A 72,089-nucleotide genomic window follows, 5' to 3' on the forward strand; every position below is an offset into this window, starting at 1 on the left:
CATAAATGCAGCTAATGCTAACATGATTCCGACGGACTTAAGCATCGCTACGGATGAGAAAATCTCATCGTAGTCAACTCCTTGAACTTGTGGAAATACTCTTTGCCACAAGTCGAGCTCATAGACGGTAACATTACCGTCCATGTCCGTCTTCTTCTTAAAGATCCATTTATCTCGGATTTCATGGCTTCTAACCATTTGTCGGAATATGGGCCCACCATCGCTTCTCCATAGCTCGTAGGTTCAGTATTGTCCAACAACATGATATCTCAGACAGGATCACGTACCACTCTGAAGTAGCACGCATCCTCGTTGTCCTACAAGGTAGTGACTTGATCCGAAGTTTCATGATCACTATCATAAGCTTCCACTTCAATTGGTGTAGGTGCCACAGGAACAACTTCCTATGCCCTGCTACACACTAGTTGAAGTGACGGTTCAATGACCTTATCAAGTCTCCACCATCCTCCCACTCAATTCTTTCGAGAGAAACTTTTCCTCGAGAAAGGACCCGTTTCTAGAAGCAATTACTTTTGCTTCCAGATCTGAAATAGGAGGTATACCCAACTGTTTTGGGTATTCTATGAAGACGCATTTATCCGCTTTGGGTTCGAGCTTATCAGCCTGAAACTTTTTCACATAAGCATCGCAGCCCCAAACTTTTAAGAAACGACAACTTAGGTTTCTCTAAACGGTGTCGTCTCAACGGAATTGCGTGGTGCCCCTTTTAAAGTGAATGCGGTTGTCTCTAATGCCTAACCCATAAACGATAGTGGTAATTCGATAAGAGACATCATGGTATGCACCATATCCAATAGGGTGCAGTTATGATGTTCGGACACACCATCACACTATGGTGTTCCAGGCGATATTAATTGTGAAACACTTTCCACAATGTCTTAATTGTGTGCCAAACTCGTAACTCAGATACTCATCTCTATGATCATATCACAGACATTTTATCCTCTTGTCACGACGATCTTCAACTTCACTCTGAAATTACTTGAACCTTTCAATAATTCAGACTTGTGTTTCATCAAGTAAATACACTCAGCATCTACTTAAATCATCTGTGAAGTAAGAACATAACGATATCCACTGCATGCCTCAGCACTCATTGGACTGCACACATCAAATGTATTACTTCCAACAAGTTGCTCTCTTGTTCATCTTACTGAAAACGAGGCCTTTCAGTCATCTTGCCCATGTGGTATGATTTGCATGTCTCAAGTGATTCAAAATCAAGTGAGTCCAAACGATCCATCTGCATGGAGTTTCTTCATGCATATATACCAATAGACATGGTTCGCATGTCTCAATCTTTTCAAAAACGAGTGAGTCTAAAGATCCATCTACATGGAGCTTCTTCATGCGTTCTATACCAATATGACTCAAGTGGCAGTGCCACAAGTATGTGGTACTATCATTACTATTTTATATCTTTTGGCACGAACATGTGTATCACTGCGATCGAGATTCATTTTAGGTGCAAGACCATTGAAGGTATTATTCAAATAAACAGAGTAACCATTATTCTCCTTAAATGAATAACCGTATTGCGATAAACATAATCTAATCATGTTCATGCTCAACGCAAACACCAAACTCGATGGTAGAGGGAGCATGCGATGCTTGATCACATCAACCTTGGAAACACTTCAACACACATCGTCATCTCACCTTTAGCTAGTCTCCATTTATTCCGCAGCTTTTATTTCGAGTTACTAACACTTAGCAACCGAACCGGTATCTAATACCCTGGTGCTGCTAGGAGTACTAGTAAAGTACACATTCACATAATGTATATCCAATATACTTCTGTCGACCTTGCCTGCCTTCTCATCTACCAAGTATCTAGGGTAGTTCTGCTTCAGTGACCGTTCCCCTCATTACAGAAGCACTTAGTCTCGGGTTTGGGTTCAACCTTGGGATTCTTCACTAGAGCAGCAAATGATTTGCTGTTTCATGAAGTATCCCTTTTGCCCTTGCCCTTCTTGAAACTAGTGGTTTTACTAACCATCAACAATTGATGCTCCTATTTGATTTCTACTTTCGCGGTGTCAAACATCGCGAGTTGCTCAAGGATCATCATATCTATCCCTGATATGTTATAGTTCATCACGAAGCTCTAATAGCTTGGTGGCAGTGACTATGGAGAACCATCACTATCTCATCTGGAAGATTAACTCCCACTCGATTCAAGCGATTGTGGTACTCAGACAATCTGAGCACATGCTCAACGATTGAGCTTTTCTCCCTTAGTTTGCAGGCTTAAGAAACTTGTCAGAGGTCTCATACCTCTTGACGTGGGCATTAGTCTGAAATCCCAATTTCAGTCTTCGGAACATCTCATATGTTCTGCGACGTTTCAAAACGTCTTTGTCGCCACAATTTTAAACCGTTAGCATTATGCACCGAACTATCACGTAGTCATCAAAACGTGTATGTCAGATGTTTCGCAACATCTACAGACGACGCTGAGGTTCAGCACACCGAGCGGTGCATTAAGGACATAAGCCTTCTGTGCAGCAATGAGGACAATCCTCAGTTTACGGACCCAGACCGCATAATTGCTACTACCAACTTTCATCTAAATTTTCTCTAGGAACATATCTTAAACAGTAGAACTAAAGCGTATGACATAATTTGCAAAGACCTTTTGACTATGTTCATGATAATGAAGTTCATCTGATTATTTAATGAACTCCCACTCAGATAGACATCCCTCTAGTCATCTAAGTGATACATGATCCGAGTCAAACTAGGCCGTGTCCGATCATCACGTGAGACGGACTAGTCATCATCGGTGAACATCTCCATGTTGATCGTATCTACTATACGACTCATGTTCGACCTTTCGGTCTCTTGTGTTCCGAGGCCATGTCTGTACATGCTAGGCTTGTCAAGTCAACCTAAGTGTTTCGCATGTGTTCCGAGGCCATGTCTGTACATGCTAGGCTCGTCAACACCCGTTGTATTCGAACGTTAGAATCTATCACACCCGATCATCACGTGGTGCTTCGAAACAACGAACCTTCGCAACGGTGCACAGTTAGGGGGAACACGTCTCTTGAAATTTTAGTGAGGGATCATCTTACTTACTACCGTCGTTCTAAGCAAATAAGATGCAAAACATGATAAACATCACATGCAATCAAATAGTGACATGATATGGCCAATATCATTTTGCTCCTTTGATCTCCATCTTCGGGGCACCATGATCATCTTCGTCACCGGCATGACACCATGATCTCCATCATCATGATCTCCATCATTGTGTCTTTATGAAGTTATCACGCCAACGATTACTTCTACTTCTATGGCTAACACGCTTAGCAATAAAGTAAAGTAATTTACATGGCGTTATTCAATGACAAGCAGGTCATACAAAAAATAAAGCCAACTCCTATGGCTCCTGTCGGTTGTCATACTCATCGACATGCAAGTCGTGATCCCTATTACAAGAATATGATCAATCTCATACATCACATATATCATTCATCATATCTTCTGGCCATATCATATCACATAGCACATGCCGCAAAAACAAGTTAGACGTCCTCTAATTGTTGTTGCAAGTTTTTACGTGGCTTGTATAGGTTTCTAGCAAGAACGTTTCTTACCTACGTAAAACCACAACGTGATATGCCAATTTCTATTTACCCTTCATAAGGACCCTTTTCATCGAATCCGTTCCGACTAAAGTGGGAGAGACAGACACCCGCTAGCCACCTTATGCAACTAGTGCATGTCAGTCGGTGGAACCTGTCTCATGTAAGCGTACGTGTAAGGTCGGTCCGGGCCGCTTCATCCCACAATGCCGCCGAAACAAGATAAGGCTAGTAGCGGCAAGAAGAATTGACAAAATCAACGCCCACAACTACCTTGTGTTCTACTCGTGCATAGAAACTACGCATAGACCTAGCTCATGATGCCACTGTTGGGGAACGTAGCAGAAATTCAAAAATTTCTACGCATCACCAAGATCAATCTATGGAGTAATCTAGCAACGAGGGAAGGGGAGTGCATCTACATACCATTGTAGATCGCGATGCGGAAGCGTTGCAAGAACGCGGATGAGGGAGTCGTACTCGTAGCGATTCAGATCGCGGTTGATTCCGATCTAAGCGCCGAACCACGGCGCCTCCGCGTTCAACACACGTGCAGCCCGGTGACGTCTCCCACGCCTTGATCCAGCAAGGGGAGAGGGAGAGGTTGGGGAAGACTCCGTCCAGCAGCAGCACGACGGCGTGGTGGTGATGGAGGAGCGTGGCAACCCCGCAGGGCTTCGCCAAGCACCGCGGGAGAGGAGGAGGAAGAGGGGTAGGGCTGCGCCATGAGGGAGATGTGTTCTCGTGTGTATGGCAGCCCCAAAACCCCAATATATATAGGGGAGGGGGAGGGATGCGCCCCCATCTAGGGTTCCCCCCCAAGGGGTGCGGCCAGCCCTAGATGGGGCTTGGGGGCGGCCAAGGGGGGGAGAGAGGGGGGCGCCCCACTAGATGGGCCTTAGGCCCATCTGTGCCTAGGGTTTCCCCCTTCCCCCCTTTCCTGCGCCCTGGGCCTCTTGTGGGGGGGGCGCACCAGCCCACCTGGGGCTGGTCCCCTCCCACACTTGGCCCACGCAGCCCTCTGGGGCCGGTGGCCCCACCTGGTGGACCCTCGGGACCCTCCCGGTGGTCCCGGTACATTACCGATAGCACCCGAAACTTTTCCGGTGACCAAAACAGGACTTCCCATATATAAATCTTTATCTCTGGACCATTCCGGATCTCCTCGTGACGTCCGGGATCTCATCCGGGACTCCGAACAACATTCGGTAACCACATACAAACTTCCTTTATAACCCTAGCGTCATCGAACCTTAAGTGTGTAGACCTACGGGTTCGGGAACCATGCAGACATGACCGAGACGTTCTCCGGTCAATAACCAACAGCGGGATCTGGATACCCATGTTGGCTCCCACATGTTCCACGATGATCTCATCGGATGAACCACGATGTCGGGGATTCAATCAATCCCGTATACAATTCCTTTTGTCTATCGGTATGCTACTTGCCCGAGATTCGATCGTCGGTATCCCGATACCTTGTTCAATCTCGTTACCGGCAAGTCTCTTTACTCGTTCCGTAACTCACATCATCCCGTGATCAACTCCTTGGTCACATTGTGCACATAATGATGATGTCCTACCGAGTGGGCCCAGAGATACCTCTCCGTTTACACGGAGTGGCAAATCCCAGTCTCGATTCGTGCCAACCCAACAGACACTTTCGGAGATACCTGTAGTGCACCTTTATAGCCACCCAGTTACGTTGTGACGTTTGGTACACCCAAAGCATTCCTACGGTATCCGGGAGTTGCACAATCTCATGGTCTAAGGAAATGATACTTGACATTAGAAAAGCTCTGAGCAAACGAACTACACGATCTTGTGCTAGGCTTAGGATTGGGTCTTGTCCATCACATCATTCTCCTAATGATGTGATCCCGTTATCAACGACATCCAATGTCCATGGTCAGGAAACCGTAACCATCTATTGATCAACGAGCTAGTCAACTAGAGGCTTACTAGGGACATGGTGTTGTCTATGTATCCACACATGTATCTGAGTTTCCTATCAATACAATTCTAGCATGGATAATAAACGATTGTCATGAACAAGGAAATATAATAATAACCAATTTAGTATTGCCTCTAGGGCATATTTCCAACAAGCGCCGCCAGATGGGGGCGGCGAGAGGGGGGAGGAGCAGCGGAGGGTGATGAGCATTACCTGCGGCGGCGGTGGCGCGCGGTGGCTGGGGGAGGAACCCTAACCGCGGCGGCGTCGGGTGGAGGGGAGGACGATCGAATTGAGATGAGGGTGCGCCGGGGGGGGGGGGGGGTTCTTTTGATGTAGTAGTGGCGCTGCGTACAGGCCGATGCTACTGCTAAGCCCACTAGCTGTAGCGCCGGTGCACAGCCCACGCTACAGCTAAGTGGGCTACCATTTTGGCCATGCGGCCCACGTAACAGCAGCGCGGCCCGTGCTAACCAACGCTGCTGCTATTCAGTAGCAGTAGCGCGTTTTGTACCAGGCGCTACTGGTACACACCAGTAGCATGGGGGCCCAAACCAGCGCTACTGATAAACTTCTATGTATAAGCATTTTTTTAGTAGTGTACGTCCATCATAATGCATATATAGATAAAACGAGCTCCATTCAAATAAAAACTACCTTACTTTTACTCGTCTTTAGAGATGCACATGACCCCTTTGCCGGATGGACCGGTCTCGTGGTCATTTGCAGCGGGGCATAGCTCCAACTTGTTGTCCTCATCAACCTTGTTGAGTTCCCTGAAGTGTGTTCCCACCTCATGTCGGCGATGTGGATATGATGGAGGTTCGTCGCCACCTCCCACTTGGATTGGGTCAAGTCAAGGATGACAGCTTGCTTCACCTCGAACTGTGTTGTCGCCTCCACAGCTTAGGCGTGTTGGAACTTCGCATCGGCTCTTCCATGCCAAAGTTGTCGGCTCAACCTCCGGGCCCAACGCCTCCTCCACCTCCTCCTGCATGTCCTTTATGGCCACCTCCTACTCCACCTCCTCCTGCATGTCCTTTGGCACCTCCTCCTTCCATGGCGCTCCATCCTGCTCCTCCCCCTTCCCTGGTACGTCCATCTACTACGCAACAATTTAAGCAGTGCGACACTCTTCGTGACACGCATATTAGTGGCGATCTCGCTTAGCATTAGGGTGTGAGCATTTTGTAGTAATTTGTCTTTTGTCGGACCATGGCAGATGTCGAGGTCGAAGTGGAAGGGGAAGAGGGGGTGGGAGCGCTAGCAGTGCGGATGAGAGGGAGATGAGGAGAGGGCGTCTAGGGTTTACCCTTTTTGTCGGTCTTAAATAGATGGTTTTGGCCCTTCGGACGGTGCAACGGAGCAGCAATCTGAATGTGTCCTCACCAAATCAGAGGCAGAACCCAAAGGACCGATGGGTTTTTCCGTGGGTCCCGCCCACCAGTCCAACATGGTGGATGTGTCCGGGCACGCCCGAGCGTCCTCATCTCTGCCTCACATATGGGATGGCTAGTTGGACAACCCAGACATTTGGGCTAGGTGTGGGTAGGCAGTTGGGTGGCGATTTTGTGATCGACAGTGTCTTTGGCTATCCATCCAGACGTTTGTGGGAGGGGACGGGGGGAGGGGGTGGGGGGTTGAGGGTCCGATTGTAGGTGCTCATCATGGAACTTCCAATGATGCAACTTTAATGTAGAAAAATTGTAGCATAAGCCTAAATCTTAAACACTAAAACCCTAACATTATTTTAAAAAACTAGCAAAAAAAGTAACGGCTGCGAGCCCGCCAAAATGCCTGCCACTAGACTTGCTACCGGTGGGTTAGTCATTCTAAAATTACCATTCGCGTCACGCCATGCGTTGTTGCAATGTGCAAGAACCATCCTGCAAATCTCAGGGCGTTTGTGTGCTTCCTCACTCGCTGATGTTACGAAGGGTGGGCTCGCAACAACACCAATGTTGTGAAGGACGGGCTTGCAACTGGGCCTGTATTGCGACGACTTGTTGTGACATGCGAGATCTGGTGTTGCGGTCGGTGCTGCAGGGAGCACCACCGGACTTACTGGAGCTCGTCGGTCCTCAAGTGCACTTCTATATGAGACAAAGGCAGAGCTGTGAGCAGAGGGGGAAAGGTTTACTACGGAGACACGACAACAGGTCTCCTCGCAAGGTAGGAGTCGGAGGTTGGGGGGGGGGGGGGGGAGTTCTTTCTCGGTGGAGACAACAGCCACACACCAAGGATAGACTGTTGTCAAACCAAAGGATTTCCCGTAATTTTAGATTGTTGACGCATGGTGCCCGCCCAAAAGAAGGCCTTGCAACTCAGCTAGCTTTGTCATGTTGTTTTCCTTTTGCTTGGGTTTTGAATAGGGGTTATCGGTTCGAAAACTCCCCAATTGAATCTCGTTCTACGTGCACCCTAATTGATTTTTTGAAAATAAAGAAGACAAAAAGAATCTGATTTTTGTTAACGAAAATGGTCTAGTATACCCACGTGTAAAGTTTTGCGAACAAATGGCTTCCATGACAATCTGTGCGAAAAATAACAAAACCGGATCTACATAAAAGTTACTATTCAAGATTTTTGAAACTGCAATATCGTTTTTCCCCAAAAAAACATCAAAGTCATTTCTTCGCAGAACCTATCTTGTGTGGTTGCGGAGGCGGAAAGGGCCTCTGTCCAATCTCTTCCCCTTCATATCATAAAAAAAAGAAACCCTAAAAAAAATCTCATCAAAAAAGAAAAAGATAGCATCTGCCTTTTTTTCCAACAAGAAGGAACCGCGTAACAATTCCACCGTCCATGATTCTTTTCTGCCTGACTAGTGGGGCCAGTAGGTCGGGGTCATCTGGTTTGACTATATACCCGACTTTGTTCGCTTTGCTCCTCCCCACTCCCCACACTCCCCACTCCACACCCGCGAAAACCCTACCACCGGAGGCATCGCCATCGCCGGGCGAGATGAAGGGCGGCGACGTCGAGGCGGGTGGCACCGGCACCGGCACCGCGGCGCCGAAGGGGGCGCCGTACCCCGGGACGACGGAGAGCCCGGAGCTGCGCTGGGCGCTCATCCGGAAGATCTACGTCATCCTCTCCCTGCAGCTTCTCCTCAGCGCCGCCGTCGCGGCCGTCATCCTCAAGGTCCACCACTTCATCGTCTCCTCGTACGACGGCATCGGGATCTACATCTTCGGCTTCATCTTCCTCTTCATCCTCCCCTGCATCGGTGAGGCCTCAAACCATTTCTAATTTAGCATCCAATTGCAGGGAGGGTTTTCTTTTCTTCTTTTGGTAAAAGAAACAGAGTATGTATGTACGGGGGCTGTGCAAAATTAAATTGCAGCATACAACAAGTGCATTTTGAATGCCAGATAACAAATATGTTGCACAATTATCGGAAGTCTCGCACCCAATTTGGGAGATCTGAATCTGAATAAGTATTTCTTTTTGCTCTGTGAAGTAGCGACTGGAGCTCTTCCTTGAATGTACGCCTGCAAGCATAAAGACTTGAGTGATTCCCCTGAAATTAAAGGTCGTTCCGGGTATTCCGACGAATTTATAGGCGATACTGCTACTATGCGTGCGATTTCATTATGTCTTTCCCGCAAAAAGAAGCTATAGATTACATCTCCTGATTTTTACAGGAACGTCCCATGCACTCTTAATTTTTGATTAACTACTGTAGAATGGGACTTGGTTGCTTTGTGAATTGCAGCTGGGAGTATAATCCGTTACTAAAATGCTTCTTAATTTTTTGTATGCAGTGCTGTTCCCGATGCTCATGTACTGCAAGAAGCACCCAGTCAACCTGCTACTGCTTGGCGTCTTCACAGTGGCCAACACCTTCTCTCTGGGCTTGATAAGTTCCTTTAGACTACCCACAATGGGAGTAACATAGGTAGTAACATCACACATATTTAGGTTAAATAGATGATGTGGCATGCAATAATTAAAGAAAGAGATGAAAGTGGTAACATAGCTAGTTACTACTAGTATGAGTAACATCACACATATCAAGGCAAGATGTGTCTATAGCCTAATAAATGAAGTGTTGCATGTTACCACACATATGTTACTTCCCACTATAGAGGTAGTAACATAGACTAGTAACATGGGCATGTTACTAGTCTATGTTACTACCCATTGTGGCTAATCTTAGTAGTGGTAAATGTCTTCCCACCATGTGCCTTTAATGCCCCTCTCATTGTGTTAATGCATTACATATACATGGCTAGTAGAAATTTTCGTACTATTAGCTTGTTAGTCACCATGTCAGCACTATTGTGAAGCACTTTGTTTATTTGTGGACTGGATTCAGAAATACTCCCTCCGTTCCTAAATATAAGTCTTTTTAGACATTTCAAATGGACTACAACATACGGATGTATGTAGATATAGTTTAGAGTGCAGATTCACTCATTTTGCTCCGTATGTAGTCATTTGTTGGAATCTCTAAAAAGACTTATATTTGGGAACGGAGGGAGTACATTTGCTACCAATTTGCCATGGCCATGCAATGGTAGGCTCGGCCAGGCAGCCCATGTGACTGTAGTTGATGCATTTTCCCAGTCTGTGTTGAGGGCCAAATTGTAGCTGCTGGTCACCATTTATGATTGATATACTTGTCTGAGTCAGAAGCATTTGTAGTATTTTCTTAGAAGACGTCGCTCTGCTATTTTCTGCTATTACTTTTTCAACTAAGAAATTGGCAAACGGTAACCTTCACTTTTTTCATAGAACATTGGTTGGATCTTGCTTCTTTTTTTTTACTGTTTCTTCCGGCTACTATTTGTTGTAAGATACATAGTATTCTGATAGTATCATTTGATCTGAAGGCCTATTTGTCCAATAATATGCCAGCCGACCTGCCCAATTTGACATGGCTTTGGCAAGGGCGTGGTTTAGGTTGCTGGACTAGCTTAAACTTTTATCAAAATAAAAAGGATTTTCAGTTGATATATCATACTAGTGTTCTGACAATACAATAGATGTTCAAAGGTTATATTTTAAAGGTACTCCATGCATGTGCTGGTTAAATCTCATTGGATTGAAGTGATTGAAATACATATTTTTTTGACTTATATAAAGTTATGTTGTCAGGCACTCTGTGATCTATCATTCATTTGTGTTTGCCTCAGCGTTCATAACACTGCATTTTGGGTTGTACCAATTCGAAGGTTCGTTCTAGCTTGTACCACATTGCAGGTGGTTGCTGATAGTTTGCTTCTTCAATGCATGACTGCCATTTACTTCAGATTTTAGCATGCATGTGCTTTATTGTTTAGTCAGATTTACTTGATAGTTTCTTTGGTAAAGAGATGTATGCGATGATAAGAAAGCAATTAGTTCATTTTGTAGTCCTGCTCTTATATATATATGATATATATGTGTTTTGTTCTTTGTCGTTGTGATGGTTTTTCTTTGATAAAAAACCGCTAAAATTGTCCCCTATGTGCGCAGGCAAGGTCTTTTTGCAGGCAAGGTCACTTTGGATTCTTGTAATGGTGGTTGTCTTGAGCCTCACCGCTTACACCTTCTGGGCTGCAAGGAGGGGCAAGGACTTCAGCTTCCTTGGTCCTTTCCTATTTGCTTCTCTCATGATGTTGCTCGTCTTTGGAATCATTCAGGTCAGATGCCGTCCATTTAACAGTCTTCTATATTGTACAGTCAATCAATACTGACCATGGCTTGTTTAAATATGCAGATCCTCTTCCCGCCGGGCAAGCTCTCTCACATGATCTATGGCGCGCTGGCGGCACTCATCTTCAGTGGCTACATTGTCTATGACACGGGCAAAATCATCAAGAGTTACACGTATGACGAGTATGTCCGGGCCGCCGCCTTGCTCTACGTTGACATCATCGGTATGTTCGTGGGCCTGCCGCCGCCCCTGTATAGGGCGGACGACAGCTAGGCGCGTCGCCCTGCCCCTGCTCTCTCATGCTTCAAATCCCGTGGACGAATTTCGTATCCTGACGAGTCCCTTGACAAGAATAGTTGTATATGCTGGTCTGTCTCGCTGGCACAGTGAAGATGCTGCTTAGTTTAATTGACTTGATCCCTATTAGTAGAGAGGAAGCATAAGAAAACTGCTGTTCGTCGGTTCTATTATATGTATGGTGGATGTGATGTTGTATTCAGGGGATCTTTGACATGCTGGATTGGTGCTGCTGCTGCGTTCACGGTGTTCTGATATTATTTGTATAGCCGCGTGGCTTCTACTTCTTGCTTCCCAGCACATATGAAGTGGTCTCCTGGGCCGGCTTGTGGATGGCGTTTGTCCTGTACTATGAAATACTAAAGGGACGCCTGTTCGCATGTATACCACTTAGAGAAATCTAGCAGAGTCTGTCATTTGTGTGGTTGCAGCCATATGACATGTAGAGGTTGCAAAGGCAAAACACAAACTCAGATTAGCTAAAAAGACATTTCATGTTTTTCGTAGATGTGTGTCCCACCTGTCATTGATTACAACTGTTCTGTTCAAAAGATTCAGACTTTAGTTTGAACGCAAAGAGAAGCATTATTCATTGCTGACCTTTTACATCGAATTACTCATAAAGAACACATTTTGGTAGATCCACCCTTTTCAAGGCAAAAGCACAACCATACAGTTGTCATTTGTTGTCAGACTTTTTCATATCCCAATACACCCATAATAAGAACCCATGTCAAATTTTAATTTTTTGGACCATATTTAGGCTTGATTCAATTTTTTTGTGAAAAATGCAAAAATACAATCGGTGCCTAAATACAAGCAAATTAGATACAAGTATCTAAAATTTAGACAATGTTAGATTATTATGTCACCATCAATGATATAATACATGATCCAAACCATTGCTTATTGTTTTGCAACCGTCTTACATCAAATCGTTAATAACACACATCATGGTAGATCTATCCTCTTCAAAGGGAAGCACAACCAAATTGTTGCCACTTCTTGAGATACTTATTCAGATTCCTATTCACCCATAATAAGACCTCATTCAAATTTCACTTTTTTGAGCCATATTTTGGTGGGTTTAATATTTTAAGAAAAATGCAAATGGCCTATAAATACCAAAAAATATTGTACACTATATACCCATGAAATTCGATCGTACAACAACCTAAAACTGCATTTCAATCATGTTTTTGAAAGTATAACCAAAGAAATATGAAAGTGCTTACATATTTTATAAAATTGTTCCCACCAATTTCATAAAAGTTTGTCATTATCATTACCTCAATAATCCTGACCACTCCAAAGTTTTCACTCCCTCAATTTTTTTGTTCCCTCCAGCAATTTTAAATGTCACGCTCAACTTTCCCCAACATCCCTAAATACCTCTGATTCACAACATTTCCCGCAACCTCAGTCACGCCGCTCCCTCCTTCCTCTCTTCTTCTGCAGATCCGGTGCCATCCTGGCGGAGTATGGTTCCATCTCTGGCATACGACATATGATCGGCAAACTTGAAGCTGGAACGTCCGCAAACCTTCTCCGCCTACCCCAAAACCTAATCTTAAATGACCAAGTGCTCTCTTCCTCCTGCCCCACCCACCCCCTCTAAGATTTGACGTGCGTCTAGATTTATACGTGTTGTTCATTTTGTCCTCTTGATGTAATTACATCTATGTTACCTGTGCAAGAACTCCAACTTTGGATTTATAGTAGGGTACAAACTACAGGTCATTCTATCTAGGGTTCTAGTTAAGTTCCCATTTCTTAATTAAATTGTCGTACTAATAATGTATCCTATTTTATAGAATTCATGACTATACCTTCATTATGTATCATGTCTAGTGTATCCAATCTGGAAGTATATTATTACATGATTATTTACTGATATTTGTATTTATGGATTCTTTGAAAAGGATGTGGACGTCGCCAAGAGGTGGGTGGGGGGGGGGGGGGGGGGGAATAGGCGCTTTAAAATAATTACAGTTTAGGCTTGAATAAATGCTGTATAAAATTAGTGTTTAATTTGTCAAGCACAAAACCTAAATATACTAGGCTCAACTATGTGCACAAACAACTTATACTAAGGAAGATAAACAAGCATGTGATAGCAAGATCTATAAATTGAAGCACTAAGGCTATCACAAAGTAATTGCACAAGTAAGGGGCCCGGGTAAGAGATAACCCAGGTCAGCTTAGCTGGGCTGATGGGTTGGTTGGGCTTCTTTCACCTTTTCTTTTTCTTTTCTATTTGTTTTGTTTTTATTTTTTGACCCACGGTTTGAACTGAATTTTAACCAGCCCAATTTCATAATAGTTCAAATCCTTTGAACTCATGAAAAATCTAAAAAAACTAGGGCTTGTATGGATCATAGGGAAAACATTTCCAACCCTGATTCATTTTTTTAAAATACATTTTATCCAAATGGACTTAATATGACTATTAAATATATCTCAAACTTAATTAGGGTTCCTAGAATAGTCAAATTAATTCCAAAATTCTTCAAAATGCACCGAAGTCATCATATGCAAGTGTTTGCTATGTTCACATCCTAATTTGAAAATTTTGGGATATGACAACGATCACGTGGAGAAGTCCTTCCCGCTTCTGTGGCGACCATCATGTAAACATCCAAGCAGGGTAAGGGGGTGTCTATAAGTGTGTTGGCGCCACCGCTGCCTCCGCCGGCAAGCCTTGCCCAGGACTACGTGAAGGAGTCCTTCCCGTCGCCACCGCCACCTTCTCGGCCGAACCTTGCCGCCTAGCTAGAGGATTAGAGGCCAATGTTTGGCGACGACAATTGCGGAAGGACACAACCACATTGAAGAAGCGACGGGCGACCCAACATACCGGGTCTAGTGGGTATGCGACACTTTGCCGTAAAATTATGCGCCTAGAGGTAACGAAGGTTCCGTATCAGGCTATGTTAAGAAGCGCGGGGTGGGATCCCTCGCCATCGCCCGACGATTAGAGTAGTAGTAAAACTTAGTATTACTTTAACTGGAATGTTATCAATTCAATTTATCCTGTGATTAGTTTAGTATCTAGATGCAATTTATCTGGAATGATTTAAATGGGATGTTATGTGGAGTGTATTTATATGCAATTTATCTTCAATGGTTTACAAGAATCGTATTTATATGTAATTTATCTAGAATGGTTTACCTGGAATATATTTATATGCAATTTATCTACTATGCTTTAAATAGAATGTGTTTTGCTATGAAAAATATGTAATTTATATGCAATGCTTTAACTAGAATGTTATTCCACTTATTTTAACCAAAAAAGCATTGGAGGTGGTTTAGCTTAGCTAGCCTCCTCCGACGTTACACCCTAACTAAATAACCTCCACCGTCCGTTCATCCCGAACACTAATTCATCATCCTCATCCCACTCTGGCTGCCAAAATAGATCTGCTACACCGTCTCCAACTATCTCCCTCACTGTCGACATCTTCGGTCGATATCGACCACGCTGTTGGTCACGACCAGGTCGGCGCTTGCGAAGTGCCACACATACATGACGTGGTGTGGTCGGACTTCTTCTTCAACCTCGCATTGCATGATGTCGACGAGAGTTTGTAGTAAGTAAAAAAGTTTCCTCGATGAGAATTCACGGTATCAATCCATGGAAGTGATGGTATTCTACACATGAATCATTTCAAAAACAGAAATAAAACTTCGCTTGTGTCCTCAACAGTTCTAATAAGGGCGTCCACCTTGCTAGTTGCATAAGACGGTTAAACCTAGGTACAGATTAGCCGATATAAAAAAAACTGGGCTATAGATAAATGCTAGTTGTACAAAATATCATAGAAATTAGCTATACAAATGCATCGGACATATTACAAATTCTTCTTTCCTCTAGTGGAGAGATGTTGGCTGTGTCTAGGGGAGGAGCTCGGGGACGAAGCACCACCACGACTGTCGTCATCTCCATGATCCTGTCGAAGGGTCAGGCTTGGCGGCTAGCAGCTATAGTGGTAGGCAACAAACCGGGTGGAGAGGATGCAACGTCCGGCGCAACTGGTTCACTAAAGGGTGGAGGAGTGCCTCGATCACGGACTCCACCACGGAGTAGTAGTCCCCCACCAGTGGCCTGCGACGATCTCCACCACGGTGAAGTGTCCTTGCGACAGCTGGACGCGGCTCCGCGTCGTCTGGAGCCTTTCCTGCGACGTTGCTCCACCATGGGTGCCGGGTGCGGAGCGTTACTAGATGATGTCGGATCCTTGCATGGGTGTAGACCAATGTTTTTTTATTCTGGTTTTATAGGGACCGGGGTCGGAGGGGGGGGGGTGCGCATACCCTGTTCTAAAAATCCGGGGTTTTCGCCAAATGACTTTGGAATTCTATTTTGTTAACGTCCATATATATTTTCGTTTAACCCATTGCATACACGAAGTATTTTCTATTCAAGTAGTCGATCAGCACGCCCAGTATTAGAAGGTTGAGGGTTTTTTAGGGGAAAAAAGGTTGAGACTTTGACTTGTACTCCCGCACCACAACTTTCATTTTTAATAAGCTTTGGATAACGCAAAAATACGTCACGCGCAAAAAAAACGCAAAATACTTTATTTTATTTTACAAAACGGGGAATAGAACCAGTGACGTGACCATGTTAGGTCAAGCTCCCTACCACTAAGGCAAGTGCCTGGTTGGCATAACGTATACATACGACGCCTATGGCCTATCTGACATTGTGCTGTTGTAAATAAATTCAAAACAATTGGGTGGTAACAAATTTTCCTGGGGCTACCGAAAATTCCGGCAACCTGAAATTCGGACCGAGAACAGAAGGCATAGTGTAGACGACCGGCCAGCAGCGGCGTGACGGAAAAGAGGAATCTGAGGAAATACATATTTTTGTTTGGTGTGGACGGTGAACGTGATTTATTTCCACTAGCACTAAAGTAGTAGGTCATGTCCATGTCAAAAAAAAAAACGCCATTGTCCATCTCAAACAAAAAAGCAATAGGCTATACCATGTCATCAATCCATGGGTGGATGTCTCGACCAATAGGCTTCAAGTACATGGATTATGTGTTTCTTTGCAACCAATAAGTTTGAAGCACATGGATTATGTGTTTCTTTGCTAACCAATAGACTTTAAGTACATGGATCATGCGTTTCTTTATATAATGAGCGTGTTTCATGCATTATGTGTAAAAATATTACATAAGGAAAAGGAATTAGCATGATACTAAAAGGACTAATAGAATAAGAAGAACAAAGATTGCCCCGGAGAAAATAAGGAAAAAAGAACAATTTCACGATGGACTCTACTACGACAAACCTCGCCCACTCAATGAAGTTGCAGTTATGCAATAACACGTATAGTAGCAGCACCAGGACCCTGTCCTACCAAGAAGTAAGAAGAAAAAAGAGAAGACACCCCGGGGCTCCGCCCTCCCTAGGCATTCCTTGGAAGTCGAAAATCACTGTTTCAGTGTGCGCGTCAACCCTTGAAAGATAAGTGTGCCTCCAAAACCAGCGCTACACTATCGCCCCGGCCTATGAGGGTCTACTCTTGGAGCACTAGTGCAGAACAGGTCTTTATCACCGGTTCGTAAGGGCCTTTAGTGTCGGTTCTGCAACCGGCACTATGGAGTGGAGACTAAAGCCCCCCCCCCCCCCCCCAGTACCGGTTCGGCACGAACCGGCGCTAAAGTGCCACCACGTGGCACGAGCCAGGCCCGGGTGCTGGTAGACCATTAGTACCGGTTGGTAGCACCAACCGGTACTAAATGTTTGGGGGGGTTTTGGTTTTAATTTTTATTTTTCATTAATTTTGTGTTTTCCATTTAATTCTTTTTTGTTTGCTGGTATTTTACGATACTACATATTGTACACGTTATGCATATATATAAATAGATTTTCTCGTAGAACTGATCATATATATATAATCGAATGTCTCACAACCACCATTAATTATTCACACATACACATGTATATATATATATATATATACAATTTCTCCTACATGTTGCCTTGGTGCCTTCGGAGCACGATGACAAGTGGTTCATGGGGCGGTAGCGGGTAATAGTATTCTTCTTTGGGATCTATGACCTGGTCGAGCAAAAATCCCGCTATTTCCTCTTGAAGTGCTCGTATGCGCTCCTCTGATAGGAGCTTGTCCCGCACCTCTTTGAACTGTTAAGAAGGAGATCAATATGCATGTGTATTAGTTGTGTGACTAGATATCGACAATCATGTAAGATTTGTGAATAGTGTTCTGGCAAACGTACCCAGTCCTGTCTATCAGATCTGCTCCTTTCGGACGCCATCATGCGAATGTTCTCGCAAACGTAGTATGCACACACTTTAGTCCCCGGCGCCTGCTTCAGGGCCTTTACGACAATAGTATTTAATCAGATAATAATTAATCAAGCATGTTAATTAATTAATGGTATTGAAACAAGAATTAAAGAGATGGTAGCTAGCTAGCTAGTACTACTTAATTACTTACCTTGGGTCGATACCAACATAGCTTTTGTCGCCATTTTCCTGAAGTCATCTTGATGTACTTTGCCCAAGCCCTGCCCGCCGGCAAAGAAAATTAATAAAGGGGTTATTAAAAATAGTTCATATCAGGAAATGACGAACTAAATAGGCCGAGATATAGTTAATAATGATTGAAATAATCTGTCGACTATCCCCTTCACGATGCTGTAGTCACTATTTTTTTAAGTAGTGAGTTCAGTACTTCAAATTTTCCTTCGTCAACTTTAATGTCTAACAAGATACAGTGGAAGCTGCATGCGCATACGTTTGCACGTATAAATTAAGCAGGCATGTGCATAACACTAATCAACTATAACCCTAAACCCTATACACTTATTAACATCTAGCTAGTAAGCAAAAACAGAATTTGTAGTACAAGACAGTGTGACTCACTCGAAGTTGTAAGGAAGTACTATATCTACATTGCTATTGAGGCGCTTCAAGAACTCTAGCATGCATTTCTCTACATCTTGTCTACACCATTCCAATTTCCATGTGTATTCATTAACGGTATTTGGGTCAATGAACCCAATGCCATAGCGTCCAGCTTTTTTCATTTCATACATCTTCATCCTGCATAATACCACAGAAAAGAATATATAGTGAGGATATATAATTACAGGTAATTAATGATTAATCAATGAGCACTAGAGCTAGCTTGAGACTTAAATTACAGAAAGAAATCACTTATACACAATAGCAATTGACGATAGATTTGTCGAGTGCATCTTGATTGAATAACTGAAATAGTTCTGAATACTCAATGGCCAGAGCTTTCTTATGGAAGTAATGATCTTCCTCGACTTGTACCATGAGGGACTCTCGATTGGAAATCTTGGTAATTTTCATGTACCAATCATGCAATTCATACATTCTCGTTGGGAGGTTCTTGACCTCCTCGGGCTCGACCAAAGGTTGGCCCCGGACATATTTCCGTTTTATTTCCTCCTCTCTAAGTGGAGGCATGGGCTCGATCTCGAGGAGTTGTTCAACAGTGATCTTGAGCATTTCAGCCTGCATTATATGCTCCTCGGTTATTACCACATCGCCCAGCTCGGGAACGTAAACGGTTTGCCCACAATAATATTGGGCGCGCATACTCTCATGTGTTGTTGGCACAACAAGCGGGGGGTCGATTGCGCCTCCTGTTCTCCCAGCTGGGGCACGGTTTTCCCGCATTTTTTGACAGCTGCTTGTTGGCTCGAGCTCGAGCTCGCTTCTTTCTGTAGTCATGCTCGATGTGCCTTCTTGATTTGGCGCTCATAGTCTGAGTCAACAGCCTTGGGAGCTGGTGGTCTAGCCATACGAATGAAGTGGTCAATCTTTTCCTCAGGCACTTTCTCCCTCGGCGGCCGAAAATGAGCGTCCACTTCGGCCCGCACTATTGCATCGTTTTGCTCCTCAGTCATGTCGTAAGGCCTCTGAGGAAGAGGAGCGAGGCCGCTTGGACCATATTTATATCGCTTGTCTCCGCCTGTACTTTCTGTACTACCTTGACTCGTACCGCTACGCACCATAGCTGAGGCGTGTCTCTTCTGCGATTGCTTAGGCGGCGGAGACGGCTGACGTGGCTTAGTTGGAGCAGGAGGAGTGGCCTGACGCTGTGTCGGACTTGAAGCAGGAGGTGTGGCCTGACACGGTGTCGGAGTTGAAGCAGGAGGTGTGGCCTGACGCTGTGCCGGACTTGAAGCAGGAGGTGTGGCTGACACGGTGGCGGACTTGGAGGAGCGGGAGTCTGCTGACACGGTGGCGGACTTCAAGGAGGAGTCGGCAGACGCGGTGTCGGTGGACTTCGAAAGATGATGCAATCCTTTTTCCATAGGATGAAACGATGTATGGCCTCTCCCAGTGTTTGCTCATCGTCACCTCCAGGAATGTCAAGCTCTAGCCCCGAATATGGGCCCACCACCTCATCAACCAAGACACGAGCATAGCCCTCTGGAATCGGGGCGCAATGGAAGGTTGCTTCGGGGCTAATTGTAAAAGCAACGGCGTTCGCCACCTTCATGGATATGTTCTTCGTTTTGTAGTGTAGCTCACAGTTAGTGTTCTCTATGATGTCATCCACAGGGTATGTATCCAGCAGTGCGTCGCCCGGGGCGGAACCAACGCTGCTTCTCGGCATGGATGGGACGGTGCTATCCAATGCTGGATGATCGTCCGCTTGCTGCTGCCGCTGCTGAGCCCCCCTTTCCTGGCTAAGTGACTCGATCTGCTGCTGCTGCTGCTGGAATTTGAGTGCCAAGTCCGCGTGCCTTGCTTCTAGACCTTGAAGGCATTCCGCATCCTGCTTCCTCTGCTCCTCCTCCAGCTTCCTCTTCTTCTCCTCCTCCATCTTCTTTCTTGCACGGGTCCTGTAGTCGTCGTTCCATTCCGAAAAGCCCTCATACCAGGGAATAACGCCCTTGCCTCGTGTTCTTCCCGGGTGTTCAGGATTTCCCAGGGCGCGCGTAAGCTCGTCGTTCTCTCTGTTGGGCGTGAACACCCCCTTTCGAGCATCTTCTATTCCGTCAAGTAACTTTTGTTCTGCTCCGTTTAGACTTGCCTTCTTCGAAACCAGGCCTGTCTTCGGGTCCAACGCCCCCCATGCGCATAGAACCAAGTTCTGCACCTGGGGGGCCAGCTCCTAGTAACCGGAGTGACCCCTGCATCCTCCATCTCTTGCTCAGACTTATCCCACTTAGGCATTGCCACCGCGTAGCCACCTGGACCCAGCCTATGGAACTGCGTCTTTTTTGCGGCATTGGCCTTGTTTTTTCTCGACCGTTCCTTAGATAATTCTGATTCCTTGAATTTCACGAAAGCGGGCCAGTGTTCTCTTTGCTTCTCCAGTGTTCCCTTGAATTCTGGAGTCTTCCTTTCTGCAGCGAGGTAGTTGGCCCATACAGTTTTCTTGTGGGTGTTGAATGTAATTGCCATCTTCTTAAGAGCAGCGTCCTTGACTTTCTACACATCTGCATCAGTGAAATAATCTGGTAGGGTGAAATGTTCCATCAGAGATTCCCAAAGCTTTTGTTTTGCTCTGTCGTCGACCCAAGTAACATCTGGGCGTTTAGTTTTTGGCTCTTTCCATTCTTGAATGGAGATCGGGAGTTGGTCCTTCACAAGAACTCCGCACTGATGAACAAACTTGCTCGCAATGTTCTTAGGCGTGAGGGGTTCGCCACTAGCTTTGATGGAATCGATGTTGTACTCTACACCCTCCTTCAACTTTTTGCTCGGGCCGCGCTTTGTCCTGCTGTCTGTAGAAGCATATTTGCTCGATCCGGAGGGCTGAAAGAAGAAAGATCGATTCGTTAATATATCTTCAAATAAAAAAACAAGTGATGATCACTAGATGCCTGCTTATATAAATATACCTCGCCGGTAGTCTTTGTTATTTCAAGATCAACATTGTATTCGTCATCATAATCATTGTCTGCATCATCATAATCATAATTATAGTTCATGACTTCATCAGCTCGGTCGTCGAGATCGAATATCTTATCATCACCCTCCCCGGTATTGTTCAGATATTGGGAGCCGTCATTTGCTTCATTCAGATCATCTGGCCTGCTAGGGCTGCGTATGATCTCGAACAGGGCCTCTTCTCCCTCTCCGTCGGTATTGTCCGCCATAGCTTTTATTTAACTAATACAGAAGAAATATAAAACAATTTAGTATTCAAATTACAATGCATGGATGCAATCAATAAGGAAAAACTGAATCATATAGTACATAATATGCATCGTCTCGAATAATATATAATCTCGAATACATCGTCTCGAATAATATATAATCTCGAATACATCGTCTCGAATAATATATAATCTCGAATACATCGTCTCAAATAATATATAATCTCGAATACATCACTGGCTAGGTAGTTAATAAAGATCGAATACTATAGAAGAATCTAGGCCACTCGCGGTTCCTGGGGCGCGGGCGGTGGACACCCAAAGACAAGGAACCATCACAGGATCATATCTCCGGTCATCTGCCCAAAGAACCTGCCAGGTATTGGAGAACCTGACGTCCATAGCAGCCATGTAGCGATGGACGTGCTCGTCCTCCTCCCTGACACGACGACGCACCACCTCCGGCGGGGCCGGCTCCCTTTGCACCGAATGTGGCCCACGCGAACGCCACCAAAGGAGATCAGGGTCGACGACGGGACCCGAGGCCGGGTTCCTCACCAAGCGGCGCGCCCCTCCAGGTAGCACCTCCCAGTGCCAGCCCGGCGGAGCCCAATCCCGGACATGGGTCAGCCGGACGTCGTCGCAAACGGGTCGACGGCGAGGATGCGGGCCGGGCATCGTCGAGAACAAATACTATATGCCCGCAAAAAGTAACATTTTTTAAATGATTGGATTGTGATAACTAAAATTATAAGAAACTGAAAAAAACATCGATCGTCGTCTAACAATTTGACATTAATCTAATTCATCTAGCTAAAACTAATTCTAAAATTTCTAACATTTCTACATATATAACTAACATTTCTAATATTTCTATAACCAAAAATCAGAAAAATTGCTAACATTTCTATAACTAAAATTATAAGAAACTAAAAACTACCATTTCTATAACATTTCTAACATTTCTATAACAATTTGAAATTAATCGAATTCATCTAGATAAAACTAACATTTGTAAAATTTCTAACATTTCTAACATTTCTATATATTATTTGACATTAATCTAATTAATTAATTAATTCATCTAAAACATTTGTATAAAAAACAGAAAAAACAGAATCGTGTGTGTGTTTCTGTGTGCCTGTGTGTCTGTGCGCGCGCGCGTGTGTGTGTGCGTGCGCGTGCGTGTGTGCACCCTACGGCGCCGGCGGCGCGGTGGCTTCGATTGGAGGGAGGAGAGGGGCTCACAGCGCGGGCGACGGCGAGGCGACGGGACGGCGAGGCAGAGGGGACGGCGACGGGGACGGCGACTGGGGCGGCGGCGACGGCGACGGGGACGGCGACGAGGGCGGCGACGAGGGGCGGCGACGGGGGCGGCGACGAGGGGTGGCGGCGACGGGGCAGAGGAGAAGAAGCAGAGGGAGAACGAACTGCCGATTTTTTTTGAAGTGTTTTCTTATATAGAACCCACCTTTAGTACCGGTTGGAGCCACCAACCGGTACTAAAGGTCTGTTTTGGCCAGGCGAAGCGGCGGGAAGCGCACACCTTTAGTACCGGGTGGTGGTACCAACCGGTACTAAAGACCCCCCCCTTTAGTACCGGTTGGAGCCACGACCCGGTACTAAAGGGGTGCGGTGGCGCAGGTGCGGTGCGGGCAAGTTTAGTCCCACCTCGCTAGCCGAAGGGCGCCCGCACCTGCTTATAAGCCCCGCAGCGGCAGCTGTCTCGAGCTCCTCTCTATTGCAGGCCTTGTGGGCCTACCTGTTCTATGCTGCCCTGTGGGCCTATTGGGCCTTTGCGGGCCTGCATCCTGGCCCAACAACAGGTCGGGTTTCTAGTCGTATGCAGGCCGCTGTGGCGCAGTAGGCGGGCTTTTTTATTTTCTTATTTATTTTTGCTTTATTTATTTTTGCTTTATTTATTTTTGTTTTATTTATTTTTGAGTTGTTTTTTGTTGTATTTAGAGTTTCTTTGTGAATATTTTTGCTTTAGGTACAAAAAATTACAAACTTTCTATTACTGCCGGTAGTTTACAAATTTGAATAGTTTACATTTTGAATTATTTGAAATTTGTGTGAATCACTAGTTTGTGAATAACTTAACTTTGAAAATAGATTTTTCAGTGATTCTTTTTTCTATTGTTTAATATTAGTGTGTTTTATCATTATATTCAATTTGGTAATGCTTAGGTTATTTAAAAAATAAAATGCCTTCGTAACGGATGAGTTTTCGTCCGAAACCCTGATACTTCGAAAGACATTGTCCATTTTGTACACAAAGTGCATCCAGTTTTTGCGGTAACCCTCTCTACTTTTTTGCACATGCTATGTGGGTGAAATTATGATACCATGCCAACTTTCAACCTTTTCTGAGTTCATTTGAAATGCTTTTCAATTTCAGGGTCATTTAGCTGAAAAAATCAGTAAATGCATGAAAGAATTTGTTTGCACATAAAATTTCTTCGCGTTTCAAATGCCAAAACACATAACTCCCCTAACTATTATAGAGATTCCCTCCTGGGTGTGAAACACAGAAGAAAGTGATGGTAGTGAAGCCGATCACATCCCAGATCTTTGGGTGTGAAACTTTTTCTTCGCGTGTGTCCCTTTGCGCCGTAGCCATGGAAAATCTTCATCATTTAACTGGATGCTCGGGTCAATATTCACTGTGAGTGGAGCAATTTCATCAAACTTTTCATAATCTTCTGACATGTCTGTCTTGTTATCCACTCCCACGATGTTTCTCTTCCCAGAAAGAACTATGTGGCGCTTTGGCTCATCGTATGATGCATTCGCTTCCTTATCTTTTCTTTTTCTCGGCTTGGTAGATATATCCTTCACATAGAAAACCTGTGCCACATCATTAGCTAGGACGAATGGTTCGTCTGCATACGCAAGATTGTTGAGATTCACTGTTGTCATTCCATACTGCGGGTCTTCCGTTACCCCGCCTCGTGTCATATTGACCCATTTGCACCGAAACAAAGGGACCTTCAAACCACGTCCATAGTCAAGTTCCCATATCTCCTCTATGTAACCATAATATGTTTCCTTTCCCGTCTTGGTTGTTGCATCAAAGCGGACACCACTGTTTTGGTTGGTGCTCTTCTTATCTTAGGCGATCGTGTAAAATGTATTCCCATTTATCTTGTACCCTTTGAAAGTCATTATATTCGAAGATGGTAACTGGGACAGCGAGTTCAGGTCATCTTCAATAGAGGCGTCATGCATGGTACGTGTCTGCAACCAGCCGGCGAAACTCCTGGTTTGTTCACGTGTAATCCAGTCATCAGACCGCTCCGGGTGTTTGGAGCGTAGAAAATTCTTGTGTTTGTCCATATACGGAGCCACCAAGGCGGAATTCTGTAGAACTGTGTAGTGTGCTTCAGTAAGAGAATGTCCGTCCATACATATTTTTGGATTCCCTCCTAGCGTGCCTTTTCCATCCAGTCTGCCCTTATGTCGCGATTCAGGAACACCAATCGGCTTAAGGTCAGGAATAAAGTCAATACAAAACACAATGACCTCCTCATTTTCATGGCCCTTGGAGATGCTTCCTTCTGGCCTAGCACGGTTATGAACATATTTCTTTAAGACTCCCATGAACCTCTCAAAGGGGAACATATTGTATAGAAATACAGGACCCAAAACGCTAATCTCTTCGCATAGGTGAACTAGGACGTGCGTCATGATGTTGAAGAAGGATGGTGGGAACACCAACTCGAAACTGACAAGACATTGCACCAAATCATTCTCTAACCTTGGTATGATTTCTGGATCGATTACCTTCTGAGAGATTGCATTGAGGAATGCACATAGCTTCACAATGGCTAATCGAACGTTATCCGGTAGAAGCCCCCTCAATGCAACCGGAAGCAGTTGCGTCATAATCACGTGGCAGTCATCACTACAACAAAAACTACCTGTAGAGACGTCATATTCCATACCTAGAGACGTGTTATTTCATCTCTAGGCAACCATAGAATCGACTTAGTAAAGCGTCTTTGGAGTGTCTCCTCACGGACCGTCTCAAAACATATAGACACGCTGGCTAAGCGTCTGTACATGGCATGAGACGCTATATTGGGACGTCCTAAGGCGTCTCTAGTTATGACACGCTATATTTGGACGTTCAAAAGCGTCTCTAGACATGTAGAGTCGTTGTGCTACATGTGCTCGTACGTCTCTACTAACAGGGCCATTTAAATCGCCATAGGTCCTAGGCCCATTCCTATGCACGCTATGTACAGACGTTATATTCATCTCTAAATATACAAAAGGTTTTTTTAACCACATAATATTTTATTTTAAATAATATTTGATTCATTCCAAATTTGTACTTCGCCATTTCAAATCCAGTAACTTTATCATGCCATATGCTTGTGCAGAATGATCAACAAATATTGTTATATAAAAGCATCCACCATATCACCAATCACATTCATAAGCAATCAATATCATTATATGAAGGGATCCACCCATATCGCCAATTGTATCCACAACAATCCCATTAGCACAATTTCATTTAGTAGGAACAAACACTTTTGGTTCACAACTGAATCAAATCAGATCTTCATATAAAATATGCAAATAATTAAGAAGAGATCATACAAAGTAGAACTAAGTTTTCCTCTAAAGATAAAATCTTTATATAATACATAATATTTGTCCATCTAAATACTAATTCTTCTATAGTTGCTCATGGCTCCTGCAATGCACTCCTTTTCTAAATCTTGAGCTACCCTGAAAAAGAAAGATAACAGAGAAAATTTTAGAACATAGCTTGAAGAATAGTGTGAGAACAAATTTACTTTGATGATGTTCCATACCAGCGTTTGGTGGCTTGTTTTGAGGTTGTGCAGGAGTGGTTAATTTTGGTTTTTTACCTAAACACACACAGAATCTTCCTAAATATAAAGCCTTAAGCACGCACATTGGAGCATATGATGATTGCATGGAAGTGTACTTACATGTGATAGAGGCCATGCAATAACATGACCAATAGCATCCCTTACTATTTGCAATTGTCCATATGGTCTAACCAGTGTCTGATTTTCAAATTTTGGAAACAGCACAAACAGAAACCGCTACATATTGCTCTCCAAGCATGTTTCCTCCAACCACGTATGTTTTATCTCTACTCACTAAAGTTCCTTCGGCCACAAATTTATCTTTGCTTCTCGGGTTCAACGAAAACAAAAAAACTTTCATTTTATCCTATTTTTTCAAGAAATGAAGCATTCATTATCACAACACATGGAAGATTTCACTTTAAGCAGAAAGGGATGATTGCACATGGAATTAGACCAACTAACTATTCTAACCATTGTCATTCAGATATATATAATATACCTGCTTAGTGATGCGATGAAGTTGCACACTTGGTTCAGGACCACCTTGCTTGGTCGCATTGTTATTTTCAGCATGACCATTCTTTGCTTCAGGACCATCATGTGCTTTCTACAGTTGAGGTTCAGTTTAGGTGATAGTAAACTTATAGAAAACATAGACATTGTTTGATAACACAACAGAAATTTATGCACGCGTGCACACACACCTTAGCAACTGTGTGTTCATGTGGTGAAAATAAGCTGGTGCAACCCTCTTTGGTTCTTGCGCAATTGCTAGGATGCAATTCCTGGTTAGTCTTGTTCGGTAAAGTTAATTCTGCACACCCTTGATTTATCCTTAGCAACCATTTTTTCTTGTGGTAACGATAAACCGGTGTAACACTCTTTGGTTCGCTCAGTCGCTAGAATGTAGTTCCTGCAACTTATGATGAACAATTGTTTAAGTATGAGAATGAAGTAGAATCTCGAAAAGGTGTCTATTCCGCTTAGTGACAGTAAGATTCGTGCTAGCGTCTATTCAGGAGCAGAGCATTTGCAGTGTCAGGCCATTTAATCAACCAATTTATTCAGACAAACAGCGGCGCTCCTATGCTGTAGCAGGAAGCGTAGGTCAGTTAGGAGGTCAGGCAGTGCATGGGAGTAGGCGCGATAGGAGGTCAATCTGGTAAAGATTGAAGTGACAACACAGAGTAAAAAGATTGAAGCGACAACCAATGGACGGTGCATGCGCTGTATCGCATGGAGATGTATCCCGCCACGTATTACTTAGGATGGTCAGAAGAAAGCAGGGCCCAGGGTCTCTACATCAGCGCCCTTTCAGTTTGCATATCAAAATATTATCAACGCCTTCTTGTTTCATTTCGGAGGGTAGTAAAGCGTTTAGAATATAGATTATGCAAAGGTCTACAGCATATATACACTTTTAGACTGGCCGATATAGTCAGGTTCGAAAGGCGAGATTTCTTTTCGCCTGTTCAAGAAACGGGCCAATGGGTTTATATTTCCTGTATATAGCAGGCTGACATGTCAATTCAGTTTTAGACTGGCCGGTCACAGGCTAGGTGGATTCTGCCTATGATGAACAGTGTGGGTCTAGCCTATTTTCGTTTTAAATATTTCTATCTCCCCGCGCTTAGTAAATCCTAGACCTGCTAATTACTGGACGTGGCACATATCTCTAGGCGACGCTCTTTGCACAGACAGTCTGGATATGAGGGTGTCTAGGCACCCGGGTCTTGAAAGGCCACTCTCAGTAGAATATTTATTAGTGAAGAAACTATTACATCACCTGCATAGCACTCAATGGAGCATATTCTTCTGCTTCGTTATGTGATTCATTTGGGAGGTCACTGCCAACAACTTTTTTGTTGAGATCAACCTGAAACAAGAATAGGATAATAGTATATTAATACTCATATTTTTATCTCTGCAGAAAGAGGTGTGGTTTAGATACTAACTTCATCACTTCCCGCAGTTACAAATTCATTTCTCAAATCCTCTGTGGGGAATTTTCGCTTCAGGAACGAACGGATCATAGCCAACTCATCTGTCACATTTTCTACATTATCTCCTAGTGCCCGCAGTCTAAATTGAACGTTTCCTTCTTTCTCAGGATGCTGAACAAAAGTCAGTCCCTGAGATACTTTTATTTCGCTCCAATACTTATCACCATAATACCAACGAAGTTTTTTTGCCTCTTCCCCATGCACACTTTTAAATACTTCTCTATAATCACTAAATGAAAGGCTCCCATTGTTATCTTTCTTTCTTTCTTCCAGTTTCTCCTGTTGAAATAAATACAAACATCTCATTATACTAAGTAGTTTTAAATTAAAACCTTTACTTTAATCACAAGTAGAAGTATACCATCACTATCTTTGTATTCGCATTTTTGTATTCACCGTCCTTCTTCTGCTTATGAGCTTCATCCCATAGTTCAATCTTGCTAACCTTTCGATTGCTCTTAATTTCCTGTTCAACAAAGTAAATTAGAATGTCTGTTAGTGTTTCTGTTAGAACATGTTCAGTTTTCTTCCTAACAAAACTTTTCTGAGCCATCTTTAGAAAGAAAAAGTTTGACCATCTCTTTTCTGGTCCTAGCATGGCTTTTTCTCCCGGTTGTATGTGGATTCTTATGCTTCTTTGCACACTCAGTGTTCTTTTCGCATAATTTCTGGGAAAACAACACATCTAGTCAATATTAATGTCATCAAACTAATTATGTACGGCAGATTAAGTATGAGAATATAACACATTACCATGTGTGAATCCTGGCACCAAAACCCAACAAGAGTATCCCATTGATGTTCATTAACACCTTTGGGAACACATGCTTCAATTTCAGCCAAAGACTTCTTGTCACGCTTGAAATATTTACTCTTCAAACGAGACTTATACACTCTCCATTTTTTGTTAATATTCAATAGGATCCAGTCTCTTGTAAGTTGTCTAGTCTCATTGGGGTAGCTAAATTTCTCCTTCAAATATTAAAATTGACAATTAGCAATGTGAAAGGAACAGTCTTGAACAGTGCTATAATTTTTTTACCTCCACATCTGTGATCATCTGCCCATGTTTTTGTAGAAACAATTCATTGTCCCGTCTTGGAATATGCAATGGTGCAAATGTTGAGTTTTCTGCAAGCCAGGTAAGGTGCTGACCAAGAATGGCAGCCGACCTTCCATTTGGAACTCCACTTCCGTCAGTCTCCACAATTATCTCCCCCCCCCCCCCACGTATTTCTGACAAATTTTTACCTCGGAATTCCCCTATAATCTGTCGCACATATCCATTTGGCCCTGCATGCAAGAGTATCACAATGGCATATAACTGGACCATATACATCATACTAGATATGTGTTTGAAAAAGAAAATTGAGCTTACAAATTATTTTAATTTTCCTAGTAGATTCAGGAGGCTTTTTTGGTACTAGATCATCAATCTCTGGAGGGCCTTGTAAATTTTCTTCATCTGGTTGTACACTTTCAGAAGCTTGCTCTGGGATGTTTAGGCTTCGAAGCCGTCGAGGTATCCTCGACATGATATCTTTACCAAACAATGTTAAAATCATATGTTAAGGTCAAGCATCGAAGCATATGTCAAGGTCATGCATATGATTTCGCAAATTTGTTGGAACCAATCAATTCTTATATTTGCCTCGCAAAAGATGTGTAAGAAAAGTTATCTTCCAAATGCTAATAACATAACACTGCCAACAAACTCACATAGTTGGTCTAGTCCTAAATAGTAACAGCAATGTCACAGATGGCACAGTCCAGTTTATCTTACATCTACTAGATAAATAGCATCTTTATGCTATACAAGTTTTTTGAATAGAAACTAGTTGTAGCAAATGGTATATGTTGGACAGGGGGAGACAGAGGGTGGACAGGGTGGGCCACTGCCCACACCTTGAGATTTTGGTTTGACTCGTATACCATAGGATAATAGAGATGGGTCTGAGAAAAAAAACAGAGCCCAACTAGCAGTTAGTAGACCTAACCAGCGTCGAACTGGACATTGTGGAGACGTGCAGAAGCCAGCCGCCCAGCCCATTATCTTTAGTACACACTTCCCAATCCCCATTCCTAATGTCTAATTGAATTCATTATTAATAAGGAGCTGCTGTGTTTATAAGTATATTTCCCTAAAAATAATATTTGACTGAAAAAATAGCACTGTATGGCTTATTTGTTGTAAAAATATCCAGACAAATAAAGATATTTGGATGGAGAATTGCAACGTGCACTCTGGCCATGAAGAAGAACAAATTCAAACGGACCATTGTCCACGACAGTGTGTGTGAAATTTGTGGGAAGGGTGACGAAGATGAATACCATGCGGTAATTGCTTGCACCAAGAGCAGAGCCTTGAGATATGCAATGAGAAAAGAATGGAAGCTCCCGGCTAAAAAAGAGTTTTGGTACACAGGGAAGGATTGGCTACAGATACTGCTAGACAAACATGATTCAGGTATGAGAATCAATATTTTGCTGCTGCTGTGGCGTGCGTGGTTCCTGTGAGACAATTGTGTCCATCAAGACGGGAGAGAATAAGTATCTCGATCGACGCTATTCCTGGTTGGGTACGAGGAAGAAATCAGAAAATTATCGCTGGTTGGGGAGGGGATGCACGGGTCTCTGAAGGCTGCTGAAACAGAGTAAGCGCGGGGCCATGAGGGGACACCTGAAGCGGATGAGTGGGAGCGGCCGCCCGCGGGTATGATTAAGCTGAATAAAGACGCAGCATACGTAGCAGAGACGGGACAGGCCTGAGCAGGAGCTGTCGCGAGGGACCATAAGGGCCAGGTGCTCTTCTCAGCTAGCAGATCAATGCCTGTGTGCTCGTCAGTAGAGGAAGCAGAGAGACAAGCGATCCTGACTAGGCTCACTGCGCTGTCGGCGATGTATTGCGGATCTCTAATCATTGAGACAGACTGCTCCAGGATTGCAGAGGAATTATGCGAGAGTAACCAAAACAGGTCGGCGTGCTTCTCGGTTGTTAGTGACATCAACAGCACGGCTGGGACCTTCAGTGCTATCAAAGTCAATGCAGTTAGAAGAGGCAAGAACAAACTAGCCCACAAGTTGGCTGATAGGGGCAGGCGAAAAGGAGACTCGCTAATCATTGCGGATGTGCCAGAAGACTTGCGTCCGCTTATGCTATCTGAATGTGCTCTATGATTGTAATTCAGGTAGTCATTCTCAAAAAAAAATATGAGAGCTGCTGATTGAAACCTCCCTTCAGCTAAGATGCAAGAATCAAAACTAAAACATAGTGGGACTGCACTAAGATGAGGTAGGAAATAGGACAGACTAAAAATACTACAAAATAGCAGAGTACATTGCAGCCTGTGGAACCAAACACTATCAGTTTTATGCTCCAGCGTGAATGGAATGTGGGGTTATTTGGCCAATCTATCTAACACCACTTGTACTACTTTTGATTTTTAACATATAAATTTTGATTGGACCAAACAGTTGCTCACATATTTTAAAGAAAATCTGTCAGAATTGATTTTTAGGCAAGCAAGCAATTCAACAAACACTTAGAGTGCATTGCCTACATGAAGGAAGTAAGGAGACGAATGAGAAGAGGATCAAGATTTGAGATGCATATAAATGAAGGAGCCACTTCGGTTGATTTAATGATAAAACTGTAGGGGCTATGGGATTTAAGGGATCACCTGCTTGACGTGGTGGAGGCTGAACAGTGTACCGATGGACAAATGGCAGAGCTTCGTGTGAAGGCTGAGATCAGCTCGGATGCGGCTTCGTGGCTGTGAGGACGAAGTCGGGAGGAGCACGCCTTCCTGATGGTGAGGACGACGGACGCCGACGAGGCTCCAACTAGCGACCTCTTGTTGATGGAGGAAGAAGGTATTCGTCGGCGAAAGGAGCTAGCGGCGGCGGGCGGAGCTAGCAACTGAGGGCCGCGCTTGAGGATGAGGCTGCCACCGCGCGGTGTGCGGGAATGGCGGCGCGCAGGTTCAGCATACTGTAATCGGGAGGTTGATAATGGGGAGGTGGGGAAGATGGAGACGAGGAAAAATAGCAGAGACGTGGGAACTCTTTCGCGGTAAAGAAAACATCTTTAGCGCCAAATTTTGTTAAGCAAAAAATATTCCGGGAATGCCAAATTTAATTAAGTGTGAATAGTTTGGGAGCTCTAAGTAATCACATATATGGATGTGTTAAAAAACACATAATCGATAAATAATTTTTTTAGGTGTATCCTTTATTGGATAAATCCGTATGCTTTGTTCTTTTTTCAAAAAATATCAAACTTCATTGGGTAATATATGTATCCAAGTAATATCGATATAGCTTAATAAAAATAATAAACGCAGTGGTAGATCGAAGTTGGGCTTGCCACTCCTCCGCGCGCTGCCGTGTCGACTGCGGACGCGCCCCGGCGTGCCATCCCTTCACCTAGCCCTGTCGGCGACGGGGGTGGCAGCGTGCAGCAACTCCTCCAAGCCGATCTAGACCCGCTGGTCATTGATGCGGTGTCGGCGTCCGATGTGGCAAACGTGGCTCGACATTGCGCCACTCCTTTCGCTCGTCCTCCTGTGCCACCCTCTTGGCCGACATCAGGGTGCTGTGTGACGATGTGTCGTCACCATGTGGAGGTAATGGACGAGGCACCCTGGATGGCTCCTCCTCCTTCACGACCTTTGTCACGCCAGTTGCGGCGCGACGGTGATGTCAGTCTGTCGAAACAGTCAAACGTGTTCCGCAAGGGGGGTGGCTCCTATTTGCCGTGACGTCCGGTTTGGTCTCAGCAGTTTCATTAGAGGGGAGAGGGCTCCTCCTCAACATGTTTATTGGCCAGTGTTGGTGTCGTGCTTAAGTAGCCAGGGCAGGCAGACCGACACTGCTTCAATGTGACGCATCGAACGGAGTAGGCTTCTCAGTCCCCGTGTTCATTTATGCTTGTAGCAGTGATCAACGTAGTACCTCACTTGAAGCACCGTGCCGCCACTCATTTCCAGCATCTCATGCCGCCGGTCGTAGTCCACATCCAACTCCGGTTGGAGCAAAAAATGACGTTGGTCCGAAATACACCTGCCACACCGATTCCAACAAATCGTGTGGCTGGCTCGAGCGTCCAACAGGGCCATCGTCACCATTTCCAACTCTCGGCGTGGCCGGTTGCAGCATCTCGCACCATGGTGTTTTTGTTATAAATGACCGGCCCAACTAAAGCACAAGCGCGAACGTCCCTCTTGCTCCTGGGTTTCGAGGCCCCCAAAAGCTTCCATGGTTGGGTTCTAGGAATCATCCAGAAGCTTGTCAGTTTTTTTAAGTCGGTTATCTTTTATTTCAGTTTATTTCGGTCAAGCTTTACTATGTTTTCCTAGGTTTTCCTTTTTTTCCCTTTATCTTTTATTTTTTACCTACTGTTTTAATTTTATTTATTTTTCCTTTCTATTTTTCTATTTCCCTTTCTGTCTTTTTTTTAATTCTTCATGTTCTTCCAAATGTGCGAACTTTTTTTTAGAATTCCCAATTTTTAATTCGTAATTTTTTTTCAAACCGTTAACATTTTTCAAAGTCACAATAATTTCAAGTTCACAAACATTTCTTGAATTTGTGAATTGTTCCCTAATTTGTCAAAATTTCCAATTTTTTGCAAAAAACCTTTGAAACCATAAACCATTTTCAAATTTGTGAAACTTTTTCAAATACTCAAACTCTTTAAAGGTCATCAATATTTTTTAAATTCATTTTTTTAGTTTGTGATTATATTTCTTTGAATTGGTGAACTTTTTTTCAAATTCATGAACATGTCCAGAAGGTGTGAATCTTTTTTCAAATTCATGTTTTTTTTCAAGACCGCAAACATTTTCAAATTTGATTTTCCCCCAAAAAATAACTTTTTACAAATGTCAGTGGCCATATGTGGCCGTTCCCAGGATTTTAAGAATAACAAAAGAAATGTACTAGTTACTGTAACACTTCACTGTTTCACCAAATATCCCTTACTGCTTTTGATTTTTATGATTTTCCAGTTTCTCCATCTTCGTTCTGATTTTTATGATTTTCCAGTTTCTCCATCTTTGTTGCCTATAATTTTTTCTGGTTAACTGGGATGTCAATCGTGCAAAGTCGATGTCATGCACTTGCAAAATATTATTGAAATATTGACTAGACTAATTTCATTTTCTCTAAACTAGCACAAAGAAGCATCCAATCAGAACAAGTGAACCTGAAGCACACTTCATCAGAAGGTTCCAAAATTTAGCAGTAGTACTGTCACGTGAATGTTAAAAAACTATTCAAAGAACTAAACGGATAGCCATACAACTGTTCATTCATAACAAAAGGGAACATACACATTAAAAAAAAAGACCATAGGCTCGTTCATCACAGAGTCACATAGGGAACAATACATTCTGAAGAAGATCCACCCAGCTGGAATAATTATGTTGGAGTAATTCTACCTAGGAGCATGGATGACAAGTGCTCAACCTATATCTTAGCTGCAGTAACAAGCTAAAAGCACAAAGACTACTCTGTTTCATCTGAAGATGGTTCTCCACCCATGTCAAAAATATCACGAGGTTTGAATTTCACCATGGTATTCCAATTCTCACTTCTCGGATTTTGAATATAGAAGACCTGGTCCACTTGGGAAGAAAATACAAAAGGATCATCCTCTAACTTCTCCCCTGTATGTATTTTTCGGGAGAAATTCACATGAGTGAATCCAAACTCATCTCTTATAATACCAGCTTTGTGATGAACATCATACCAATCACATGTAAAGAAGACCACCTTGTAATCTTTGTATGACAATTCAAAGATGTCAGATAACCGACCGTAATAGGACACACCATTTTCAGCAAGGTTCACGACACCACTATTTTGTGTCACGCGTCCTGTCTTGCGACTGATAGTATGAAACCTGAAACCCTTAATTATATAGCCACTATAGCGCACCCCGCATTTGCTTGGTTTTGCGGCTAATGCTCTTATCTTTTCTGTGATATCCGATCCATCATCTAGTATAACCTGTATGTAAGAGTGGTTACATTGAGTTCACATGAAACTACAATGAAGGAACATGCTAAAGGTGAATTATACCTTTTGTTCCAACCAGTCAGCAAAGTGTCTACTAATCAAATCCTCATTGTCATCGTCCGTCAAATTTAAGTTACCCGGTTTCCTCTTCTCTTGGTCCACAAATTCTCTGTAATAATAAGACAAATAACATCATGATTTTTTCCAACTTGTGAAAAATAAAAGAAATAGGAGATAGCATTGAAGCACACCTATGGAGATCATCAAGCTCATCAGTGTCGCAAGACACATCGATGTGCTTGAACTAGAAGCTGATCGTCCAATTGGCCTATAGTGACAGCCTTTCCAATTGGCTCACCAACACTATCAAACATGTACATGCCCTTTGTATTATCTGAAGGATCAGGGTTCCTAGATGTTCTTGTGAAACGTGTGGTTCCTTCTAGAAATCTTGAACAAAAGGTCAAGCATTCTTCAACAGTATATCCTTCAGCAATAGAACCTTCAGGATAAGCTCTATTGCGCACAAGTGACTTTAGCCAAACAAATGATCTGAACATCATAAAACAACAATGTTATATGCATAATGGGAAACAATAAATCAAATCATATACTTAGATGCACTGTGGAAAATAACAAATCAATCAAAGTAGCATACCTCTCTAGAGGGTACATCCACCTGTAATGCACCGGGCCACCAAGTTTAGCTTCTTCAACTAAATGCACCATTAAATGTACCATGACAGTAAAAAACGATGGAAGAAAAACCTTTTCCATATTACAAAGTGTCTTCACAATACTCTCTTGCAGTTTGTCAAGCTCAGAGAAATCTAACACTTTGGAGCATAGTTTCTTGAAGAAATTAGCCAGCTCAACAACTAATATCATGACATCTTTACTGGGATAACAGTGTAAAAGTGCCACAGGAAGGATGTCTTGTAGAATAACATGGCAGTCGTGGCTTTTGAGGCCAGTCAATGTCAATTCTTTCATGTTCACACACCTTGAAAAGTTTGATGCACAACCATCAGGTGTCCTACAATTCTTAATCACTGTACAAAGAATCTCCTTCTTTTCTTTATACATATTAAAAGGTGCATGCGGCAATTCAGTTTTACCCTTATCACCTTCATGAGGTTGAAGGCTAGATCGAATTCCAATTTCTCCCAAGTCAAGTCGTGCATTAAGGCCATCCTTTGTTTTAGAATCAATATCCAGTAAGGTTCCAATTAAATTTTCAAAGACATTTTTCTCAATATGCATGACATCTAGATTGTGCCTTAACTTGTTGTGCTCCCAGTATTCCAAATCAAAGAATATCGACTTCTTTTTGAAACAATCCTCAGGCTTCTTTTCAGGTTTACGTGCGACGTTACCTGATTTCTTGTTAGGCGCTCTTTTACGCTTCTGTTTTTCAGGACCTTCAGTTCCTTTTTCACTGTCTTTGCCCTTCTTTTTCCCTTTCCCTTTCTTTGCCACAACAACCTTTTTTCCTAAGACAAACACTCTGCCCTGCAACATCCTCAAAGCTGAGCTACCACTCATTGTTATAGGTGCAAGTTCCATCTCTTCGGTGTTATCAAACTCCTTCTTTCGTCTCCGAAATACATGATTCTGTGGTAGCCATCGGCGATGACCCATATAACAAAATTTCTTACTCTTATTTAGCCAATATGATCTTGTGAAAGGACCACAAGACGGGCAAGCATATTTAAACTATACATTCGATACTTAGGTTCAAATTGTATGATATGATTTATCGCAATCATTCACCTTACATTACAAAACATAAATCGAGAAGTGTCTTTACTAGAAGAATTTATGTGAAGTACATAAAGAAGTTTTCATCGATGACAAAAAATGGATGTCTCCAATGCTTGATTTTTTTCTGCATTCAAGTGACAAACAGCAGAAGGCTAGCTGGTGTAACTAGTTACTAAAAATCTACTCCCTCTGTTCGGAATTACTTGTCACAAAAATGGATGTATCTACAACTAAAATACATCTAGATACATTCATTTCTTGGACGAGTAATTCCAAACGGAGGGAGTAAGTAATATCCACTAGTTTCGCTTTGATAAATCAAGAAAAGTAGAGATGACACACAACTTAGGTAATTCAAATTTTGCATCACACTGCTGAATATTCTTCTCTGGCATTCATAAGCAGTTCCCCCTAACCAGATCGACTTAAGAATATTATGTCATAAATGAGCGCCATCCAATCAACAGTACCACTGTTTTTAACAACAATTGTTATTCAACCACCAAAAAGGTTCACCGATTTTTAACAACAATTTTCAAATTGCAATAATACAGTGCATCACAGTAAGATAGAAAGGGAAAACACAAGTGATATATCTCAATTCGAGCTATGTTCCACATGATGCAGAGATATAAAAAAAGAAAACAACAACCTGCGGGCAATCTTCTGGCAGCAGAGGCGTGTGGGTGAGCTCGTTGCCGAGGTCGGCAGCTGAGAGAGAGGCGTTGGCGGGGAGCTGCGTTTTGGCGGGGCCAACCGGCGTCCGGGTCTGATGTACATTGGATAAACATTTCAATTTCCATAGTAAGAAGCAAATGAATCACATAGTAATTAGTAAGTAGCAATCATTTATGATCATACGCAGCGAATGAATCAAGTTCGATTTAAATTTACAAGCAATCACAGAATAATCTTCAATTTGTTTAGAAAATAGAAACGGAGGGAAAGAATAGATGCACTACATTGTGGCTGTTGAGGAACGGAGGCCGGACTGCTGGATGTTGCTGCCGCCGCGCCGGGGAGGCCCGAGGACGGTGGCTGGAGCCTGGAGGGCGCTGCCGGCTGCCGCCGCGCTCGGGAGGCCGGAGGCGGACTGGTGGCCTGGCGCCTGGGGGAGCCGCGGAGGAGAGGGCTGGGCACCGGAGGCCGAGGGCAGGGGAGTGAGATGGCCGGATGGAGGGGAGGGGAGGGGAGCGGAGGGACCGAGGGAGAGGCAGGAGAGCCGGCCGCCGCCGCCGGACCAAGAATCGCTCGCCGCCGCCAGAGCCTTCAGCTAGCGCTAGGTTGGGGAAAAGTTGGAATCGAGGAAGGGAAACACGGTCGGCTACTCGCGCGCCTGACCATACCACCACGTCCCTCGTGTCTGGTTACAAGCGTGGCTGCCTGGTTGTGTTTGGGCTCATGGGCCAACGGCCTAGTCACTCATTACCTTATAATACATGTAGTATTTGTTTTGCACAAAACTCCAAAACTTTTTCGTAGTCAAGGATTAGTGCAAAAAGGGCCGGCCATTCCAACGAGCGAACCTAAAAAGAGAAATGCCACGAAAAAAATAGCAGCTTTGTTCCCCACTGCACCAGCGACTCACCATATGTTAAATTACAACGCTCAAAGATAGATATTATGTACAGAGGTAGATCCGCCTTTTAATCATTCCTTCAAGAAATGAATAACGTTTTCTCGAACAAAATTTTAAAACGTGGTTTTTACAAAAAAAGAACGTGAATAATTATTGACCACGGATGAAACTCCAAACATTTGTTGAATTTTTATAAGTTTCAAATAAACATTGAATTTTTTTTGAATATATGCCGAACAATTTTTTAACTACACAGTGTAAATTTTTGTGATATATGATGCACAAATTTTAAATATACATTAAACATTTTTGTAATATACGTTGAACTATTTTTAACTACACATGGAACAATTTTTTATATACACTAAACCAATATTAAATATATATTGAACATTTTGTGATATACGCTGAACTTTTTTAAAATTTTGAACATTTTTTTAAAGTAAAAAAATAAATCCATGAACAATTTTTAAAATCATGAACAAAATTTGGAATTCGAATCATTTTCTTGAAAACAAAGTATAAAAGTAAAACGAAAAAGGATAAAATGAAAGAAAAGAAACAGAAAAAGGACACAAAAAGGTTTAAAAAAGTAAAAAACGGAAAAACTAGCAAAAGAAAAAAACTCGGTTTAAGGAACCTACTAGAAGGTTCCCAAAACTAGGTCTCGCTCGAAGTGAGTCGGCCCGTGCGCCTCGTTCGCTCGCTTCGCTTCAGCGAAGCAGCGACGAACGGACGGACACGGGCGTCATATAGGATCTGCCCGGAATTCCCAGGAAGACCCCCAGCTCCGCCATCGCGTCAAGCGACGGGGGAACTTGGGCTAGGGGGAGACCGGCGTCGGGTGGCAGGGGAACTTGGGCTGGAGGGAGGATATCAGCATATGGCGGTTGGGGAACTTGGCTGGGAGAAGCAGCGAGGGGCTGCGGGGGAGCTCTGGCCAGAGGGAACAACCATCGAGCAGCGGGGGAGCAGAGTGGAGCGAAGCAGGAGTTGAGGCTAGGGGCGAGTGGCGGTTGCGTCAGATCTATGATAGGTGGCGACCGTCGGCGGCTTGAGAGCTCTGGCTAGGGGCAAACGGCGGCGGGAGAGCGGCGGCTGGTGCCGAGGTGCCGAGCAGCGGCGGCGCTAAGGACGAACCCTCATAGTAGATCGATTTGTTTAGTCCAGGAGCCGCGTATAGTAGTATAAAGCAGATTGCAAAAATACCAAAGGGTATATATGTCATTCCAGTAGGATTTATCAAGTTAAATAAATTGAAATTCAGCAAAGCGCCACTCAGGGCAAATGATCAGTAAATTAATGTAAAGTATATATAAGTCTAAATCAAATGTTGCAACTCATCAAGTGCCAAACTATAATAGGGCAAATCATCAAATCCCTTGTATCTTTCGGATGATTAAGGATTTTTTTCCAAGGAGAGATGATTAAGGTTTTTGTTTTAACATGAGAATATTAATATAATATTACTTAGAAGAATATTATGAATGTGATGATTAAGGTCGCAATCAAATAACAAAATGCCTCTTGGTCAATTTGTTCGTGCAATTACTCGGGTCATCCATTCGAATTTTACCACAACTACAATTTTATTTGCCTTTTGAGTACACAAAATTAGATTATAGTCGCATATAAACGTCTCACAAATCGTCTCTAAGTTAATTAAAATTATATACCTATTTTCTAAATGGCCAATTATAAGCAAAAGTTTGTGACGCCCCATAAACGTCTGAAGAAGCGTCTTTAGCTTGCTAGTGTTCATGGGCATAGAGACGAAGACAAATAGCGTCTCAGAAAAAGCGACCATACAAGCCGTTTTTGTTGTAGTGCATGCGACTTTAGGTTCTGGAACTTTTTCTCTGCCATGTTTATTATTCCCTTTATATTCGACGAGAAGCCAGACGGTACCTTAATACTGAGCAGGCATTCAAAGAAGATTTCCTTCTCTTCTTTGGTAAGAGCGTAGCTGGCATGACCCTGATGTATGCCGTCTTTTCCATGCATACGTTGCTGGTCCTCCCGTGCCTCAGGTGTATTTTTTGTCTTCCCATACACGCCCAAGAAGCCAAGCAGGGTCACGCAAAGATTCTTCGTCACGTGCATCACGTCGATTGCAGAGCGGACCTCTAGATCTTTCCAATAGGGCAGGTCCCAAAATATAGATTTCTTCTTCCACATGGGTGCGCGTCCGTCAGCGTCATTCGGAACAGGTTGTCCGCTAGGACCCTTTCCAAAGACTACCTTCAAATCCTTGACCATATCATGTACATCAGCACCAGTACGGTGGCGAGGCTTCGTCCGGTGATCCGCCTCACCTTTGAAATGCTTGCCTTTCTTTCTTACGGGATGCCTGCTCGGAAGAAATCGACGATGTCCCAGGTACACATTCTTCCTACAATTGTCCAAATATATACTGTCGGTATCATCCAAACAGTGCGTTCATGCGCGGTATCCCTTGTTTGTCTGTCCTGAAAGGTTACTGAGAGCAGGCCAATCATTGATGGTCACGAACAGCAAGGCCTTTAGGTCAAATTCTTCCCCCATGTGCTCATCCCACGCACGTACACCTGTTCCATTCCACAGCTGTAAGAGTTCTTCAACTAATGGCCTTAGGTACACATCAATGTCGTTGCCGGGTTGCTTAGGGCCTTGGATGAGCACTGACATCATAATGAACTTCCGCTTCATGCACAACCAAGGAGGAAGGTTATACAAACATAGAGTCACAGGCCAGGTGCTATGGTTGCTGCTCTGCTCCCCAAAAGGATTAATGCCATCTGCGCTTAGACCAAACCATAGGTTCCTTGCGTCATCTACAAACTCCTTCCCGTACTTTCTCTCAATTTTTCTCCACTGCGACCCGTCAGCGGGTACTCTCAACTTTCCGTCTTTCTTACGGTCTTCTCTGTGCCATCGCATCGCCTTGGCATGCTCTTTGTTTTGGAACAAACGTTTCAACCGTGGTATTTTAGGAGCATACCACATCACCTTGGCAGGAATCTTCTTCCTGGGGCGCTCGCCCTCGACATCACCAGGGTCATCGCGCCTGATCTTATAGCGCAATGCACCGCATACCGGGCAAGCGTTCAAATCCTCGTACTCACCGCGGTAGAGGATGCAGTCATTAGGGCATGCATGTATCTTCTGCACCTCTAACCCTAGAGGGCAGACATCCTTCTTTGCTTCGTACGCACTCTCGGGCAATTCGTTGTCCTTTGGAAGCATATTCTTTATCATTACCAGCAACTTTCCAAATCCCTTGTCAGATACACCATTCTCTGCCTTCCATTGCAGCAATTCCAGTGTGGTGCCCAACTTTTTCTTGTCAGCTTCGCAATTCGGGTACAACAATTTCTTGTGATCCTCTAACATGCGCTGCAACTTCTTCTTCTCCAAATCACTTGTGCAGGTTCTCTTTGCATCGGCAATGGCCCGACCTAGATCATCAGCGGGCTCATCTGATACCTCTTCTTCAGCTTCTTCCCGCATTGCCGGCTCAGCTTCTTCCCCCATTGTTGTATCATCGTATTCAGGGAACCCATGGCCAGGATAGTTGTCGTCGTCCTCTTCTTCTTCATTGTCTTCCATCATAACCCCTCTTTCTCTGTGCTTGGTCCAAACATTATAGTGGGGCATGAAACCGGACTTAAACAGGTGGACGTGAATGGTTCTTGACGTAGAGTAATTGTGATCATTCTTACAGACTAAACATGGACAAGGCATAAAACCATCCGCCCGCTTGTTTGCCTCAGCCGCAAACAGAAAAGTTTGCACGTCATTAATGAACTCGGGAGAGCATCGGTCATCGTACATCCATTGTCGGCTCATCTTCATTACACAACACCGAATAGGCCAAATTAATACAAATTCATACATGAAGTTCCTACAAGACTTAAATGCAACAAACAAATAACTCTCTAACTAAAGAATTTAAATGCAACAACAAATGCGATCAAGATCGCAACTAAGGTAACAATTGATCCAACAGCATAATGATACCAAGCCTCACTATCAATGGCATATTTTCTAATCTTTCTAATCTTCAAGCGCATTTTCTCCATCTTGATCTTGTGATCATCGATGACATCGGCAACATGCAACTCCAATTCCATCTTCTCCCCCTCAATTCTTTTCAATTTTTCTTTCAAATACTCGTTTTCTCTTTCAACTAAATTTAACCTCTCGACAATAGGGTCGGTTGGAATTTCCGGTTCACAAACCTCCTAGACAAAAATATCTATGTCAACTTGATGGGCATAATTTGTCATAAACACGAAATGCAACAACTAGTTTTAAAAGAGAATATACCACATCCGAATCATAACAAGGACGAGGGCCGACGGGGAGCACTAGTAGAAAAAGGGGCTTTTGGCCCGGTTGGTAAGGCCCTTTAGTCCCGATTTTTGAACCGGGACTAAAGGGTCGTTACTAATGCCTCTCCCCTTTAGTCCCGGTTCTTATACAAACCGGGACTAAAGGCCGCGGCCATGTGGAGCTCCACCTTTAGTCCCGGGTGGTAACACCAACCAGGACTAAAGGAAATTTTATGATTTTTTTTTGAATTTTTTTTATTTTCAAATTTCTGAATTATTTTAACCTCTAATCTCTAATCACCACCCCTCATCACTGCTCAATTTATCCTCTAATCTCTAATCATCCCTCATCATTTCAAATCACCTAACTTCCCGGACGGTCACCCATCCTCTCACTACTCCAGCCTGAGCACGCTTAACTTCCAGGTTCTGTTCTCCCTCGTTTCCAAGTCTGCACTTGTTGTTTTCCTGACAATAGTAAGTTGTCAATCCTATTAACCTTCAGGAATTTAGCTTGAGCATGAAGTGACACATTTCACTGTTTGAGTTTGAAACTATAGTTTTAAAAAACAATAATTATTTAGTAACACTAATATTTCTTGAATAATTAGTTTGACCATTGTTTTACCACAGTTTGACCAGATTTGACCAAAATTCAAAAAAACTGAAATAATTATTTAGTAACACTAATATTCTAGAATAATTAGTTTGACCACAGTTTGACCAGATTTGACCACATTTTTTCCAAAAAAAATTGAAACTATATTTTTTTCTGTTACTAGTGGCGCACCTAGCAAATGGTGCGCCACTAGTAAGTTTGAAATTTTTTCGATTTTCTTCCACTCTAGATCTTAAAAGCCCCGTAACTTTTTTTCTATTAGGTTTTTGAGGATTTTGAAAATTCGGATGTAACTATTCGAGTAGATGATTTTTCATATAAAAAACTTTTTAATCCGAGTTCGTATGCAAAAGTTATGCCCATTTTACAAATTCCAGAGAGATTTTGCAAATAAAGTCGAAATTCATATTTGTAAATTTTCGCAACAACTAGACCACATATCACATGGGAAACTTATATTTTATTTTTTGACATTTCCATCATTTTCTTTTGTTTTTTCTATAACTGAAAAGGCGGTCCAAGGGGGGTGGTAGAGTTTGAAAATGGGACCTTTAGTACCGGTTCGTGCCATGAACCGGTACTAATGCCTCAAAGCCAATTAGTACCGGTTGGTGGCACCAACCGGGACTAAAGGTTGGTGCCACCAACCAGTACTAATGGGCATCGCACCCTTTAGTCCCAGTTCGTGGCACCAACCGGGACTAAAGGGCCCAGGTGAACCGGGACTAATGCCTTAGCCGCACGAACCGGGACCAATGCTCACATTAGTCCCGGTTCGTGACTGAACCGGGACTAATGTGAATACTGCCCTGTGACCAAAGCCCTGTTTTCTACTAGTGGACGGATATCAAAACCATGGCACTATGTATAACAAACAACGTATGGGTAAGATAATTATACGAGTAACTATATATCCAAATCACACAAACATCAATTTGGTAATGTAAAACATTCATGAACAAGAGGCTCACCACAAGGTGGTGCCGGCGACGGAACGGTGCGGGCGATCGACTGTGGTTACGACGGAGATTTAGAAGGCACTAAGTAAACCACACCTACATATGCAAACTAAGTGTTAGTTTTGACCACAAATTGCATATAAATCAAATACTAGCACATATATTTTCTACCAAATTACTAAACTCATAAATTAATCACTATACAAAGCATTGCAAGAGCTAATCTAGCAATGAGAGATGAAAGGACAAAGTTGCTAACCTTTGTGATCATTTGAATGGATGGGGGCCTTCAAATCTTGACAAATTTTGGGCAAAATGTGTGATGAGCTCGAGAGGAAGAGGGAAAGAACAGAGAGGAGAGGGGAAAGGGGAAGAACAGAGCGAGCTCGGGTGGACGAAGGGTTTATGTAGGACGACCTTTAGCACCGGTTCGTGCCATGAACCGGTACTAAAGGTGCTGGAGGGGCCCCGGACTGACAACATCCTGCCACCACTCACTTTAGTACCGGTCCGTGGCACGAACCGGTGCTAAAGGTCAGCCACGAACCGGTACTAATGAAAGCGGCTGGCTAGCCGTTGGAACCGGCACTAATGCACACATTAGTGCCGGCTCAAAAGCAAACCGGCACTAATGTGCTTGACATTTGACCCTTTTTCTACTAGTGGAGGAAGGTTTCTAGCATTAACACGCGATGATATGATAAGTGGCATCTAGCGCGATAAGGAGATGGTCATATTGTATCAAGAGTTCGCACAGCGCCGCAGATACTGTTATGGATCATGTCATGCTAACGGTAGTCCGGGCCATGAGGGTACCGTGAAGATTATGTCCTACGCAGATTTTGAGAGGGAAAATGTCGTGTTTCTCATGAGGCAAACCTTGCGGGTACCAATTATGGACAAAAGTGGGTTAAAAATATTATTGATGAACTTTAGTATATGTTTAGGCTATATACCACGAAAAGGAGTCCCATACACCACGGGTCCAAGATTCGACCATCAAAATTTAGGTTATTGTCATTTTAATTCTCAGAAATTCAAATGAAGCACAAAAATCCCAAGACTTGACATGGTATCATGATATGGCCCCCCAGAGGGCTTTGGTACAAATTTGACAATATTTTACAAAAGTGTCATGTACACTGCTTACAAATCAGATCATCTCCGAGCAAGAAACTAGGTTTCAAGAGGAATCAGATCCGGTTTGTATGTAAAGCGGCCGCTGCTTCACTCACTGGCCTTCAAATTTTGCGCACACTCAACATGTACTATTGCATGAAACATGTCAAAATTGATATTTTTGGGCCCATTCGCTATATTTAAACTATTCAGTGCATTTATTTTATGTAATGGATATCACTAAAATTTCGACTGCATGTACATGCAATTATGACCGAAAGTAAATAAACATATACTATGATGGTATTTTGTATGTGTTTAGTCCTAATACCATAAATTAAAAGCAGTCTCATACACTAGTGTTCTGAGATATGGTTACCAACATGTAGGTTATTGCCAGTTTAATTTTCAGGAATTCGAAAGAAACCAAAAATTCCAAGACTTGGCATGGTGTCATTATATGGCCCTCAGAGGCCATCTTTAAAAAGATTGAGAATGCTTCGCAAAATTTGTCATGTAGGCTGCTTACAAACTAGACCATCTTTGAGGAAGAAACTAGATTTTGAGAGGGCATGGGTAAGGTTTCCATTGGAAGCGACCGCTGCTTCCTCTGTTGTCCTTCAAAGTTTTCTTGCACTAAACACGCACCATTGCATGTAACTTGTCAAAAGTTGGCATGTTTGCAGTGTAATTTGTTATATTTAAGCCATTAAGTGCCTCTATAGAATTTACTGGATATAATTCGATTTTGAATCACAGGTACATGAAATTATAGACAAAAGTGGGTTTGGAAATATTATTTGTGGTGTTTACTGAGATGTAGATTATTGCCATTTTAATTATTAGAAATTTAACAAAGCGCAAAAATCTGGAGACTTGGCATGGAGTCATGATATGGTCCCTAGAGGATGTGGTAAACATTTGAGAATATTTTGTGGAAGTTTTCATGTAGGCTGCTCACAACCCGCACCATCTTCGATGAAGAAACTATTTTTCGAGAAGGAACAAACATGTTTGTATGTGAAGCGATAACTGCTTCCATGATTGTCCTTGAAACTCGTTCCAATCTCAACAAGCACTATTATGCGCGGCATGTAAAAATTTGGTTTTCTGTGAATGTTATCTATATTTAATCTATTACGGGCATTTATTTTCATTAAATACCTAGAAATTTATTTAATGTCTTCAAGATAGCAAATAAACCATAACAAGTGTCAAACATTAGAGCATCTACACCCGCAATTTTTAAATCTGGCCCCTTATATGTCCGCGGACATGTTCGGGCGCATCGGCGGACCGCTGCCGGTCACCCCTAATTTGTCCGGTGCTGCAACACACTCCACATGTGCAAACCCCTATTTACATACTAATCCATGCAACTAAAATTCATCGTTATCATCATACATAGGTAAAACGAGCTCCATTCGAATAAAAACTATCCATGTTCTACACATCATGAGAGATGTAGGTGACTCCCGTGCCAGACGGACCGGCCTCGTGGTCATTTGTGGCAGGGCACGGCTCCGGCTTCTTTTACTCATGGTCTTCTTTTAGTTTCATGAAGATTATCTTCCACGTCATGCCAGCGAGGTGGATACGGCAGCGGTTCATCGCCACCTCCTACTCTGAGTGGATCGAGTCAAGGATGGCGGCTTGCTCCGCCTCGAAGTGCACTACTGCCTTTATGGCTTTGGCATGCTGTAACACTGCCTTCGCCTCCTCCATGCCAAAGACACCGGGCTCAACCTCCATACCCATGCCTCCTCCTCCGTATCCTACAAACCCTCCTCCTCCTTCGACACCTCCTCCTTTCATGGCACTACCTCCCCCTCCTTCTCCATTACCTCCCCCTACTATGCCACAATTTGAGAAGAACGGTTTTATCTTTGGCGGCACGAATCTCGGTGGCGGTCTCCACGGCTTTGGCATGTTAGAACCCTGCCTTTACCTCCTCCATGCCAAAATCGCTGGGCTCAACCTCCATACCACGCCTCCTCCTCCATATCCTATAGACCCACCTCCTCCTTCTGTACCCCCTCCTCCCATGGCACTTCCTCCTCTTCCTTCTCTGTTACCTCCCCCTACTATGCCACAATTTGAGAAGCATGACGTGCCTCCTCGGCGGCATGAATCTCGGTGGTAGTCTACGCTCGACACTTGGTTGTGATCATTTTATAGTAAATTATCTTTTGCCGTACCATGGCAGACGCCAAGCTCACTTTGGAAAGGGAATGGGAGGTGGAAGCGGTGGCAGCGCGGACTAGATGGAGATGAGGGGAATGTGCGCGACTAGGGTTACCTCTGTCGCCCATCACTAGTAGAAAACAGGGCTTTGGTCACAGGGCAAGATTCACATTAGTCCCGGTTCAGTCACGAACCGGGACTAATGTGAGCATTGGTCCCGATTCGTGCGGCTAAGGCATTAGTCCCGGTTCACCTGGGCCCGTTAGTCCCGGTTGGTGCCACGAACCAGGACTAAAGGGTTCAAAGCTCATTAGTCCCGGTTGGTGGCACCAACCGGGACTAATGGGCTCTGAGGCATTAGTACCGGTTCATGGCATGAACCGGGACTAAAGGGCCCATTTTCAAACTCTACCCCCCCCCCCCCGACCGCCTTTTCAGTTTTAGAAAAAACAAAAGAAAATGATGGAAATGTCAAAAAAATAAAATAAAATAAGTTTCCCATGTGATATGTGGTCTAGTTGTTGGGAAAATTTACAAATATGAATTTCAACTTTATTTGCAAAATCTCTCTGGAATTTGTAAAAAGGGCATAACTTTTGCATACGAACTCGGATTAAAAAGTTTTTTATATGAAAAATCATCTACTCAAAAAGTTACATCCGAATTTAACCGGGGGAACCCCGTTAAACATTTTCAAAATCCTCAAAAACCTAACAGAAAAAAAAGTTACGGGGCTTTTAAGATCTAGAGGCAAAAAAATTCAAACTTACTAGGGGCGCACCGTTTGCTAGGTGCGCCACTAGTAACAGAAAAAAAAATTGGTTTCGAATTTTTTTTTGGAAAAAATGTGGTCAAATCTGGTCAAACTGTGGTCAAACTGTGGTCAAACTATGGACAAACAATGGTCAAACTAATTATTCTAGAATATTAGTGTTACTAAATAATTATTTCAGTTTTTTTGAATTTTGGTCAAATCTGGTCAAACTATGGTCAAACTATGGTCAAACAATGGTCAAACTAATTTTTCAAGAAATATTAGTGTTACTAAATAATTATTGTTTTTTAAAACAATAGTTTCAAACTCAAACAGTGAAATGTGTCACTTCATGCTCAAGCTAAATTCCTGAGGGTTAATAGGATTGACATCTTACTATTGTCAGGAAAACAACAAGTGCAGACTTGGAAATGATGGAGAATAGAACCCGGAAGTTAAGCGTGCTCAGGCTGGAGTAGTGAGAGGATGGGTGACCGTCTGGGAAGTTAGATGATTTGGAATGATGAGGGGTGATTAGAGATTAGAGGATAAATAGAGCAGTGATGAGGGATGGTGATTAGAGATTAGAGGTTAAAATAATTCAGAAATTTGAAAATCAAAAAAAAATTCAAACAAAAAATTCAAACAAAATCATAAAATTTCCTTTAGTCCCGGTTGGTGTTCTCCACGTGGCCGCGGCCTTTAGTCCCGGTTCGTGTAACGAACCGGGACTAAAGGGGGGAGGCATTAGTAACGACCCTTTAGTCCCGGTTCAAAAACCGGGACTAAAGGCCCTTACCAACCGGGACTAAAGCCGCTTTTTCTACTAGTGCATTTTAAATAGCCTACTTTGGTCCCGTGGGTAGTGCGCTAGATTGACGACATGAATGTGTCCTGACCAAATAGAAGGAAGAACCCAGTGGCTAATGGGTTTTTGCACATGCCCCACCCATTAGTCCGACGTGGCGGACTCGTTCGGGCACGCCTGAGCGTTCCCATATCCGCCCCCACATATGGGATGGATATGAGGGATGTCAGACAACCCATCCGTTTGGGCTGGGTGTGTGTGGGTAGTTGAGTGGCAATTTTGTGGCCGGGCTGTGTCCCGGCTATCCTCCTAGACGTTTAGGGGGATCTTGAGGAGTTTGGTTGTAGAAGCTCTTACATGGAAGTTCTAATGATGTAAATTTAATGTAGAAAAACTGAAGCATAAGCCTAAAGCTAAAACACTAAAACCCAAACATTCTAAATTTTTTGGCAAAAACACTAGTTGCAGGCTAGCCAAAATGCACGCCACTGGTACTTTCTATAAGTCATCTCAAAATTACCATTGGAGACCACAAAAGTCGCGGCCGCCACTGATACCTCATTTACTAATGGTGGGCTGCAATCTGTGTCGGCCACTAGTATTTTCATCCAGAAAAGCCATGGGCCAAAATATGAGTGTCGGGCACATTTGCGGACTCAAAGTCACGTCCGCCACTGGTACTTAAGTTACAACTGGCTGGGAATCAATCCATGCAAGTGATTACTTCCTTTGGTGAATTGGAAATGGGGCAGAAAGGATTCTCTCCTTTTCCCCCCAAAGGTGACCCTGATTTTTCCTCGAAAAAAAGAAGAAGAAACCTAGCTTGTGTGGCTGTGGAACCTCTGTCCAATCTATTTCCCTTCAACTCTAAAAAAACAAAAAATAAAAAGATAGCATCTGCCCTTTTTTTTCCAAGAAGACAAGAAGGAAACCGCGTAACATTTCCACCGTCCATGATTCTTTTGTGCCTGACCAGTGGGCCCAGCAGGTCGGTGTGACATCTGATCTGACTATATACCCGACTCCGTTCGCATTGCTCCTCCCCAGTCACCAGCCACCAGTCCCCACTCCCCACTCGCCTTCGTCCCGCGAAAACCCTACCTCCGGAGGCGAGATGAAGGGCGGCGACGTCGAGGCGGGCACCGCGGCGCCGTACCCCGGGACGACGGAGAGCCCCGAGCTGCGCTGGGCGCTCATCCGGAAGATCTACGTCGTCCTCTGCCTGCAGCTTCTCCTCACCGCCGTCGTCGCGGTCGTCGTCGTCAAGGTCCGCGCCATCCCGCACTTCTTCGTCTCCTCCTACGCCGGCCTCGGGCTCTACATCTTCATTCTCATCTTCCCCTTCATCGGTGAGGCCTCAAACCATTTCTCCTCCATTACGAATTTGTGATCCAATTGCAGTGAGGGTTTTCTTTCCTTTTCTTGGTAAAAGAAGCAGAGTATGTGTGTACAGGGGCTGTACGAAATTAAATTGCAACATACAACAAGTGCATTTTAAATGCCAGAAAACTGATATGTTGCACAATTATCGGAATCCATGGGCCCCATTTGGTAGATCTGAAGAAGATTTTCGTTTTGCTCTGTGAACTGGCCACTGGAGCTCCTTGATTTTACGCCTGCAAGCATAAAGACTTGGAGTGAATCCCCTGAAAATAAAAGGTCGTTGCTTCCGGGCATTCCGAACAATTTGTATGCGTGCCATTTCATCATGTCCTTCCCGCAAAAAATAAAAGATTTAATAATGTCTGATTTTGAGGGCCTTGGTCAGAGGACAGGACTAACTTTCCCTTTGCTTTCTTTGCATTCTCGTCCCTGCAAAGCTATGGATTACAGCTCCTGTTTTTTGCAGGAACGTCCCATGCACTCTTAATTTTGCTTTACTACTGTAGATTGGGACGTGGTAGCTTTGTGAATTGCAGCTGGGAGTTATTCTGTTTCTAAAATGCTTGTTGATTTTTTGTATGCAGTGCTGTGCCAGTTGCTAAAATGCTTGTTTTTTTTACGCAGTGCTGTGCCCGCTGCACATCTACCGCCAGAAGCACCCAGTCAACTTGCTGCTTCTTGGCGTCTTCACAGTGGCCATCAGCTTCTCTGTGGGCTTGACATGTGCCTTTACCAGCGGTATTGTTTCTGCTCCTGCTGCCAGCTCCTAGCTTCTTCTTGAGTCGCTCTGCTGCTTATGTAAATCAGCACATGCTATCATCAGAATCTGATAGCTCCTGCACCATCAGATTCTTGAGTCACATCTGCCAACTCCTAGCCTGTTCACCATGTGCCTTTAGTGCCCTTCTCATTGTGTTAATGCATTACATAGACATGGCTAGTAGATATTTTCGTACTATTAGCTTCCTACTGTTATCGTGTGGCAATTGTGCTAGTCACCATGTGCGGCAATTGATATTTTCATACTGTTATTGTGAAGCATTTTGTTTGCGTGTGGACTGGGTTCAGAATACACGCGCTGCCAATTTTCTATACCTGTGCAAATGGTAGACACGGCCAGGCAGCCCATGTGACTGTAGTTGATGCATTTTCCTAGTCTGTGTTGAGGGCAAATTGTAGTTGTTGGTCACCATTTATGATTGATATGCTGGTCTGAGTTAGAAGCATTTCTAGTATTGCCAGCTAGCAGCATTACCTTTTTAGAAGACCTTGCTTTGCTATTTTCAGCTATTACTTTTTCATCAAGATATTGGCAAACAGTAACCTTTGCTTTTCATAGAACATTGGTTGGAACTTGCATATATTTTTACTGTTTCTTCCGGCAACTATTTGTTGTAAGATACATAGTGTTATGATAGTATCACTTTGATCTGAAGGGCCGATTTGTCCAATAATATGCCAGCCGAGCTGCTCAAGTTGACATGGTTTTGGCAAGGACGTGATTTAGGTTGCAGGACTAGCTTAAACTTTTATCAAGATAGAAAGGATTTTCAGTTGATATATCATACCAGTGTTGTGATAAGACAATAGATGCTTCATGCATGTGCTGGTTAATTCTCATTGGATTAAAGTGATTAAAAATACATAGTTATATTGACAGGCACTCTGTGATCTGTCATCCATTTGTGTTTGCGTTACTGTTCACCACTGCATTTTGGGGTTGTACCAATTCCAAGGTTCTTTCTATCTTGTACCACATCACAGGAGGTTGCTGATAGTTTGCTTCTTCAATGCATCACTGCCATTTACTTCAGATTTTAGCATGCATGTGCTTTATGCATGTGCTTTATTGTTTAGTCAAATTTACATGATAGTTCATTTAGAGATGTATGCGATGATAAGGAAGCAATTAGTTCATTTAGTAGCCGTCCTCTTATATATATGTGTGTGTTTTGTACTTTGTTGGTATGATGGGTTTTCTTTGATAAAGAACCACCGCTAAAATAGTCTGCTATGTGCGCAGGCAAGGTCATTTTGCAGGCTGGGATTCTTACAATTGTGGTTGTCTTGAGCCTCACTGCTTACACCTTCTGGGCTGCAAGGAGGGGCAAGGACTTTAGCTTCCTTGGTCCTTTCCTATTTGCTTCTCTGATGATCTTGCTCGTCTTTGGGTTCATTCAGGTTAGATGCCGTCCGTTCCCTTCTCTAGTTAGGTGTGTCGCCCATTTACCTATCAGTCTTCTCTATTCTATAATGCAAATACTGATCATGACTTCTGTTTGCAGATATTCTTCCCGCTGGGCAAGCTCTCTCACATGATCTATGGCGCGCTGGCGGCACTCATCTTCAGTGGCTACATTGTCTATGACACGGGCAGCATCATCAAGCGTTACAAGTATGACGAGTATGTCTGGGCTGCCGTCACGCTCTACCTTGACATCATCAATCTGTTCCTGGGCCTGCTGACTCTGTTTAGGGCGTGTGACAACTAGGCACGTCTCCCTGCCCCTGCTCTCTCGTGCTTCAAATCCCGTCGACGAATTTGGTATCCTGATGAGTCCTTGACATGAAGAATTGTATACCCTGGTCTGTCTCGCTGGCACGGTGAAAATGTTGCTTACTTTAGTTGAGTTGATCCCTAGTAGAGAGAAAACATAAGAAAACCGTGCGTCGGTTCTATCCTATGGATGGTGGATGTGATGATGTATTTAGACGTGCTGGATTGGTCGATTGGTGGTGCTGGGTTTATTTAGCTGGGTCTTTGACATGCTGGACTGGTGGTGCTGGGTTTATGTAGCTGCGTGGCTTACGGACGAGGGCAATATTGTTTTCTAGCACATATGAATTCGTCTCTTGGCCTGTTTTGTGGATGGTTTTTTCGTGGACTATATATGAAAAAAATAAACAATCAGACCTATTCTACGCCAGAACCAAAGTACACCCTTTCTCATGTAAACCACTCAGTAAATCAGAGTCTTCATATCTGTGGTCTCCGACATAGAGGTTGCGAAGACAAAAGGCAAACTCACATTACATGTGTGTTCCACCTGCCATTGACTACAACGGTTCTTTTTCATCAAAAAACTAATTCAGAAAATATTTGATTCAGACTTCAGTTCGAACACGAACAGAAGGATTGTTCATTGCAGACCTTTTGTATTGAATTTTGCATACAAAACACATCATGGTAGATTCATCCTTTTGAAAGCAAAGCACAAGCAAACAGTTGTCATTTCCTATCAGACTTTTCACCTCCCAATAGACCCATAATACCACCCCATGCCAAATTTCACTCTTTTGGAACAAATTTAGGTTGATTCATTTTTTATGAAAAATGTAAAAATGCAATTGGTGCCTAAATACAAGAAATTAGATATAAGAATTGATTAAAAAAAGCTTCTCTAGTACTAGGTTGCTTTAATCGTACAACAAATATAGATAATGTTGGATTGCCACTCTTAGAAGCTGCTTCAAAAGGTCCTAGTTATGAACTGTTTGAAGAGTACACCAAGAGAAATCAAGACACTATGAGATTATTATTGTTACCATCAAGGATATAATACATGATACACTAGTGCAGAAAAACCTATCTGGTTGTGACGTGTCAAAAAGCATCTTGTTGGTGTGTCGACCCGACACCCCTAGTATGGCGCCACTGATAAAAATTGTCGGTGGCGTGTGGATCTCCACGCCACCACTAACATATGTACTGGTGGCATTGACACGCCACAACTGAATGTTCACAGCACACCACCGATATAGATTCCAGGCGGAAAAAAAAGTTGATGTTCCCTTCCGTCAACAACACTTAACGACAATTTACGTAACAACATAACTGAACTAAGCATAGTAGATTGACAACTTAGAATAGATTCAACAAGTTAGATAGGTAATCAACTAAGCACATAGCAGTTTTGCAACTAATTACAAAATATAAGTTCTCGATCAACGTCAACTCAACATAAAACCGTCAGCTGGTCCATCTCCTTCTTCACCTGATCCCTCTCATCGATCAGTTGAGCCATCCATCAATTAGGTGACCTCTCTCCATCGTGCAGCTCATCCCTTGTCGCCTTAAGCTTTGTGAAGATAATTTTGAGAGGCCAGAAGCAACTTGTTGAGCCCGTCCACGTCATATTTTTTTCTTGAGCTTGCACAGACCCCCCCCCCCCCCCCCCCGGTATGAATCCTATGTAGCCCAAAGAATGTAAAGATGAAATGTTTGGAATAAAATAATCATAAAAATGATTTAGTTGCACACATATAAAACCAAATGATGGCCATCATAATCTACAAAGAATGAGGTTACATTATATACAATGAGTGAGACTTAACCTGCAAAAATTGGCCTAACAATCTACCATGGATTACTTCCAATCTATCATCTTCAACAATGTTCTCATGGCATCATAAGACTACTATTTATAAAGAAGAAATTGGCATCATTACTCCATGGCATTATATGGTTGTTTGAGTTCAAAAGTTGTACATGTTCTACTTTTTCTCTCTTCTTTTTTCTTATTGGCTCAACACTACAACTAAATTAAAATCAAACCAAGCACTAATCAGTACAAATTGGCAAACCAAATGGAGAACTTGCTCGGTTGTTGCTTATCTCTAGCTATATATTCTCATGCCATCAAACTAAAAGACTACTATTATGAAACTTACTCGATTGTTACTTACGTCGGTGTCGACGACCCTCATATTGACGTCGCCGTTGCCGTTGCGGAAGCTGCCAATTGGCACAGACGAACTCATGGTGGCGGCGGCACCGTCGTTCGTGCACAGAGGGGAGGGTGACGAGGAAGAGGGGTGGAGATGGAGGCGGCTGCAATGGTGAGGAGGGATGTGGCATAGCGAGGCGATATCAGCGGAGGGTATCGACGATGTGGCGACGCGATAGATTTTGGGAAGGGTTAGAGACTACATGTGTGTGAGAGAGAAATTGAGAGAGGGGATAGCGAGGGGCCGCGTCGACGGTCCAGGCCCACAAACTGGGGGTTTGGGCGATGGGGCCAACGCCACCAGTATTTTTTATTTAGCTTATTAATTTGTATTTTATATATGTTTCATTTAGCTAATATATATTTTATTTAGCTTATTTTCCAATTTAGGTTACTTTTGAAATTATATTTAATTTAATTTATGTTTCATTAGATTATTTTTAGTTTAGATTTAATTTACAGATTGTATTTTATTTCAATTTCTAATTGGTATTATATTTACCTTATTTTTCATTTATGTTTCATTTAGCTTATTTTATAATTTAGCTTACTTTTAAAATTATATTTCATTTAATTATGTTTTAGTTAGGTTCTAAATTATTTTTTATTTAGGCTACATATATGTAGAAACTATATACAATAGAGATGTTCTCATATGCTTACTGGTGGCATGTCCAAATAGTACACGTCAGCACTAACATGGGTTTGGTCAACATACTTCGTCCCACTCCCTTGTGGTGTGTACAAACTAATCCAGGCTACTAGTAACCTATTACAGGTGGTGTACCAAATGTACCCAGGCCACCGATATTTCGAAAAAATTGCGGTGGTAAGGATTGAAAATGGCGCGTCACTAATTAGGATTGTGTATAACCATTTCTACACTAGTGATCTAAACCATTGCTCATGTGGCAGGAATAATTGTTCATTGCAGCCCTCTTGCAAAGAATTGTGCATAACACACACATCGTGGTAGATCTACCCTTTTCAAAGAAAAGCACAACCAAACTGTTGCTACTTCTCGAGAGACTTTTTCAGATTCCTAATACCACTAGTAGAAAAGAGGGTTTTGGTTCAGGCCGGGTCAGCCCATTAGTCCCGGTTCAGTCCAGAACCGGGACCAATGGGGGCACTGGTCCCGGTTCGTGAGGCCAGCGGCCTGCCAGGCCTCGTGGGGGCATTGGTCCCGGTTCGTCTGGCCCCTTTGGTCCCTGTTGGTGGGACGAACCGGGACCAATGGGCCTCGCTCCTGGCCCACCACCATTGGTCCCGGTTGGTGGCTTGAACCGGGACCACAGGCTGCCCTTTAGTCCCGGTTCATGCCACGAACCGGGACCAATGAGGTGCCTATATATACCCCTCGCCCGCGAGCAGAGCACTCCAATGCTCTGTTTTTCTCTGGCCGGCGAGGGGAGGGCTTTGTGCTGCTCTAGCTCACCTCCTATGCACATGAGGTGTTCGATGAAATGCCCGAGCCACACTAGTTAAGCTTTCTCCTCTCGAAGCTCGACCTCAAAGCTCCATTTTCCTCGAGATTTGTCTAGGTTTAGCGGCCCGTCACGTCCCATTCCCATCTTCACCGCCGTCGATCGCCCGCTGATCTCGTCGCCGGCACCACCGTGGTGAGCCTCTTGTTCTTATCTTCTTTCTGAAAGAAAAAATTCTTACTTTAGATAGATACTTGTCTAATTTTCTTACTATTTTATTGCTTGTTATTATATAGTGTGATGGTTTTGGTATCCGCCCCCGTCGGCCCTCGTCCTGTCTATGATTCGGATGTGGTATATATTATCTTTATAACTATTGGTTCATTTATTGTGTATGAAAATTATGCCGACCAACGTGACATAGATTTTATTTATCTAGGAGGTATGTGAACCGGAAATTCCAACCGACCCTATTGTCGAGAGGTTAAATTTAGTTGAAGAAGAAAACAATTTCTTGAAGGAAAAAATAAAAAAAATTGAGGATTTGAGAAGCTATTGAAAATATTGAAGAAGAAGCTTCCAAAGGATAACGAATTGCACGACAGTACATACGCAGCAAAGAAGGTCGTATGCCCTCTAGGATTGGAGGTGCAGAAGATACATGCATGCCCTAATGACTGCATCCTCTACCGCGGTGCGTACAAGGATCTGAATGCATGTCCGGTATGCGGTGCATTGCGGTATAAGATCAGACGAGATGACCCTGGTGATGTTGACGGCGAGCCCCCCAGGAAGAGGGTTCCTGCGAAGGTGATGTGGTATGCTCCTATAATACCATGGTTGAAACGTCTGTTCAGAAACGAAGAGCATGCCAAGTTGATGCGATGGCACAGTGAGGACCGTAAGAAAGACGGGAAGTTGAGAGCACCGGCTGACGGGTCGCAGTGAAGAAAAAGTGAAGACTTTCTCCCGCAACTATTATGATGATACCATGCCAACTTTGTAACAGACGAGTATGATACCATTGTCCGTTTTGTACACGAAGTGCATCCAGTTTTTGCCGTAACCCTCTCAACTTTCTTGCACATGCTATGTGGATGAAATGATGATACCATGCCAATTTTCAACCTTTTCAGAGTTCATTTGAAATGCTTTTCAATTTCAGGGTCTTATAGCTCAAAATGCTTTTCAGAATTCATTTGAAATTGCATGAAAAATGGTGCATGAAAAATAACAAATAAAATAAATAAGCAATTAGAAACAAAATAATATAAACTTTAATAAAATATATAAGTAGAAACAAAATAAAATAAACTTTAATAACATAAATAAAATTTATGAAACTAAAATTATCAAAGTATTTTCTGTTCAGAACATTATAAGCAACCTCTAGTATTATTGAAACTAAAATTATATAAAATTGATGCAACTAAAATTATCGAAGTATTTTCTGTTCAAAATCATTGAAAGCAAAAAGAATTTTCATAAAGAACTTTTTTTGTTAGAAACTTTAATAGCAAAAAGAATTATCATAAAGTAAAATAAATATGTAATTAGAAACAAAATAAAATAAAATAAATAAGTTTTTTGTTGTAAGTAGAAACAAAACAAAATAAATAAAGCAAAAAAGAAAACAAAAAACCAGGCAAAAAATAAAAATTATGCCACCTACTGGGCCACCACGGCCTGAATACGACTACAAACCCATCCATGGGTGAGGATTCAGGCCCGCAGAAGGCCCGGTAGGCCCACAGGCATGTACAGAGAGGTTAGGCCCGTAAGCCTGCTTTAGAGAGGAGCTCGACAGCTCAGGCGCACCGCACCTTATAAACAGGTGCGGCTCTCTCTCAGCTAGCGAGGTGGGACTAAACTCCCACCACCACGCCGCTGTGCAAGGCTTTCCGTCCCGGTTGGTGGCACCAACCGGGAATAAGGGGCGGCATTGATTCCGGTTGGCCTTTGGTCCCGGTTGGTGGCACCAACCGGGACTAAAGGAGGCCTTTGGTCCCGGTTGGTTCTATGAACCGGGACCAAAGGCCTGGGTATATAAGTAGCACTTAGGAAAATTTGACGAACTCATCGCCAGTTGCCCTGACGACGCCCAGCTCATCGACGCCGCCAGGCTGCCCAGATCGACGCCGTCTACTGCCCCGACGCCGCCTGCCGCCCAGACGCCGTCCGCGCGCCGCCCCGACGCCGTCCGCGCGCCCCCGTCGTCGCCCCTGCCCCGTCGCCGCCAGGCTGCCCCGACGCCGCCCGCCGCCCCCGCCGACGCCATCGTCGTCGCCCGCGCCCGTCGTCGCCGGCTCCCGCGACCCGTTCATCCCCGAGGCCGTTCGTCCGCCGCCGCACCGATTCCGGCCGGCAACCTCGACCCCTCCCCGCGCTGTGAGCCCCTGCCTCATCCCCTTTCCTTCTCATTGCCATCCCCGCACGCCATCCGTAAGCGCGCGCCACCGCCAACCATCGTCGCCGTCGCCGACCACCGGCCTATTTTTCTTTTTTTGTTACGATGTATGTATGTATGTTCACTTTATAATGCTCTGTATATGCTGTATATGCTCATTTAAGAAAATGTTCATATGTAACATTTAAGAAAAAAAGTAAATGTATGTATGTTCATATGCAAAGAATTATTTTTGGATGAAATGAGATGAGATGAGATGTGTTTTGTGTTGGAGAAGAAAAGAGGAAGAAGGAAGAAGGAAGAAGAAGGAAAAGAGGGTCGAGGGGGGGGGGGTCGATATACCCCCTCCCCGATAACATTTTTTTCCATGTATATATGCAAAAGTTACATTTTTAGAAAAGTTTTATATATCTAGCTAGGAAAGGAAGAAGAAGAAAAAGAATGAGAGGAAAAAGGAAAATAAGAAGAGGAAGAAAGGAGAAGATGAGGAGAGGAAGAAGAGGAGAAATAAATAAGAAGAAGAAAAAAGAAGAAAAAGAAGAGGAGAAGAACAAAGGAATAGAGGAGAAGAAGAGAAAATAGAATATTCTATTTTCTCTTCTTCTCCTCTATTCCTTGCTTCTTCTCATCTTTTTTTTCTTCTTTTTTTTCTTCAATCTTCTCCTCTATTAATATCTTCTTCTCCTCTTTTTATTTCTTCTTCGTCTTCTTATTTTTTATCGGATATGTCGTTGTCGATATACCCCGTGTCCCGATAACTTCAACACGAGGGGGGGGGGGGTTCGACCTAGCCCCTCCCCGATAACATTATTTTTCCATGTATGTATGTCGTCATTGTCGATATAACCCCCTCCCGGATAACTTCGACCGTGATAACTTATACCATGGGAGCACCCCCCCGGCCCTCTCGCTCGACCAAAACTCTCGAGGACACCCAAACCCTAGAAAAAAAACGATGTCGGTCTCCTACCACCTCCCGCCGCGCCCCTACCCTTGAAGCGTTGCCGAGGCCACCCCAAACCCGGAATAAGCTAGGTCTACGTTTGCACTAATATATGCACCTGCTGTCATGTTTGTGTAATAATTGCCATGTTGTAATATTTGCAGAAACAATGGAGCACGGACGAGACGAGGAAGCAAAAGAGGTGTTGGGGGACATAATCTTAGCCGGAGGTGATGTCTTGTCGTATCTTAACGACAATGATGGTCTGGAAGAACGGGGTGAAGAAGCAGGCTACGGTGATTGAAGAGTGGAGGAGGAAAGACATGATTATGATGGCTCCGGTGACCCAATGGTGGTGCAAGAAGGAGCCCGTGGTGACGGCTCCGGTGACCGAACAGAGTCTGGCCAGGTAAATATATTAGTTAAGCCTGTGCTGACTAGCTAATTGATGCATTCATTGTTTTGGTATGTACACATATTAATTAACTCTCGTCTTTCTTCTTTTTTCTAGCCCTCCGGATCGAGCACAACTTCGGTAAAGAGACGAGGCCCGAAGAGAAAGTTGCGCTCGGATGAAAGGTTTGAGATCACAGCAATCGCGCACGACGGCCAACCGATTGAACCCATCCGGACAAAGGAAGCATTTGCTGCACAGTGCGGGGTTCTTGTTAGGGACAAGATCCCGATCAGCATCCACCAATGGTATAAGCCTAAGAAGGAAGACCCTGAGGTGTCTTATATCAATGATATGCAGAAAGATGATCTTTGGACTGAGCTGAAGGCAAATTTCACCCTACCGCCAGAGGAGGATCTGGAGAAGCCAGTTAAAGAGCAATTAATCAAGTCTCATGCTCTTAAGAAGATGGCAGACCTATTCAGGAGGTGGAAGAATGAGCTAAAAACGTTTGTCGACAAAGAAGAGACACCAGAATTCATCGGCAAATATGAGAAGATCAGAGATCACTGGCCCGCATTTGTGGCCCACAAGACATCGAAAAAGAGTAAGAAGTTGTCAGCGACAAACAAGAAAAATGCTGCAAAAAAGAAGCTTCACCATTGCACGGGGTCAGGTGGCTACCTCAAAGCCCAGCCTAAGTGGGCCAAGGCTGAGAATGATCTGCTTGATAAAGGGATCGAACCAGAGACAATGAACTGGCCAGACCGTTGCCGGACTTGGTTCTTCGGGGCTGGCGGAACCTTGGACCCTGTATCAGGGAAGTGCGTTTGGACGGACGAGCAAATGAGAATACCAGTCAAGAGGCTTCAGCACTATATCGATGCAGCGCACCAAGGGACGTTCGTTCCAGACAGAGAGAACGACGAGCTCACAATGGCCCTCAGGAATCCTGAGCACCCTGGACGGACACGAGGCATGCCAGGCTCCGTTCTGTGGAAGGCTGGTTTTCCGGACGCAGGCGGTTACAAAAGCCAGGAGAGGAGGAAAAAAGTGGAGCAGACCCAAATTCAGAAGCTGCACAAAAGGGTTCAAGCGCTAGAGGAACGAGACGTAGCTCGCAGCAATCGACCTGCCGAAACTACCCCCGAAGCTATCCCGCCATCTCATTGGAGAAGCAGCGTGGCTTCCACCGAGCTGCTTCAGCCGGAGCATGTCTTGACGGCTCCTGCTAGCTACCCCGTGGATGCTATCACGGAGTCTCAACATTGCCACCTTATGACGCGATGGGAGAACTTCAAAGTCAAGGCGGCTGTGGGCTCTGTTCGACCTCCTGAACCCGGCGCAACTTTTCACCGTCGTCCGATTCTAGAAGGATATGCTAGGGTGACGGTGGACGAAATAACGGAGGGATTTGAGGACCTCCAGCTTGACCACCCTACCGGTGAAGGGGAGACTCGGCTGGGTTCTGCTCTGAAGACTCCATGCCTATGGCGGAAGGAGCTCATCAACCTTCCGAACTGGACGCCTCCGGCGAGTAAGGGCACTCCGCCTCCTCCTCCGCCTCCTCCTCCGGCGAGTGATCAGGGCACTCAGCCTCCTTCTCCGGCGCGTGGTGGCACTCCACCTCCTCCTCCGGCGAGTGATCAGGGCACTCAGCCTCCTTCTCCAGCGCGTGGCGACACTCCGCCTCCTTCTCCGCCTGCATCGGCGCGCCGGAGCAGCCATCCTCCTCCTTCTCCGCCTCGTCAGCAAGGGCGGAAGAGACCCGCCGCCGCTTTGGCTGCTCTGGCGCATCGTAGTCCTTCTCCTCCACCTCGTAAGCAAGGAAAGAAGATAGCCGCAGCCGCTCCGTCTGCTCTGCCGACGTCTAGCAGTACAGCCAGAGGCGGGAGGCAATACAGATTCGGTCCTTCTCTGAAGACTCCAGAGAAGTTACCATACGAGAGGACCGAGGAGGAAACCACGAAGATCGTGCGAGCCGAAGTGAAAAACTTCTTTGAAGGGGTGAAAGCAAATAAACATCCACCTCCGGAGGAGAAGGTAGATCCGGTGAAAGCGAAGCGCACTCTGGCTGCCCTGACAAAACCACCAAAGTCTCCGCCGAAAGGCAACTATGAGCGCATTATTGGAAAGACATTTGCCGAAGCGGAGCGGTCGGGAAGTACTGTCAGTGATCAAAGGTTAAAAGAACGACGAGCTGGGAAAAAAATTGCCCAGCTCGGCGAACAAGCGAACCAATCGTGCCCCCCGCTCAAGGTGTCTAAAGACATCGTCGCTAATGATCCGAGGATGGTGGCCGGTTATAGCAATCTTGGAGATTACCTGCCCGACGATCTACATTATGATTTCTTGGAGGTGGACGAACATAAATACCATTACGGGAAGCCTCTCGTCAAAGATGAAAGATCTCTAACAACGATGATGCGAAGATTACATGATTGGTACATGAAAACCTGCAGAGAGTCTAGGGGGAGGGATACTTTGACGCTGAGAGTTAAAGAGGAGCATGACCTCGTTGGAATTGAACTGTTGAATGTTCCATTTGAGGAGTTCTTCCAGTTTTTCAATCAAAAGGCCCTCGATAAATCAACGGTCACTTGCTACTGTCTGTAAGTAGTACTACTTCTGTCATTAAATCTCTCTATATAGGTCAGCTCTTTCATTGCATGTATTTATAATTATCCTCACTATATTATGCAGATTGAAGATCGCCGAATTGAAGAAAAGACAAATCGGTGATATTGGATTCATTAACACAAATCTCATAGATGCAACTGAGGTTAAATATCATGCCGAAAATACCGAGGCCAACTTGCTACGATCGTTGGTAATAAATGAAAACAAAGATATAATACTCTTTCCTTACAACTTCAAGTGAGTGTTACTGTCTTGTGCATATTCGGTTTCCCTTATTAGTCCAGGTTATAATAATGTAATTGATGACTTATGCATGCGTGCGCAGCTTCCACTATATTCTCCTAGAGATTAAGCTTGAGCAGGGAGTAGTAACCGTCTTAGACTCGAGACGAAAAGATCCCCAGGACTATGCGGACATGACTCAAATTCTCGAGAAGTAAGTTAAATCGATCATTATCCACCATATCAGCAACTTTGTTCATTTCCTGATATCAAGTAATTGTTTTCTTTGTCTGGCAGGGTTTGGAGAAAATTCACCAAAAAAGCTCCGGGACTGCCGAAGAAGCTGCAATTTAGACACCCGAAAGTAAGTACTATAGTAGCATGTTCCGCGCATCTCCTAGTGATTCAAGCGCTAGTTTCATCAATACCATTTAGAATGCTTGCTTATCAGTTTGGTTGACCTCTATTTCTTGTAAAGTGGTTGTGGCAGGAACAAGGGAATGATTTCTGTGGATACCACGTTTGCGAGTCCATCCGCCACACGACCTGTGAGCGGGGCTACTCTGACGAACAATATGAAGTGCGTAAGCAATAATATTCACAATTTTATTTTATTACCATCATTTGTGTTGAGTTTCATTTATTCATATATATATGTATTGACCCCCTTCTTCAAATTAGATCTTTCGGATGAACTCCTAGCACCAGATCGTATGCGAGCAATTCAAGAGGAATTGGCGGCATTCTTCCTTGACCACGTGATCGCTGAAAACGGCGAATACTATGTGGACCCTGTGTTCATATATGATTAGGAGATTATATTGTAAGAGATAATTATTGTATATATGTAGCCGGTAGTGTCGGATAGATATACGAGAACTTGTTGTTCGACCAATCTCTCGGAGAAGGAGAGGTGGTCGATATCACTTCTCTCTGTATGCATATGTTCATGACGATCTTCTGTTTCCTTCATTTGCTTACTAGCTAGGGTGTCTAGTCCTCTCTATATGTATATAGTACGTAGCGTCGACCAAGCACGGAGATAAGAGAGGACACTTCTCTCTATTAATTAGCTAGCTAACACAATATATGAAACACCTAAATTAACCCCCCAAAACCCCCAACCCCCCCCCCCCTCAAAAAAAACAAAAACCCCAGCCCCTGAAATGCTGACACGTGGATGCCTATTGGTCCCGTTTAGTGCCACCAACCGGGACCAAAGGCCCTCCTGCCTGGGCTCGCCGCACTGGCCACGTGGAGGCCCATCTGTCCCGATTCGTGTAAGAACCGGGACTAAAGGGTTAGGGCATTAGTAACGTCCCTTTAGTCCCGGTTCAAAAACCGGGACAAAAGGCCCTTACCAACCGGGACAAATGATCCTTTTTCTACTAGTGTACACCCATACTAAGACCTCTTCATACCCTCGAGAGAATTCTCCATGTCTTCTGCTTTAGATTTGGTCTCCTCTTGGAGGAGTATGGTTCTATGTCCGGCGCACGACATTGATGGCAAACTCCGAAGTGGGAATGTTCGCAGACCTTCTCTGCCTAGCCTAAAACCTAATCATAATCCTGACCCCCGTGTAGATCAAATCTACAAGCCCTTTTCATTGCATTTTGTATCAATGTTAACTAAAGTGAAACCCAAAGAGTTCGAAGCATGACTTTGGTCAGACAACCACCATACTCAGAAGCATTAAGGCCAACTCCACCGCGCGACCCCATCATGTCCAGCCCCGTCCGTTTGGGGTAAAAGGGACAAACGAGGCGGCCCATCTTGTCCGTTTTGTGTCCGGGCCGACCCATTTCGAACGCAAACTTGCGCCGGGTTTGGGTCGCGGCGGACACCAAACGGACGCGCACCTCATCCGCGTTGGGGCCGCGTGGCAGGCGGCCACCTACCTCCCACCCGCCCACATAAATGCGCACGAGCGGGCGGCCCCACCTGTCATCCGCACATCAAAAGGTCGCCGTCCTTCTTTAAGCGGGAACCGTGGACCGGTCGTCGTCCACACTGCCCCACGCCACTCCGCGGCCTCCTCGAAACCCGGCAGCGCCAGTCCCAAACCCTAGCCAAGAACTCGCCGGCCGGCCACCCGCAGCCATGGGGCTATGGAACTACGGCCGCAAAGGCAAGCACGACCACGAGGCACGCACGATGAGCGCCAGTGGGAGGGCCTCAAGGAGATGATGGCCCGCTCCGCCGGCGGCGAGGTCGCCATCCCCGAGCTGGAGATGGTGGCGAAGGGGGAGGTGATGGAGGAGCCGCCGGTGGCCGCGTTTCACCCGGCCCTGGTGGGCCAGGGGTGGGACTGGTCGTGCATGGCAGACGAGATGGCCGACGATGTGGGCGTGAACTGGTGCCCGACGTCGCCGCGGTCAGCGGAGCGGGAGGCGTCACCACGGGAGGAGGTGGTGCAGGCACCTCCCGCCGTCCAGCCCGCCCCCGTCTACCACGCACCGCCGGCCCACCTCTGGACACCGCCAGCCTACGTCGACCTCGTCAGCGATGACGACGACACCGGCGGCCAGTGAAGACGGCGACGGCCAAGGCATCGACGAGCGCGGCAGGAGGGCACGGGAGGCGTTTTTTATTTTGTTTTTATGTTAATTATGAAACTGGGCCGTTTAAGTGGACTGAGAAACTCGGCCGTTTTGTGGCCGTGACCCCTATATATGTTTTATGTTTTTTTAATGCGTTTATTTACTTTTTTAGTCATTTCATTCTAGTTATATTTTTTTTATTCACGTCCATCCCGGACATGTTTTGGGGTGCGGCCGCGCGTTGGGCGCACCCATGACCCATCGGACAAACGCGGACATGGGCGAACCCATTGCCGCCCCAAAGGGACAAAATCCGGCCAAACCGGACGTCCGTTGGGGTCGCGCGGTGGAGTTGGCCTAAAAGGACCGTGGAAAGGAAGACCTTGTAAAAAAATTCTCATTAAGCCGTCAATATCAAAAAAATTGCAAATTCGAGGGAAGCAAAAAGAGCATTGAGTAAAATCCAATCTAATACTAGCACACAAAAAATGTTTGATGCTTGCACATCACTATGTGCTCTTGATTATACATGCATCTACTCATAGAAAGCTCATGAGGCCACTGTTGTGGAACATAGTACAAAATATAAAAATTTACCGCACTAACAAGCACGCCCAGGAACACTATGAAGATGCATATAGTTAAATCAATCTTTACCAACACAAACGCATCAGAAAATTTGATGTTGCTGAAGACCCGCAAATTCCTACAACTAGGTTAAACCTCCTAGCTGTGAGACTTTCTCATGTCTAGGATCGAACGTATGATCCCTCTATGATATCCACATGTTACGTGTCAGCGATTCAACAGCTCTTTTCACCATCCAGGACAAAGTGCAGTCTAGCAGCGTGGAGAAGAAATATCACACCGAGAGAGGGAGAGTGCAACCAACAATTGGTGTGTTTGGAGGGGAACCTATCCCCTCTATTTATAGGTGGACAAGTGGTAGCACAGCCTTGGACGACGGGCTACCCTCCTAGGGCCAGCACACCAAGTAGGGAGATTCTCCCATAGGATCCCCTCCCAATCCTAGCCACCCATTCTTTCTTGCCCATAGAGGGGTGGGGCTCACCAACTTGGCCCATTCGGCCCAAGGGCTGCCACCCCTTGGGCCAGCCAAGGGGCAGCCCACTCGGGCCACTTGGAACCTTCTCGGACCTTCTAGGTACGTCCAAGTCCTGATTTTTCCGGAATGCTTCCGTCACCTCCCGAAACACTTACCTTGAATACGGAATAGTTCTGGTGCCTTTCTCGTTTACTCCTAATACCCTCCAGTATTCTATCAAATTGTTGACTATTAAGTGTGTGCCATGCATGTTTGGTAATATATGGACATGACCCGGAACAACTTTGGCCAATAAGGGGTCTAGATACCCATATTGATTCCCACATACACATAAAGATATTTATCGGGTGAACCTTTTCTTTGCGTAGACAATTCCTTTTGCTTCGCGATACTTAACAAAACCCGATGCGAGATTTTTATCACTATGCTTGTGAAGCAATTACTTGATCACAATACCGAGTTATCTCCGCTACCAGTTTTGTTCTGTTTTCTCATTTCCTTATTCCAGTATCTCTGAGATCATATCACGTTGTGTGTGGCCAGACATGATGGATACCGTAATATTAAGAGGGCACGAAGAGTATCTCCTCATCCTCGTAGGAGCAAATCTCAGTCTTGAACTATCGAGTCCCTTGGCATACTTTTTTTATGTACCCGACAGTTACCATTACGATCACCCATTCGCGAGTGAAGTTTAGCAACCTCAAAGTAACCGTCCATTATGAAGGAACACGACACTCTCACGGGCTAAGGATGTGAGTATATGTTAACTCTTGACATGATAAAACCGATAACAACATGAAGATGGGATCTCGTGTATATCATTAGTTGGCTCTGTCCAACACAATTATTCTGCCAATAATGTGTTCTTATTGTTGTCGGCATCCTTGTTACTTAACAATGCCCTATGATCTGAAAAATAATACCATCATGCAACACATGAGCTAGTATTAAATCTCATATTCAAGAAATAAATTATACTGTATTATTACCTTTAGGTCATATTTCCACCACAAAATGCCCACCACTGGTACTTCCTATGCATGGGTGAGTGTGCGGAATTACTGGTGCCGGGCTCAAACAATGCCCGCCACTGGTACTTGAGTTGCCAATGGCTGACAGAAATACGTGCCGCCACTGGTATTTTAGGCTAGAATTCTAGGGGTCCAGAATTATTTGTGGCAGATAGAATATTAATGGCGTGTGTTTATGCCCACCACTGGTAATGTTGGCCCACATCTAATCTGGGCTAATTTTACCATTGGCATTCATGACTTTGCGTCTGCCACTGGTAAGTGGCTAGATTACCAATGGTAGGCGCAAATGCATTCCCATCACTGATAAGGATCCACCTATAAGCAGTTTTCTAGTAACGTGGGATAGTACTACTTACGTGACCTCAAGACAGGAATGGCTCAGGTCACCTCTAAAGCCACCAGCTGCATAGGAGGAGAGAGCCGACAATCCCACTGTCCCCTTCTTTGTAAGCCATGCGGGCTTTTCCCGGTTGGCTATTCCGGTGGCGGCGTATGCAGGGATATGAGAGGAAGACGGGTTGGGGCTAGGATAGAGCCATCTGTGAAAAAAAACATGGTGCTCGGAGAAGGAGTGTGCTTTCCTATAAATTCCACCCTTGTGGTATAGCCACAAATCTGGAGGAAGAAACTAGCTAGCCTTGTTATGTTATTTATGTTTGCTGAAAATTGAACCGTGAGATAGAATTTGAAAATTATGCAATTTTATTCGCCAGAATATGTATTGGCTACTTGGTGGTAGCTTTTCACAATTGATTTTCCCGTTAGACTATGGTAAATAATTTTATGTTGTACTCAGAATGTACCTTTTTTACATCGGTATTAGAGATTTTGTTGAAGCTGAACATGAGGCGACGAGGCGAGCAACCTAGTAACCCTACCAACTACTTGTCATCTACCCATCTCGCTGCCACCAAGGCGTGTCATCGTGTAAATCCCACGTGGAGGCGACGAAGGTTGGGGGTCAGTATTGGGGGGCTTGTTGTGATGGCGATGGAGGGTTGTTGTGGGACAGTGAAGGAGATGTGTGGTCGAGCAGAGGTCTTTGTTAGGCGGGGCGTGACGCCCGCATTGGAGAAGCCGGAAGGATCTATTGGGAAGCTCATCAGTTGTCCGACCCGGTTGGATCATCGGAGAAGAGCGCATCAGTGAACAATTCTGTACGACAGCGAGCTTGATACAAGACCCACGCATGTCCTAGCATGGGTGAATTTTTTCCAGGTTTTCTTAGGAAGTCTTTGTATTTGGTTTTCCAGGCACGATGAAGCAGCGACATTGCCCCAGGGAATAATATTCTCCCCATATATCCCCATTCCATTGGTACGCTTTTCACTAGCGGGGGCCGGGGGTGGGGGGGGGGTGTCGAGTTGTGTCGCCGGCGTGTCTTCTAGGATCCACTCGGGTTAGGTTTCGGGTGGATCCGTTTGGATTCGACCGGCTTTTGTGGGATTTAGAGTTTCTACAGGCCCTTATTGACGGTTTTTTTTCTTCGGGGCAGCGTTTTAATTCGCAGGTCACGGGCGCTGGCGTCTCCTGGTCTGCATCGATAACCTCCCACTCATTTCATCTACAAACTCTTGGGAGTTTGCTCTGGCTAAGCAGAGGCCAGAGGCGGCATTGATGTAGGCTCACGACACGCCATTGGTGAATGCAGGAGGAAGAAGACTTGGGCGCCCAAGATTTTGAGTGTTTCCTATTTTCTTGTAAAGGTGTTTTTGTAGGGACGTTTGATACTTAATATGGCCTTAGGCCTTTTCGAAGAAAAAAAAGGAGGTTTTACTTAATCTTCACAAATTTGCACATGCTTAATCTTCACAAACTTTATTTCACAGTTGATACCCGCTCCATGAAGCTGCTACGGTCAGCATGCGGCACAAGCTGAACGTGCATGAGGGTACACAACCTCCCAGGCCTTGGTCGCGGCTTGAATAGGCTGCTCTGACCTGTAGGCCTATCCTAGCTGGCCTCTTCCCTTTTGCACTGTGGTAAATCCTATTTCACACTTATAGTTTCAAACAAAGTTCATGTGGTAAGCAGTGCTCATACGCAAGCGCTATCTCTCATATTAAGAGCATCTCCAACAGCCGCCCAACACGCGACGCGCTAAAAATTAGCTTGCAGCGCGCCCATCGCCTGGTTTAGCGCGGCGGAAAGCGTTGGCTCCAGCAGCCGCGCTAAAATGCAGCCGCGCTAAAATGCAGCGCGCACGCGTAGCTCTAGCAGCGCGCGCGACTCGCCGGCGCATGCCATATGTTGCATATTGAACACAAAATGAATTTCAAACATCACAAAACAAAGACATGGCATAATAATTTCACACAAACAAGTTGATGACTAAAAGTTCATGCCGACAAGTTCAAATTCAAACCAAGTATTGCATAGTAAGATGTCTTCAACATTGGTGCGTCGACAATGGCCTCACCATCCTCGTCCACCTCGAACTCATGATCATCGAAATACATGTCATTGGTTTGAGACCAATGCGAATTGTTAGAGCCAACACCCATAGTTGACATGTATGCATCATCGTTGACACTACAAAGTATATAGGACAATGCAAATAAGCTATCTATATGTACGCATTCAAAAAATAACAACAACAAAAAAGTTGGGGAAATTTTATACCTTTGGGGCATTTCCTCGAACACATTGTGCGCGTCGGCCACCGGCTCAACAAGTGAGCTCGCCGGCGCTTCGGTAGCCGCCGCGCCCGTCACACGCCCTGCAAGCTTCTTCCTCGACGGCTTTGAGGAGCCGGAGCCGTCTGCCGCCTTGTTTTTCTTCGCGGATGCCTTGTCCTTCTTCGGCTGCGCCGCATTTGGGAGCTTCGAGCGCGGGAGGGGGGGCACGTGGCTGCACGGCGGGCGCCGGCGCGACGCCACCCGCCGCCGAGGTCATCCGCGGCGGCATGAAGAGGCCGTGCGCGATGCCGGTGCTCGGAGGAGCTCCGGTGGAGGCGAAGCCAAAGCTCCCCGCGCTAGGATTTGCGGTGGCGGTGGAGGGGTGAGGGAGTGCCGGCGCGGGCGTCCATTGGGTCAATTCACCGGCGGCGGCGCGTGCGGGGCAAAGGTGGCGCGGTGGAGAGAGTGCGGCGCGAGCGCTCGAATGTGCCGCGCGCGGAAGCGGGCGCACCAAATACAAAGCTCACTTGTTTTCTCTGTTTTTCTTTTTCTTTTTTTGTTTCTTTTGGTTTTCTTATTTCTTCTTTGGTTTTCTATTTTCCCATGTTATTCTTTTTTTTTGTTTTTCTTTGTTTCTTTCATTCATGAGTTTATTCTTTTTTTCATTCTCATTTTTCTTATTCTTTCTTTGGTTTTTTGTTTTCTTTCTTAGTTTTCAATTTATTTTATTTTCTTTTGTTTTTATTGGGTTTTACAGTTTTGAATTCTTTTTTGCATTTGTTTATTGGCTTTTATTTTACTTATTATTCTATTGTTCATTTTTTTATCTTCATTGTTTTTTGTTTTTTTTCTTTCTTTTGGTTTTTTACTCTACATTTTTCGTATACGTTAAAACATTTTTCTAATACACGCTCAACAGTTTACAAATACAAGATCAACACTCTTGAATACATGGTCAATATTTTTAACATTTTTCAAATTCTTGATTGACATTTTTGAAATCGGAGAATAACAATTTCGCAATACCCGGTCAATATTTTTCCTGTAAATACTTTTTCAAACATTTTCAAA

General features: G+C 44.2%; 3 protein-coding genes across 3 annotated transcripts; 2 read left to right on the forward strand and 1 right to left on the reverse strand.

The window, feature by feature from the left end:
- Positions 1-8,529: 8,529 nt before the first annotated feature.
- LOC123076566 (protein LIFEGUARD 2-like) lies at positions 8,530-11,482 on the forward strand. The gene is made up of 4 exons (XM_044498740.1): positions 8,530-8,794; positions 9,333-9,440; positions 11,023-11,195; positions 11,273-11,482. The coding sequence occupies exons 1-4, from the start codon at positions 8,530-8,532 to the stop codon at positions 11,480-11,482; spliced, it is 756 nt and encodes a 251-aa protein (XP_044354675.1).
- Positions 11,483-34,772: 23,290 nt separating this feature from the next.
- Positions 34,773-38,608, reverse strand: LOC123080641 (uncharacterized). The gene is made up of 6 exons (XM_044503568.1): positions 38,239-38,608; positions 37,929-38,045; positions 36,171-37,126; positions 35,764-36,064; positions 35,576-35,681; positions 34,773-35,503 (listed from the first exon to the last, which is right to left on the reverse strand). Exons 3-4 carry the CDS (start codon positions 37,076-37,078, stop codon positions 35,785-35,787), a joined length of 1,188 nt encoding a protein of 395 aa, XP_044359503.1. The 5' UTR covers positions 37,079-37,126; positions 37,929-38,045; positions 38,239-38,608; the 3' UTR covers positions 34,773-35,503; positions 35,576-35,681; positions 35,764-35,784.
- Positions 38,609-50,672: 12,064 nt separating this feature from the next.
- LOC123075594 (protein LIFEGUARD 2-like) lies at positions 50,673-53,821 on the forward strand. The gene is made up of 4 exons (XM_044498161.1): positions 50,673-50,960; positions 51,619-51,732; positions 53,018-53,175; positions 53,280-53,821. Exons 1-4 carry the CDS (start codon positions 50,726-50,728, stop codon positions 53,484-53,486), a joined length of 714 nt encoding a protein of 237 aa, XP_044354096.1. The 5' UTR covers positions 50,673-50,725; the 3' UTR covers positions 53,487-53,821.
- The last annotated feature ends 18,268 nt before the right edge of the window (positions 53,822-72,089 follow it).

The sequence above is a fragment of the Triticum aestivum genome, chromosome 3D, assembly GCF_018294505.1.
Source record: "Triticum aestivum cultivar Chinese Spring chromosome 3D, IWGSC CS RefSeq v2.1, whole genome shotgun sequence".
NCBI classification, from domain to species: Eukaryota; Viridiplantae; Streptophyta; class Magnoliopsida; order Poales; family Poaceae; genus Triticum; species Triticum aestivum.

What these genes read in the sequence shown, in the direction of transcription:
- LOC123076566 (XM_044498740.1), top strand. Translation starts at nt 8,530, where the DNA reads ATGAAGGGCGGCGACGTCGAGGCGGGTGGCACCGGCACCGGCACCGCG. An exon ending in CTTCATCCTCCCCTGCATCG is followed by an intron (nt 8,795 to 9,332) that starts GTGAGGCCTCAA and finishes TTTTGTATGCAG; the next exon opens with TGCTGTTCCCGATGCTCATG. An exon ending in TCGTCTTTGGAATCATTCAG is followed by an intron (nt 11,196 to 11,272) that starts GTCAGATGCCGT and finishes TTAAATATGCAG; the next exon opens with ATCCTCTTCCCGCCGGGCAA.
- LOC123080641 (XM_044503568.1), bottom strand. Translation starts at nt 37,078, where the DNA reads ATGGAACTTGCACCTATAACAATGAGTGGTAGCTCAGCTTTGAGGATG. An exon ending in TGGATGTACCCTCTAGAGAG is followed by an intron (nt 36,065 to 36,170) that starts GTATGCTACTTT and finishes TATGATGTTCAG; the next exon opens with ATCATTTGTTTGGCTAAAGT.
- LOC123075594 (XM_044498161.1), top strand. Translation starts at nt 50,726, where the DNA reads ATGAAGGGCGGCGACGTCGAGGCGGGCACCGCGGCGCCGTACCCCGGG. An exon ending in GACATGTGCCTTTACCAGCG is followed by an intron (nt 51,733 to 53,017) that starts GTATTGTTTCTG and finishes CTATGTGCGCAG; the next exon opens with GCAAGGTCATTTTGCAGGCT. An exon ending in TCGTCTTTGGGTTCATTCAG is followed by an intron (nt 53,176 to 53,279) that starts GTTAGATGCCGT and finishes TTCTGTTTGCAG; the next exon opens with ATATTCTTCCCGCTGGGCAA.